This window comes from Eleutherodactylus coqui, chromosome 1 (assembly GCF_035609145.1).
Source record: "Eleutherodactylus coqui strain aEleCoq1 chromosome 1, aEleCoq1.hap1, whole genome shotgun sequence".
Taxonomy (NCBI): Eukaryota; Metazoa; Chordata; class Amphibia; order Anura; family Eleutherodactylidae; genus Eleutherodactylus; species Eleutherodactylus coqui.
The window spans coordinates 510,501,002-510,573,090 of NC_089837.1; the positions used below are offsets into that span (position 1 = coordinate 510,501,002).

The window sequence follows — 72,089 nt, forward strand, 5'->3', positions numbered from 1 at the left end:
CCTCCTCCTTGGTTCCGTGGGAGTAGAGGAGAAGGGAAGAGTTTTGTTGCGCACGCTATCGGCCATGAATCCCATGACTGCTCCATGCTTATCAAAGAAGTGGTGTTTATGTAGTGGCCCAGAACAACAGGGCTCCATTCATAGAAATGCATGCTATATGCATTTGCTTCTGCGCATGCGCAGACGAGCTGTCACTGCTCGGGAGCGCGCTGGAGCGGCCATTCTGTACCATCCTCTGTTAGAGGAAGGTGCAGAGCCATCCAGCTGTCCTGAGAAGCCGCCCAGCTGTCCCGAGAAGCCGCCCAGCTGTCCCGCCGTCCAGCTGTCCCGCCGTCCTGGTAAGTGATGGGCTGGGGGGGGGGGGGGCTGCCGCTGCGCTGGAGGCGGGCTGCGCCGGGGGGGGCTGCCGCTGTGATGGGGGGGCTGCCGCTGTGCGGGGGGGGGGGGGGCTGCGCCGGTTACCTGCTGCCTGGCGGTGGGTGACTGGTCAGCCGTGTTCACTCCAGGGGTCCGGTCAGCGGCTGCGGGGCGTCTGGTTGTCAGGGAGACACAGCTGGTAGCGTCTCGGGAGCGTGCACGTCGGGCTACAGCAAGCGACGGGAAAAGAGCTGGCGGCCATCTTGGGAAAATTTTTATAAGTTGCTGAAACGCTGGAACGGTAAGTACAAAGCAGCTAGAAAGGTCATTTACAGGGGGGCTTAGTAATGTATGCTTAATAAGGGGGCAAAAAAAAAAAAAAAAATCCACTCCTGCCTCGAGACATCTCCTTTAAGGTAAGCCTCAGTGGGGGTACCACCCATTTAACAGCCGGCCCTCGGTTCCTTGGTCGGGTCCCCTTGCTACCCTCAGGGTGGGAGACAGTTGAGCCCCGTCACAAGGCCCAAACTCTACCACGCCATCTCCTAGGCTGATGGCCTGCTCCTCGAAGCTGCATTTACAATTTTAAAGTATGGGATTGTGTGCTGTCAGTGCAGCTGTGCCCCCCTTCCCTCCACTCCGCTGGTGTATTTGTCAAAAAACATTAAAAATAAGCCAGGGGGCATTATTTTTTGGAGAGGAGATCAGGCCAGGGACACTATTGTTAGGCTACATTCACATATACAGACCTACCTTGAAATGGGCATCAAAAGCAACATTTTACCTGGGTGTCTTTACATGGGGCGCAAAATGCTGCTGAATATTGGCAACAAATTCTGCAGCATTTCTGCATCCAAAACAGTCAAAATCGGCTTCAATGAGGATTTTGACTTTAAATCAGCTGCGCACGTAACTTTTAATAGAAATACATTTCTGGTATACTGTCATTACATGTGATATGATTTCAGGTGGTCATGAAGCATCAAATATTTGTTTTCCCATCATAGAGATAGCCAAGAACATTTAAACCTTACTAACTGGAAGAGCAGGTTGGATGCAGCATGGGACAGTAAGCTCCGGGCGGTTTACATTCTTCCTGATCATAAGTCTTTCTGACGTGTCACTTAGGGAACTATATACGTACATCCCATATATACACAGCATTCTTCAGTCTCCCTGTCTCCACGCAGGCTTGCTGTAAACATTCGAGTCGTGGCCATAGCTTCCATCAGTGCAGATATGGCACAACATCGGATTATGACCATCCTGCTGTTTGTGTCCCTATCGCTCTGCTTTGAGGTCGCACAGTCTAAATTGAAGGTAAAGTAAACTCTTTATATCAGATTTTGTATTTTACACATTGTATATTTGCAGTTATATAGAGAGTTCAGGCTTCTATATTTAGATTCTCTCTGTGTTAACAATAGAGAACATTTATTACAAAAAGCTGAGGAAAAAATATTATATATACACCCTGTCAGAGGCTGGAGAAGGATTTCTAAGGGCTCCTGCACACTGGCGTGAGTAATGCATGGCACAATATTGCTCTCACAAACCTTCCAAAACTCCTGAATGCAAGGCATTTTCACATGAAAACAGCCTTGCATCCCTGTGGGCCTAAAGAAATCCCCCATAGCAAGGAGAGAAAAGGAGGTGGAGCTACAGGGGATCTCCTAAAAATCTCCTTATATTTGGAGATATAGGGGGCAGGGCTAGAGGGCTTGCTGGATAGCGGGGTAGGGCTACATCCCTTTGGCCCTGCCCCTCTCTTGACTAGAGAGGAATCACTATAAAAACCCCATCTAGCCCAGCTCCCTATCTCTCCAAATATAAGGAGATCTCTAGGAGATCCCCTGTAGCTCCACCCCCTCCTTCTCCTCTCTATGAAGGATTCATTCAGCCCCGCAGGAATGCAAGGCTGTTTTGCGATCTTCTCCCATTGATTTCAATGGGGCTGGTGCTGCTGCCGGCCCCATTGAAAACAATGGGCGATATTGCTAAGAGAAAGCCCATGCTGCAATTTGTTTTCTGCATAGCACCGTAATGCAGGTAAACATTGCAGACGTTAATAAACACATTCAAAAGAATGGGTTTCATATTAATGCAAGATTGTAATGCACAAATCCACTAGGAATTTGTCTTGATGGAGAAGTAGTAGATGGAAGCACAGAGGGCAAATAATGCTGGAGGCTCAGTATATTGCATTTATATATCTTTGTAGAATGTCTTGGACTCCGTGTCCATGTAGCTTATAATGCTGGAGGTATCAAAACCCAAGCGGAGATTCCCATGCAGTGCAAAATTTAAATCCACGGAATGACAATTAAAGCACTGGATACGCTGCGGAATCCACCTCTAATAATGAATTCCACCAAAATCTGCATTAAAATCTGCATCAAATTTCTTAATGATGCCGTTTTTGGTATGGATTTTCTGCTGTGGAATGTTCGCTGCAGATATTCCCCAGCAAATCCACCCCATGTAGATATAGCCTTTGGGCTTTTACCCACTAGCGCTTTTTTTAACACTGCAATTTCGCAGCGATTATTTTTATTTTTTTCCCCAATGAGATTTTCTAATATTAAAATCGCATCACACAAAAATCACAAATTTGTGCAACACGATTTTTGTGCGATGCAATTTTAACATTAGAAAATCCCACTGAAAAAAATGCAGCGAAATTGCAGCGTTAAAAAAACACTAGTGGGTAAAAGCCCTTACTGTAGAGGCAAAAGGCACAATGAGGAAAGTGTAAGCGCAGCAGCGGTCCTGAAGGTGAGGGACAGATCTCCGTCAGGAACTACTGGAGGCAATGGGACAATTAGGGGAAAAAAAACTAGATGCACACATTGCAAAGTGCCCCCAACGGATGTGTATGTCATGCGTCACATTTATTATGACAGGTAGAAACTTTTTACACCTCACAAAATAGTTTTGAAAAGTGTGTAGAAATTTTTGGTATTAATTGATTAAATGGCTATAAGGGCAGTTTCACAAGGGCAACACAATCGAGCAATTTTCTTACGATGTGATAGTATGCAATGCGATGTATGTGAAGCCCATGCTTTCCTATGGATTCCTTCACAATAGCGATATTTTGTAGGCTGCTACATTGTGGGAGAAATATTTGTGGGTTGCTGAATATTCCCATGATTTGCAATGTTTTTTTAGTCCATGTTTCCCTATGTAGCCTTCCTATGTGTTGCATCATGCAGTGCGATGCAACTTTTAAAGCAGGAAATCCTACTATGTCCCCTAACATAAGCCCTAGCTGCAGTAAAAAAAAAAAACACGCTATATCACCTAAGAGGCGCTGTCCTGTCCGGCATTGCCACTCTTCTCCTCTGAAGATCCAGCTGACTTGCTTATAGTGTTCTCCCACGCTTCCTGGTCAGGAGTTCAAAATCCCCACCACCAGGAAGCGCTAGCTCTGATTGGTTCTTTGAGCTGTGGCTCTGATTGGCTGAACCACGACATTCAAGAACCAATCACAGCCATTCAATGCTGTAATTAGTTTATTGAGCACTGGCTCTGATTGGCTAAGCTTCGGAGGCTCAGATTTTGCCCCCCTGACAAGGAAGTACTGGAGTGAGATTGCTCCAAATTTCCACCTTTTTAAAAAAAATTGCAATTCTTAAATCTGTTTAAAAACTTAATTTCACTCAAACCTGGCCTACTTTTCCAGATATTTTTGAGAAGTGGCGTGAGAGGTGTAACTTCTGTTCTTTATAACACAAATCAATAGTAAATTTGTTTAAAATCAGTTGCACCAAAAAGTGATACTCATGTAGAATTCTGGTGCATGGCCAGTAATAAATGTGTCCCAGCATCAATCGTTCTGCCCCACAGTGTGTAAATACGGAGGCTACATTTTTCTCTGTATTTGCGCCTTACGTATATGGCATATTACTCCAAAATATTGTCTAATAATCTGTGGGGCACATTTGTTAACCACAAATAAGAGCCATTTGTGCCTTTTTTCAACATTTTGAAAACTGGACTATAGAGTGGGTGTGGCTTACTGCTTGGCCATTTATGACTTGGCTATTTTTTTTGTTTTTTTAAGTAGCAAATCTCAGTCCAATAGACAGATGGTCTAAAAACCAGATAAACATCTCTAGGCATTTAAGAAATCATCAAGTGTATCTACATTATATCGTATTTTGATCAAATCTGTCTCATATAATGACAATGTTGCTTCCAGCAAAACTGACTTCAAAGAATTCCCTCATAGCAAATGTCCCCAGCAAAGGCTCAGACCGGCCGCCTGGAAACCTTTTGGACCGCGACAATAAACGCACCCCATATAACAAAATGCACACTGAACACTTCAATCCATTGTCACAAGATGACGGTTGTGATAGAGAAACTGGCAGGCTGCCAGCCATATTGTTGTGTGTGTCAGACCTTAGACCTATCTCAGCTCTCTATAATCCCATGTGGGCCTGTGGCCTTTTGAATATTCACATTTAGAAAGGCAATTCTCTGACATTTCCCTAGGTAATAAGGAATAAGCCCTTTCCCTTCTCCTGGCTCCACCTGCCTGTTTGGTTTAGAATTAGCAGGAGGATACCAAATTGTGTGACTATTTACTTGTTAATAAAGTCTAAGGAAAATCATTCACCTAAGAGATTGGTTCTTACAGATATTCTGGTTCCAACATTCAAATCAGAGGAACATTTTTTAATGAGGATTATTAGTCGTATGAAGACTAGAGATGAGCGAACGTAGTCGTCCGAGCTTGATACTCATTAGAGTATTAGCGTGTTCGAGATGCTCGTTACTCGTAACGAGCACCACGCGATGTTCGGGTTACTTTCACTTTCCTCTCTGAGACGTTAGCGCGCTTTTCTGGCCAATTGAAAGACAGGGAAGGCATTACAACTTCCCCCTGCGACGTTCAAGCCCTATACCACCCCCCTGCAGTGAGTGGCTGGCGAGATCAGGTGTCACCCGAGTATAAAAATCGGCCCCTCCCGCGGCTCGCCTCAGATGCGTTGTGAGATAGCTGAGGGACAGTGGTATCGTGTTGGAGCTGCTGTAGGGAGAGTGTTAGGAGTTAGTGTAGGCTTCAAGAACCCCAACGGTCCTTCTTAGGGCCACATCTAACCATGTGCAGTACGGTGGAGGCTGCTTTTAGTAGTGTTGCACATTTTTTTTTTTTTTGGTATATCGGCCATGCAGAGCATTGCGCCCTGCAGTAATAGTCCAGGGACAGAAGTGGTGGTTAGGCAGGGAGAGCGTTAGGAGTTATTGTAGGCTTCAAGAACCCCAACGGTCCTTCTTAGGGCCACATCCAACCGTGTGCAGTACTGTGGAGGCTGCTTTTAGCAGTGTTGCACATTTTTTTTTTTAGTATATCGGCCGTGCAGAGCATTGCGCCCTGCAGTAATACTCCAGGGATAGAATTGTGTAGGCAGGGCCAGAAGACATATATTATAGATTGAATATACGCAGTGGTCCTTTTGAAAAAAATATTTGAAAAAAATCTATTTGGCCTGCCTGTCACTGTGCTCAGTGTTCTGGGTCCGTGTCTGCTGGGGGTAGTATTTCTCCAAATAAATACGCAGCCAGCTAAGTGTTACAGCAGGCTTGCGCCAAATTATTTCCTGGCGTTCCGTAAGCGAACTCAGCCTCCAACCACAGGCCAATAAGCGGCACATTTAATTACAGTGTTGTGTTTCTGCATTCCTGGTAATACAGCATGCTGAGGGGTAGGGGTAGGCCTAGAGGACGTGGGCACGGCTGAGGACGCGGAGGCCCTAGTCCGGGTGTGGGCACAGTCCGAGCTCCTGATCCAGGTGTATCGCAGCCGACTGCTGCAGGATTAGGAGAGAGGCACGTTTCTGGCGTCCCCACATTCATCGCACAATTAATGGGTCCACGCGGTAGACCTTTATTAGAAAATGAGCAGTGTGAGCAGGTCCTGTCGTGGATGGCAGAAAGTGCTTCCAGCAACCTATCGTCCACCCAGAGTTCTGCGCCGTCCACTGCTGCAACTCAGAATCCTCTGGCTGCTGCTCCTCCTTCCTCCCAGCCTCCTCACTCCATGAAAATGAGACATTCCAAGGAGCGGTCAGACTCCCAGGAACTGTTCTCGGGCCCCTGCTCAGATTGGGCAGCAGTGGTTCCTCTCCCACCAGAGGAGTTTATCGTGACTGATGCCCAACCATTGCAAAGTTCCCGGGGTCTGGGGGATGAGGCTAGGGACTTCCGGTAACTGTCTCAAGACCTTTCAGTGGGTGAGGAGGCCGATGACGATGAGACACAGTTGTCTATCAGTGAGGTAGTAGTAAGGGCATTAAGTCCGAGGGAGGAGCGCACCGAGGATTCTGAGGAAGAGCAGCAGGACAATGAGGTGACTGACCCCACCTGGTTTGCTACGCCTACTGAGGACAGGTCTTCAGAGGGGGAGGCAAGGGCAGCAGCAGGGCAGGTTGCAAGAGGCAGTGCGGTGGCCACGTGTAAAGAGGCAGGGCCAGACCAAATAATCCACCAACTGTTTCCCAAAGCGCCCCCTCGCGCCATGTCACCCTGCAGAGGCCGAGGTGCTCAAAGGTCTGGCAGTTTTTCACTGAGAGTGCAGACGACCGACGAACAGTGGTGTGCAACCTTTGTCGCGCCAAGATCAGCCGGGGAGCCACCACCACCAGCCTCACCACCACCAGCATGCGCAGACATATGATGGCCAAGCACCCCACAAGGTGGGACGAAGGCCGTTCACCGCCTCCGGTTTGCACCGCTGCCTCTCCCCCTGTGCCCCAACCTGCACTGAGATCCAACCCCACTCTGAGGACACAGGCACTACCGTCTCCTGGCCTGCACCCACACCCTCACCTCCGCTGTCCTCGGCCCCATCCACCAATGTCTGTCAGCGCAGCGCCCAGCCGTCGCTAGCGCAAGTGTTTGAGCGCAAGCGCAAGTACGCCGCCACGCTCCCGCACGCTCAAGCGTTAAACATGCACGTAGCCAAATTTATCAGCCTGGAGATGCTGCCATATAGGGTTGTGGAAACGGAGTCCTTCAAAAGTATGATGGCGGCTGCGGCCCCGCGCTACTCAGTTCCCAGTCGCCACTACTTTTCCCGATGTGCCGTCCCAGCCCTGCACGACCACGTCTCCCGCAACATTGTACGCGCCCTCACCAACGCGGTTACTACCAAGGTCCACTTAACAACGGACACGTGGACAAGCACAGGCGGGCAGAGCCACTATATCTCCCTGACTTCACATTGGGTGAATTTAGTGGAGGCTGGGACAGAGTCAGAGCCTGGGACCGCTCACGTCCTACCCACCCCCAGAATTGCGGGCCCCAGCTCGGTGGTGGTATCTGCGGCGGTGTATGCTTCCTCCACTAAACCACCCTCCTCCTCCTCCTCCTCCAACGCAACCTCTGTCTCGCAATCAAGATGTGTCAGCAGTAGCAGCACGTCGGCAGCAGTCGTTGTCGCGCGTCGTGGCAGCACAGCGGTGGGCAAGCGTCAGCAGGCCGTGCTGAAACTACTCAGCTTAGGAGATAGGAGGCACACGGCCCACGAACTGCTGCAGGGTCTGACAGAGCAGACCGACCGCTGGCTTGCGCCGCTGAGCCTCCAACCGGGCATGGTCGTGTGTGACAATGGCCGTAACCTGGTGGCAGCTCTGCAGCTCGGCAGCCTCACGCACGTGCCATGCCTGGCCCACGTCTTTAATTTGGTGGTTTAGCGCTTTCTGAAAAGCTACCCACGCTTGTCAGACCTGCTCGGAAAGGTGCATCGGCTCTGCGCACATTTCCGCAAGTCCCACACGGATGCTGCCACCCTGCGCACCCTGCAACATCGGTTTAATCTGCCAGTGCACCGACTGCTGTGCGACGTGCCCACACGGTGGAACGCTACGCTCCACATGTTGGCCAGGCTCTATGAGCAGCGTAGAGCTATAGTGGAATACCAACTCCAACATGGGCGGCGCAGTGGGAGTCAGCCTCCTCAACTATTTTCAGAAGAGTGGGCCTGGTTGGCAGACATCTGCCAGGTCCTTCGAAACTTTGAGGAGTCTACCCAGGTGGTGAGCGGCGATGCTGCAATCATTAGCGTCACCATTCCTCTGCTATGCCTGTTGAGAAGTTCCCTGCAAAGCATAAAGGCAGACGCTTTGCGCTCGGAAACAGAGCCGGGGGAAGACAGTACGTCGCTGGATAGTCAGAGCACCCTCCTGTCTATATCTCAGCGCGATGAGGAGGAGGAGGAGGAGGATGAGGAGGAGGGGGAAGACACAGCTTGGCCCACTGGTGAGGGTACACATGCTGCTGGCCTGTCATCCTTTCAGCGTGTATGGCCTGAGGAGGAGGAGGAGGAGGATCCTGAAAGTGATCTTCCTAGTGCGGACAGCCATGTGTTGCGTACAGGTACCCTGGCACACATGGCTGACTTCATGTTAGGATGCCTTTCTCATGACCCTCGCGTTACACGCATTCTGGCCACTACGGATTACTGGGTGTACACACTGCTCGACCCACGGTATAAGGAGAACCTTTCCACTCTCATACCCGAAGAGGAAAGGGGTTCGAGAGTGTTGCTATACCACAGAACCCTGGCGGACAAACTGATGGTAAAATTCCCATACGACAGCGCTAGTGGCCGAAGGCGCAGTTCCGAGGGCCAGGTAGCAGGGGAGGCGCGGAGATCAGGCAGCATGTAGCACAGGCAGGCCAACACTCTTTAAGGCCCTTGACAGCTTTATGGCTCCCCAGCAAGACTGTGTCACCGCTCCCCAGTCATGGCTGAGTTGGCGGGAGCACTGTAAAAGGATGGTGAGGGAGTACGTAGCCGATCGCACGACCGTCCTCCGTGACACCTCTGCCCCCTACAACTACTGGGTGTCGAAGCTGGACACGTGGCCTGAACTCGCGCTGTATGCCCTGGAGGTGCTTGCTTGTCCTGCGGCTAGCGTCTTGTCAGAGAGGGTGTTTAGTGCGGCTGGGGGAATCATCACAGATAAGCGTACCCGCCTGTCAACCGACAGTGCCGACAGGCTAACACTCATCAAGATGAACAAAGCCTGGATTTCCCCAGACTTCTCTTCTCCACCAGCGGACAGCAGCGATACCTAAGCAATAGGTAGGCTGCACCCGCGGATGGAAGCATCGTTCTGTATCCCCATCAAAAACGGGGACCTTTTCGCTTCATCAATCTGTGTATAATATTCCTCCTCCTCCTCCTGCTCCTCCTCCTGAAACCTCACATAATCACGCCAAACGGGCAATTTTTCTTAGGCCCACAAGGCTCAGTCATATAATTTTTCAAAACAATTTTTATACGTTTCAATGCTCATTAAAGCGTTGAAACTTTCACCTCCACCAATTTTTATTTTAACTGGGCTGCCTCCTGGCCTAGTTACCAATTAAGCCACATTAACCAAAGCGATTAATGGGTTTCACCTGCCCTCTTGGTTGGCCATAGCCAATTTTTCTGATGTACATTAGTACTGTTGATACAGCAATTTTTGGGGGCCCTCGCCTACAGTGTAATCAAATGAATTTTTAGCCCACCTGCATTACAGCTGACGTTACATCCGCTGTGTTGGGCAATGCAATGGGATATTTTTATGTACCGCCGGTGGCTTCCTGGCACCCACCCATGCTGTGGGTCCACAAGGAGTTGTAAATGCATCTGTTTCCACTTTTAAAGAACCCCAGTCTGACTGGGGCATGCAGTGTGGGCCGAAGCCCACCTGCATTAAACATGACATTACTACCTCAGCTGTGTTGGGCAATGCAATGGGATATATTTATGTACAGTCGGTGGGTTCCAGGGAGCCACCCATGCTGTGGGTCCACAGGGAGTTGTAAATGCATCTGTTTCCACTTCTAAAGAACCCCAGTCTGACTGGGGCATGCAGTGTGGGCCGAAGCCCACCTGCATTAAACATGACATTACTACCTCAGCTGTGATGGGCAATGCAATGGGATATTTTTATGTACCGCCGGTGGGTTCCAGGGAGCCACCCATGCTGTGGGTGCACATGGAATTCCCATTGCGGAGTTGTACCTGCCTGTGACTATATATAAAAAACCGCGGTCTGACTGGGGCATGCAGACACTTTGACAGAATGAATAGTGTGTGGCACATAGGTTCCCCATTGCTATGCCCACATGTGCAGCTCCAGATGGAGGTGGCACAGGATTGGATTTCTCATTGCTTCTGTACAGCATTGTGGGCTATCACCCCGCCCCTTTTAAAGAGGGTCGCTGCCTAGCCGTGCCAACCCTTTTGCAGTGTGTGCCTGCTTTTCCTGTGGCAGACGCACTTATAAATAGACATGAGGGTGGCGTGGCATGAGGGCAGCTGAAGGCTGGGCAGGGACAGTTTGGTGTGCGCTGTGGACACTGGGTCGTGGGGGGGGGGATTTGGCAGCATGTAACCCAGGAGAAGTGGCAGCGGAGTGTCATGCAGGCAGTGATTGTGCTTTGTTGGAGGTAGTGTGGTGCTTAGCTAAGGTATGCATTGCTAATGAGGGCTTTTCAGATGTTAAAGTTGTTGGGGGGGGGCACTCTTGCTGCTATTGTGGCTTAATAGTGGGACCTGGGAACTTGAGATGCAGCAAACATGTAGCCCCTCGCCTGCCCTATCCGTTTCTGTGTCGTTCCCATCACTTTCTTGAATTGCCCAGATTTTCACAAATGAAAACCTTAGCGAACATCGGCGATATACAAAAATGCTCGAGTCGCCCATTGACTTCAATGGGGTTCGTTACTCGAAACGAACCCTCGAGCATCGCGAAAAATTTGTCCCGAGTAACGAGCACCCGAGCATTTTGGTGCTCGCTCATCTCTAATGAAGACCCAAGTCAACATGAAGTAGATTTTCAGAATCGGGTGGGCCAGCTCAAAACACATCAAAACTCATTGGAGTGCAGGGCCCAGAACACCCCAAATGGCATAGCTGCGTACCTGGTTATAATTAACTTGTCACTTTGGTATCGCTGAATAGGTAAAATCATGGCTGTAAATATGCCAGGCATATATTCCCAATCAGGGGCACTGCTGATCTCCTAGGGAGGGCAGGCATGTGGCAGCATGATCAGCAGTAAGTCCAGGGTGCTGCATACATCCAGGGAAATCGTTTATAAAAGGCTCCCTTCAATGAGACTTTAATGACATGCAGTAGATTCTTCATGGAATCCAGGAGGTCGCTCCCTTTTCTGGGAGTCTTAAGGACATTCTGGGTGACCAATATGAATCGTCTTTACTTCTTGCTGTGACATAAATGAAACTTTATAAACAAATTCACTAAACATTTATTCCCTGTGTTTTACATTTAGAAGGATGGAGATCCGTGTATATATAGTGCTAAATGTAAAAGCCGGTGTTGTCACAGGGATTCCCCTAGGGGCTCTGGAAAATGTGTCCGAAAATCCTCGCCAGGTGTGAGATGCTACGGCCCGGTGAGTACCTGTAAGCCGCTGTTGTACTGGTTTCCCTCCCATGCACTCAGTATAAGGGCTCATTTCCACGGACGTATGCATAAAATGTGTGAGTCGGGGTATCGCTGTGTATATGGTATTCACTACATGCAGGTAAGATAGGGCTGGTCTATCTTTTCCCGGAAGTACAAATTACGGCCGGGAAAAGAGGTGATGAAAATGAAACCACTGAAATCCCATAGAGATCCGTGGTTTGGTTTTGTCCCGTTATATGGCTGTGATTATCACGGCAGTAAAAGCGGAAAAAAACACGATCATCTGAATCCGCTCTAAAATAAACCATGCTGCATATTTTTTACATGTGTTTTATGCACCATGAATAACACCCATGTGAGTGGGACATGCGAAAATCAACGTATTTGAATTGCTACGATGCACCGCGTAATACGCTATTCAAATACGGTCGTGTGAATGAGCCCTAATTTCTTGTTCAGACAGGCTTTAAACTGACAGATCTGTGTCATCCTTCAAATGTGAAACTGCATGAGTGAGAATTCCCACTGGATGACCTGCAGCTCGGATCGGCAGAGCATTCAATACAAATTCAAAGTAATGCTGATTAAGCCGCAGATTTGGGTGCGGAATCTGTGACCAATTGTGCAACTATATCTTACCATGTGAACGCGGCCGGAGGGCCTTCTGTCTGTTTGAGGGCTTATTCAGACAACCGTATATCAGCCGCGTATTCACGCCGGCCGATGTACGGCATCCCTATCTGCAGGGTGAGGAGGCTGGAAGAGCCAGGAGCAGTGCACTGAGCTCCCGCCCCCTCTCCGCCCCTCTGTGTTATTTGCAATAAGGGGAGACAGGATTGGGGTGGAGCTAATTCCTGGAACTTAGCCCCGCCCCTGTCCCACCTCCTCTCATTGCTGTCAGAGCCAGCAATGCTAGCGGCCGCCGTGCCCGCACCACCAGTCATGCCACCCGGGTTACAGGAGTGCGGCGCAGGGGAGCCCCGGTTCTAGTAATCTCCCCGGGCCGCTGTAAAACTGGTCACCGCCGGGTTGCTAGGGAGGCAGCAGGTGCTTCTCTAAGTTACTTGACTACCTAGCTGGCTTCCCTGGTAACGGTCTGCTCTGCAAGGCTGGGGGCGTGTCCCCAGCACCTCCTTGATGGGCCCTGCTGCTGTCAGGCTCCCCGCCCCAATCAGCTGCTAGGGCGGGAGCTCCGACAGCATTTAAAAGTGTGTGTTTTCCTTCCAGCCCTTGCCAGTGTTAGTTTGGTTCTCCAGCTACCTGTTGCCAACCCGGATTGTCTGACCATTCTACCGTTTGTTTGTCTTCAGTGTCTGTTTGTCATCCCGTGTCCCGCTTCTCTAGTGAGGGTAGGGACCGCCGCCCAGTTGTTGCCCTGGGGGTTAGCCCAGGGGGGCAAGTAGGCAGGGACAGGGGTTGCAGGATATCTCAGGGACCACCATATCCCGGACACTGTCCTGACAGTAACACTGGCCGAACGAAGGTCAGACCCTTGCATCCGCCCGGCAACTTTGAACCCCTCGATGGAGGCCGTGGCGGCTTTAGCGAACCAGGTCCAGGTCCTTACGAACTTTGTCCAGGACATGACCGCCCGCATGCAGTTACAGGAACAAGTGGCGGCTGCAGGTCCCATGCAGCCCCCTTCCGCTCCAGGAACAATGTCAGAACCTCGAGACACGCTTCCGGATTGCTTCTCCGGAGAGAGAGGTCAGTTTTTTGCATTTAGAGAGAGCTGCAAGCTCTACTTTGATCTCCGCCCCCACTCCTCTGGTACTGAATACCAGAAAGTGGGAATTGTAATTACCCGCCTGAGGGGAGAGCCCCAAAATTGGGCTTTCTCGTTACCAGCTGGTTCTCCCGCCCGACTATCCCTTGACGCCTTTTTTTCGCCTTGGGTCAAATTTATGACGAACCCGACCGGGCCGGCTACGAAGTCTCCAAGCTTCTGGCCCCGCGCCAGGGTTGCAAGATGGCGGAGGACTACTGTTCCCAATTCCGCCAATATTGTACGGAATCCGGGTGGAATGATGCCGCCCTAAAAGACCTATTTTTGAGTGGTCTGTCTGAGGGTCTTAAGGACCTACTCGTGGCCCACCCAGAGCCAAGAACCCTGGAACAAACCATGTCGCTGGCTATTCGGGCCAACCGACGTTTGAGGGCCAGACATGCCGCTCGGACCACTCCACTCCCCACGCCCACTTCTTCTACTGACCCAACTTTTTCACCTCCCACCACCGAGGCCATGGAGCTGGGAGCCATGAACCCCAAGCAACGACGGGAATATCGCCTGAAGAAGAACCTCTGCTTCTACTGTGGGGAGCCGGGTCACCGCATTGCAACCTGCGCTAAGAAGCCACGGCAGAAAAACTCCCGCTCCTAGGCAGTTGTCGGGAGGACTGTCTAGGAGCCAAGGTACTCCCTGTGTTGTCCAAAATGTTATCGCCCTGCACCCTAGAATTCCATTCTTTCCACCGTACTGGGCAAGCCTTCGTTGATTCTGGGGCTGCTGCTAATTTCGTGAACTTTAATTTCGTTGTTCAACTGTCCGGGGTTTTGTTACGTTTAGAGACTCCGATTTTTGTTTCAGGAGTGGACTCCACTCCACTGCAAGCAGGGGTAGTTAATCTGGTTACCCCTGAGGTAAGGTTTACTATAGGAGCCCTACACGTTGAAACCTGCACATTTCTGGTGATGAGAGATTTGTCTGTGGACGTCGTCCTAGGTCTCCCCTGGCTCCGGGAGCACAATCCGGTAGTAAATTGGGACACGTTGGAACTGGTAGAGTGGGGTCCCCGCTGTGCTAACTACCTATGTCCGGTGGAGGTGGGGATTTCCACCTGCGAGGGAATTCCCCTACCAGATTACCTTTCCGAGTTCTCGGACGTTTTCTCCAAGCAATTATCTAAAGCCCTGCCCCCTCATAGGGAATGGGACTGTAAAATCGATTTGATTCCTGGGGCCAAACTTCCTAAGGGCCGCATTTATAATGTTACGGTTCCAGAGAGAGAATCCATGAGGGACTATATCCAGGACAGCTTGGCCAAGGGGCACATCCGGCCCTCAGAATCCCCGGTGGGTGCCGGGTTTTTCTTTGTTGAGAAAAAGGATGGGGGTCTCCGGCCCTGTATTGACTACAGAGAGCTAAATAAGATCACAGTCAGAAACCAGTATGCCCTTCCGCTCATTCCTGACCTCCTCAACCAGGTCGCTGGTGCCCAATGGTTTTCTAAACTTGATCTCAGGGGGGCATACAACCTCATTCGCATTCGGGAGGGGGATGAGTGGAAAACTGCCTTCAATACGCCTCTCGGTCATTTTGAATACCTAGTAATGCCTTTTGGATTGTGTAACGCCCCTGCCATTTTTCAGGGGTACATGAATTCTGTGTTTCAGGATATCATGGGGGTGTTTGTCGTTGTATATCTGATCGACATTCTGATTTTTTCCTCCGACTTGCCGAGTCACCGTATTCATGTTCAGACCGTGCTAGCTCGACGTAACAAGCTATTTGCTAAGCTCGAGAAATGTGTTTTCGGGGTACAAAAGATATCATTCTTGGGGTATATCATCACGCCATGCGACTTCCAGATGGATCCTGGGAAGGTGAAAGCCATCACGGAGTGGGCCCGGCCAGGTACCTTGAAAGCTCTTCAACGCTTCCTCGGCTTCGCCAATTACTATCGCAAGTTCATTAAAGACTTCTCCGTGGTGGCTAAACCTCTAATGGACCTCACCAGAAAGGGAGCAGATGTGAATACCTGGTCTTCTGATGCTCTTGGGGCCTTCGATAACCTAAAGGCGGCGTTCTCTGCAGCGCCCGTCCTAGTATAACCGGATCTGTCCTGCCCATTTGTGGTGGAGGTAGATGCCTCAGAGTTTGGTGTGGGAGCGGTACTGTCCCAAGGTCCCTCCACACTCACTAACCTTAGACCGTGTGCCTATTTTTCTAGAAAGTTCTCTTCCACTGAACGGAACTACGATATAGGCAACCGGGAATTGCTGGCTATTAAGTGGGCTTTCGAGGAGTGGAGGCATTTTTTGGAAGGAGCTCGTCACCAGATCACGGTACTCACAGACCATAAAAACCTCACCTATTTAGATTCTGCTAAAAGGTTAAATGCTCGGCAAGCCCGCTGGGCCTTGTTTTTCTCTCGGTTCAATTTTTTGTTGTTACCTATAGACCCAGTTCTAAAAATGTCAAGGCTGACCCCCTGTCTAGGAGTTTTGGTTCTCCGGAACCTTCCGAGTCTGAGCCTGAGAGCATTCTCTCCCCTGGGGTGGTCCTCGCTGCTGTCTCCTCCGACCTTTCACTTCTCATACACGCCGCTCAACAATCCGCCCCTGAAGCCCTTCCGGAAGGCAAACTTTTTGTTCCGTTGTCACTGAGACTGAAAGTGTTAGAGGAGACACATGCTTCAGTCCTAGCAGGACACCCCGGTATCAGGGGTACTCTAGAGTTAGTATCCAGACTCTATTGGTGGCCGCATATGGCCAGGGATGTACGGTTATTTGTGTCCGCGTGCCCGGTTTGCGCAAGGGGGAAGAATCTCAGGAGACGTCCTGAGGGTCCTCTTCTTCCCTTGCCCATTCCGTCCAGGCCATGGTCCCATTTGTCAATGGATTTTATTACTGATCTGCCATCCTCGCTGGGGAATACGGTCATTTGGGTCATAGTTGACCGTTTCTCTAAAATGTCACATTTCGTTCCGCTTTGTAAGTTGCCTAACGCCAAACTTCTGTCTGAAATGTTCATAAAGGAGATTGTTCGGCTACATGGGATCCCTGAGGATATTGTGTCAGATAGAGGGGTACAGTTCGTCGCTCGCTTCTGGCGAGTTTTCTGTAAAAATCTAAATGTTAATTTGTCTTTTTCCTCCGCCTTCCATCCCGAGAGTAACGGACAAATGGAACGGATGAATCAAGAACTTATCCAGTACCTGCGACTTTTAGTCTCTGATAACCAGTTTCAGTGGGCCAACTACTTACCTCTCGCCGAATTTGCTATTAACAACCATGTTAACTCGTCTTCCCTACTGTCACCATTTTTCTGTAACTATGGGTTCCCTCCCCATTTCTCGCTGTCTACTCCTTTTGTCTCGAACAATCCGGCCGCTGACATATCCTCTGAGGAACTGTGCACAGTTCGGGCCCAGGTTCGTAAGAACCTTCAGGGTTCCCAAGAGAAACTGCGTAAATACTCTAAGAAAAGATGTACTATCTCAGCAACGTTTGTGGTCGGGAGCAAGTTTTATTGTCATCCAAGAATCTAAGACTTAAGGTTCCCTCCATGAAACTTGCTCCTCGGTTCATTGGCCCATTTACTATTTCGCAGGTTATCAACCCGGTGTCATATAAGCTGTCACTTCCTGACTCTTGGAAGGTCCACAAGGTTTTTCATAAAAGCTTGCTTAAAAAGTACGTGACTCCAGTTCTACCCACCCAGAACCCGCCCCCTCCTTCTTTGGTACAGGGGGAACTGGAGTATGAAGTAGAAAGGCTTGTTGACGCCCGACGGGTTAGAGGTGTGCTGCAGTACCTGGTCCACTGGAGAGGATTTGGCCCTGAGGATAGGACGTGGGTCCCTGCCAGGGATGTTCATGTGCCACGCCTAGTCTGATCATTCCACAGGGCTTTCCCGCTCAAGCCCGCTCCTGGCCATGGGGGTCCGGTGTCCCCCCGTAGAAGGGGGGGGGTACTGTCAGAACCAGCAATGCTAGCGGCCGCCGTGCCCGCACCACCAGTCATGCCACCCAGCTTACAGGAGTGCGGCGCAGGGGAGCCCCGGTTCTAGTAATCTCCCCGGGCCGCTGTAAAACTGGTCACCGCCGGGTTGCTAGGGAGGCAGCAGGTGCTTCTCTAAGTTACTTGACTACCTAGCTGGCTTCCCTGGTAACAGTCTGTTCTGCAAGGCTGGGGGCGTGTCCCCAGCACCTCCTTGATGGGCCCTGCTGCTGTCAGGCTCCCCGCCCCAATCAGCTGCTGGGGCGGGAGCTCTGACAGCATTTAAAAGTGTGTGTTTTCCTTCCAGCCCTTGCCAGTGTTAGTTTGGTTCTCCAGCTACACCCGTGTTATTTCTGACTGCCCTATTGTGACCCCGGCTTTCCTGACCTCTGCTTTTGGACCTTGACTACGTTTTTGCCTTCCCCTCTGTACTGTGTACCCTCCTGTTGCCAACCCGGATTGTCTGACCATTCTACCGTTTGTTTGTCTTCAGTGTCTGTTTGTCTCCCCGTGTCCCGCTTCCCTAGTGAGGGTAGGGACCGCCGCCCAGTTGTCGCCCCTGGGGGTTATCCCAGGGGGGCAAGTAGGCAGGGACAGGGGTTGCGGGATATCTCAGGGACCCCCATATCCCAGACACTGTCCTGACAATTGCAAATAGTACAGAGGGACGGATAGGAGGCAGAGGGGGCAAGAGCTCAGAGCACTGCTCCTGGCTCTTCCAGCCTCCTCCTCCTGAAAAGAGAGACGCCGTATATTGGCATGCCAAGATCAGCCGGGGAGCCACCAGTACCAGCCTCACCCCCATATGATGGCCAAGCACCCCACAAGGTGGGACGAAGGCCGTTCACCGCCTCCGGGTCACACCACTGCCTCTCCCCCTGCGCCCCAACCTGCCACTCAGATCCAACCCCCCTCTCAGGACACAGGAACGAGCGCCTCCCAGCCTGCACCAACACCCTCACCTCCTCTGTTCTCGGCCCCATCCAGCAATGACTCTCAGTGCAGCATTCATCTGTCGCTAGCGCAAGCCTTGGAGCGCAAGCGCAAATACGCCGCCACGCACCCGCGGTCTTCCCATCATGGTATTCTACCTATCTGGCCCGAAAAACAACCCAGACTAACTACAGCATGGCGTGTGTGGCGCAGCCAACATGTATTTCCTCTTACGTAACCGCAGCTATCTGGGGCACTGCAATAGGATTTCTTTCTGTATCGTCTGTGAGTTCCTGGGGGCCACCCATGCTGTGGGTGCACACAGACTTCCCATTGAGGTGTTTTACCTGTCTGTCCCCAAAACACTGACATACTTGGGTGCAGAGTGCAGATGGTTTACCCCTTGCGTTGTCGATGATGTATCCAACACCCAAACAGAATGAGTAGTGTGTGGACATATGGAGTCCCCATTGGACACAGGGTCGTGCGGGGGGTTGGGCAGCATGTAACCCAGGAGAAGAGGCAGCGGTGTGTCCCACAGGCAGTGATTTTGCTTGGTTGGCGGTAGTGTGGTACTTAGCTAAGGTATGCATTGCTAATGTGGGTTTGTCCGAAGTAAAAATTGTTAGGGGGGGGGGGCCCACTCTTGCCGCTATTGTGGCTTAATAGTGAGACCTGGGAGCCTGAGATGCAGCCCAGCATGTTGCCCCTCGCCTGCCCTATCCGTTTCTGTGTCGTTTCCATCACTTTCGTAGGTTTTGCAGATTTTCACAAACGAAAACCTTAGCGAGCATCGGTCATATACAAAAATACTCGAGTCACCCATTAACTTAAATGGGGTTCGTTACGCGAAACGAACTCTCAAGCATCACGGAAAGCTCGACTTGAGCAACGAGCACCCAAGCATTTTGGTGCTCGCTCATCTCTAGTCAGTGATCATTAGTTGGTTGATGATACTTTGACAGGTTACTATGACTTGTAACAGGGTGAGAGGTGTGGTCTAGAGTGAAAGGTATGTGTCACAGAGGTTATTAGCCTCTGTAATGTAGTTTGGTCCTCTTTTACTCCAGGCCAGATCTTACAACCAGTCCAGCATGCCATTAAGGGAGACAGGTGGAAGTTAGAGAGAGGTGTGTGTGCCTGGGAGATTCAGGCTGCAGTTAAACAGTGAGTTAGTTTGTGAGCAGAAAGGCGCTGTGGATGAGGCGCTGCGTGGTTCCAGCAGGACCCCTGCGGTAAGCCTGCCCTTGGACTAGAGTCTGAAGATACTGAAGGCGTAAGGACCAGCTGCGTTCTGGACATCCACAGATCTGTGCAAACCTATAGACTTGTATGGTCTCCTCAGCTGAGGATTTACTCGCTTCACCTACGGACTGTGGACGGTTAAACTTGAAAAGAGACTTTGTTGATGCCATCATTTATTATTTCTCTGGAGACCCAGTCGTCTATGTTTTCTATTAAAGATTATATGAATAAACCCAAACAAGAAGAAAAGTGACCGTTTGGTGGGCTCTTTAACCCCCGCTGTGCTACAGACTGTAATTATCATTTTATAGCTCAAAGTAAATACTGATAATGAGACCATATCAGTATCTGTCCTACAGACATGTAGGACTTATAATCTTTATCATTCTTTGTGGTTTTTCAATTTGTCCATAAAATATGTTGGCCGTCTGTGACTTTTACAGATAACTTGTTCAGAAAAAATAAATAAAATTCAGGTTGGCAACCCTGAAGTGAGATAAGCAGGAAGTCTGCATGTCCCTGACTGCCTGCCATGTATTTCCAGTCACCAGGGCCTTACAATATTTCTCTGGGCTCCTTTCAAGAGGCTTTGGTGACATATGGCAGATTTGCCAACCCTGTCATAAATCTGGGAGTTCTCCCCTTTGTCTGGGAGGCTCACGGACATTATGGGAGAGTTAACAAGCATGTTATAATCTTCACTAACTTCTATTTTGTCTTTTTTTACTTTTAGAACACTGGAGAGCCATGTTTTCGCAGTCACCAATGTAACAGCGGGTGTTGCATGCCTAGCGGCTCCATGTACAATGCAGTATGTGAACTAAAATATGACAAAACTCAGGGATGTCTCGGCCCGGTGAGTACCTGTAACCAGCTCTTGTCCTGGTTTCTCATCCACACACAGAATAAAGTGCTGTTTACACTGGCACAATCGCCTGCCTCTCAGAACCCTGGAATTAGCGCATTAATAATAAATAACCTTGATGGTGGGTTAAGGGATCTCAAAAGGGTTCTTTTTGCAGGAGAGCCTTTTTGGATCCTTAAAAGCTCCCACACAATTGTGCTTTTTTAAGGCTGCATTAACGCTGTGTTTTTTTTAACACAAATGTCAATGGGACTTTCTAATGTTAAAAACGCAACGCACAAACCTGCAATTTATTTGGAGCTGGGGAGAATGAATGAGAAAAAATAAATTCTCCCTGCACCCTCCTGATCTGACAGAGTTCAGGAGGCTGCCGGTGGTCACATCACCATCGGGGGAATGCGGAAGTAATACTCCTGCATTCTTCCCTTAGCCTCCCGGCTCGGCAATCATGTGACAGCTGAGGTCAGGTGACACCCGGCGGTCACACGATCGCTGGGCGGAATCTCTGTGCATTACATAGCGCTAATTGAGCGCTATGTAATCTGTAAAGGAGAAGGCAGAAACGGTTAAAACCCCTTTCTGCCTTCTCCTCGGGGGTCCTCGATGAGGACCAGTGCAGGAGTGTATCTGCACCTGATGTGTCTGACGATCGGGTGCAGATGCACCCTTGCACTGCAGTGTCAGGCTTCTCCCAATATCGGAGATGTGGAAGAAAATGATGATGCCGGGACAAGCGCGACATTGCTTAGCCATAGTGGTGACATCTTTTACAGAATTGACTGCCAAGGTGTACCCTGACATCTCTGACATCATAAGCGAAGACCATAAATTGGTTATGTGAGCGTGGGATTGTAACTCCCAAAAATGTCTAAGCAGCTGCTATTATTGATTAGAGATGAGCGAGCACCAAAATGCTCGGGTGCTCGTTACTCGGGACGAAAATTTCGCGATGCTCCAGGGTTCGTTCCGAATAACGAACCCCATTGAAGTCAATGGGCGACCCGAGCATTTTTGTATATCGCCGATGCTCGCTAAGGTTTCCATTTGTGAAAATCTGGGCAATTCAAGAAAGTGATGGGAACGACACAGCAACGGATAGGGCAGGCGAGGGGCTACATGTTGGGCTGCATCTCAAGTTCCCAGGTCCCACTATTAAGCCACAATAGCGGCAAGAGTGCCCCCCCCCCCCCAACAACTTTTACTTCTGAAAAGCCCTCATTAGCAATGCATACCTTAGCTAAGCACCACACTACCTCCAACAAAGCACAATCACTGCCTGCATGACACTCCGCTGCCACTTCTCCTGGGTTACATACTGCCCAACCCCCCCCCCCCCCCGCGCGCACGACCCAGTGTCCACAGCACACACCAAAGTGTCCCTGCGCAGCCTTCCGCTGCCCTCATGACACACCACCCTCATGTCTATTTATGAGTGCGTCTGCCATGAGGAGGAACCGCAGGCACACACTGCAGAGGGTTGGCACGGCTAGGCAGCGACCCTCTTTAAAAGGGGCGGTGGCGATAGCCCACAATGCTGTACAGAAGCAATGAGAAATCCAATCCTGTGCCACCTCCATCTGGAGCTGCACACGTGGGCATAGCAATGGGGAACCTATGTGCCGCACACTATTCATTCTGTCAAGGTGTCTGCATGCCCCAGTCAGACCGTGTTTTTTTATAAATAGTCACAGGCAGGTACAACTCCGCAATGGGAATTCCGTGTGCACCCACAGCATGGGTGGCTCCCTGGAACCCACCGGCGGTACATAAATATATCCCATTGCATTACCCTGCACAGCTGAGGTAATGTCATGTTTAATGCAGGTGGGCTTCGGCCCACACTGCATGCCCCAGTCAGACTGGGGTTCTTTAGAAGTGGACACATGCAGTTACAACTCCGTGTGGACCGACAGCATGGGTGGTTGTCAGGAAGCCACCGGCGGCACATAAATACATCCCATTGCATTGCCCTGCACAGCTGAGGTAACGTCAGATAAAATACAGGTGGGCTTCGGCCCACACTGCATGCCCCAGTCAGACCGGGGTTTTTAATACATAGACACAGGCAGGTACAACTCCCTAATGTGAGGTCCGTGTGGACCGACAGCATGGGTGGCTCCCTGGAACCCACTGGCGGTACAAAAATATATCCCATTGCAGTGCCCTGGACAGCAGAGCTAACGTCTGATTAAATACAAGTGGGCTTCAGCCCAAACTGCATGCCCCAGTCAGGCTCGAGTTTTTTATAAGTATACACAGGCACGTACATCTCCCTAATGGGAAATCCATGTGGACCGACAGCATGGGTGGGTCCCAGGAAGCCACCGGCGGTACATGAATATATCCCATTGCAGTGCCCAGCACAGCTGATGTAACATCAGCTTTAATGCAGGTGGGCAAAAAATTAATTGGATTACACTGTAGGTGAGGGCCCCAAAAAATTGGTGTACCAACAGTACTAATGTACCTCAGAAAAATTGCCCATGTCCAACCAAGAGGGCAGGTGAAACCCATTAATCGCTTTGGTTAATGTGGCTCAATTTGTAACTAGGCCTGGAGGCAGTCCAGTTAAAATAAAAATTGGTTCAGGTGCAAGTTTCAACGCTTTAATGAGCATTGAAACGTATAAAAATTGTTTACAAAAATTATATGACTGAGCCTTGTGGGCCTAAGAAAAATTGCCCGTTCGGCGTGATTACGTGAGGTTTCAGGAGGAGGAGCAGGAGGAGGAGGATGAATAGAATACACAGATTGATGAAGCAAAAAGGTCCCCGTTTTTGATGGTGATAGAGAACGATGCTTCCATCCGCGGGTGCAGCCTACGTATTGTTTAGGTATCGCTGCTGTCCACTGGTGGAGAAGAGACGTCTGGGGAAATCCAGGCTTTGTTCATCTTGATGAGTGTAAGCCTGTCGGCACTGTCGGTTGACAGGCAGGTACGCTTATCTGTGATGATTCCCCCTGCCGCACTAAACACCCTCTCTGACAAGACGCTAGCCGCAGGACAAGCAAGCACCTCCAGGGCATACAGAGCGAGTTCAGGCCACGTGTCCAGCTTCGACACCCAGTAGTTGTAGGGGGCAGAGGCGTCACGGAGGACGGTCGTGCAATCGGCTACGTACTCCCTCACCATCCTTTTACAGTGCTCCCGCCAACTCCGCCTTGACTGGGAAGCGGTGACACAGTCTTGCTGGGGAGCCAGAAAGCTGTCAAAGGCCTTAAAGAGTCTTCCCCTGCCTGTGCTGTACATGCTGCCTGGCCCTCGGAACTGCGCCTTCGGCCACTAGCGCTGTCGGATGGGAATTTTACCATCAGTTTGTCCGCCAGGGTCCTGTGGTATAGCATCACTCTTGAACCCCTTTCCTCTTCGGGTATGAGAGTGGAAAGGTTCTCCTTATACCGTGGGTCGAGCAGTGTGTACACCCAGTAATCCGTAGTGGCCAGAATGTGTGTAACGCAAGGGTCACAAGAAAGGCATCCTAACATGAAGTCAGCCATGTGTGCCAGGGTACCTGTACGCAAAACATGGCTGTCCTCACTAGGAAGATCACTTTCAGGATCCTCCTCCTCCTCCTCCTCAGGCCATACACGCTAAAAGGATGACAGGCAAGCAGCATGGGTACCCTCAGCAGTCGGCCAAGCTGTCTCTTTCCCCTCCTCCTCCTCCTCCTCCTCCTCAACGCGCTGAGATATAGACAGGAGGGTGCTCTGATTATGCAGCGATATACTGTCTTCCCCCGCCTCCGTTTCCGAGCGCAAAGCGTGTGCCTTTATGCTTTGCAGGGAACTTCTCAAGAGGCATAGCAGAGGAATGGTGATGCTAAGGATTGCAGCATCGCCGCTCACCATCTGGGTAGACTCCTCAAAGTTTCCAAGGACATGGCAGATGTCTGCCAACCAGGCCCACTCTTCTGTAAAGGATTGAGGAGGCTGACTCCCACTGCGCCGCCCATGTTGGAGTTGGTATTCCACTATAGCTCTACGCTGCTTATAGAGCCTGGCCAACATGTGGAGCGTAGTGTTCCACTGTGTGGGCACGTCGCACAGCAGTCGGTGCACTGGCAGATTAAACCGATGTTGCAGGGTGCGCAGGGTGGCAGCGTCCGGTTGGGACTCGCGGAAATTTGCGCAGAGCCGGCGCACCTTTCTGAGCAGGTCTGACAAGTATGGGTAGCTTTTCAGAACCACCAAATTAAAGACGTGGACCAGGCATGGCACGTGCGTGAGGCTGCCAAGCTGCAGAACCGCCACCAGGTTACGGACGTTGTCACACACGACCATGCCCGGTTGGAGGCTCAGCGGCGCAAGCCAGCGGTCGGTCTGAGCGGTCGGTCTGGGACGTGAGCGGTCCCAGGCTCTGATTCTGTCCCAGCCTCCACTAAATTCACCCAATGTGCCGTCAGGGAGATATGGTGGCCCTGCCCGCCTGTGCTTGTCCACGTGTCCGTTGTTAAATGGACCTTGGCAGTAACCGTGTTGGTGAGGGCGCGTACAATGTTGCGGGAGACGTGGTCGTGCAGGGCTGGAACGGCACATCGGGAAAAGTAGTGGCGACTGGGAACTGAGTAGCGCGGGGTCGCCCCCACCATCATACCTTTGAAAGCCTCCGTTTCCACAACCCTATACGGCAGTATCTCCAGGCTGATAAATTTGGCTATGTGCACGTTTAACGCTTGAGCGTGCGGGTGCGTGGCGGCGTGCTTGCGCTCCAACACTTGCGCTAGCGACGGCTGGACGGTGCGCTGAGAGACATTGGTGGATGGGGCCGAGGACAGCGGAGGTGAGGGTGTGGGTGCAGGCCAGGAGACGGTAGTGCCTGTGTCCTGAGAGGGGGGTTGGATCTCAGTGGCAGGTTGGGGCACAGGGGGAGAGGCAGCGGTGCAAACCGGAGGCGGTGAACGGTCTTCGTCCCACCTTGTGGGGTGCTTGGCCATCATATGTCTGCGCATGCAGGTGGTGGTGAGGCTGGTGGTGGTGGCTCCCCGGCTGATCTTGGCGCGACAAAGGCTGCACACCACTGTTCGTCGGTCGTCTGCACTCTCAGTGAAAAACTGCCAGACCTTTGAGCACCTTGGCCTCTGCAGGGTGGCATGGCGCGAGGGGGCGCTTTGGGAAACAGTTGGTGGATTATTCGGTCTGGCCCTGCCTCTACCCCTGGCCACCGCACTGCCTCTTCCAACCTGCCCTGCTGCTGCACTTGCCTCCCCCTCTGAAGACCTGTCCTCAGTAGGCATAGCAAACCAGGTGGGGTCAGTCACCTTACCTTCCTGCTGCTCTTCCTCCGAATCATCTGTGCGATCCTCCCTCGGACTTACTCCAATTACTACTACCTGAGTGAGAGACAACTGTGTCTCATCGTCATCGTCCTCCTCACCCACTAAAAGCTCTTGAGACAGTTGCCGGAAGTCCCCAGCCTCATCCCCCGGACCCCGGGAACTTTCCAAAGGTTGGGCATCGGTCACGGCAAACTCCTCCAGTGGGAGAGGATTCGGAACCATTGCTGCCCATTCTGGGCAGGGGCACCGAGAACAGTTCCTGGGAGTCTGCCTGCTCCCCAGAATGTGTCATTGTAATGGAGTGAGGAGGCTGGGAGGAAGGAGGAGCAGCAGCCAGAGGATTCAGAGTTGCAGCAGTGGACGGCGCAGAACTCTGGGTGTTCAATAGATTGCTGGATGCACTTTCTGCCATCCACGACAGGACCTGCTCACACTGCTCATTTTCTAATAAAGGTCTACCGCGTGGACCCATTAATTGTGAGATGAATGTGGGGTCGCCAGAAACGTGCCTCTCTCCTAATCCTGCAGCAGTCGGCTGCGATACACCTGGATCAGGAGCTCGGCCTGTGCCCACACCCTGACTTGGGCCCTTGCGTCCTCGCCCGTGTCCACGTCCACGTCCTCTAGGCCTACCCCTACCCCTCAGCATGGTGTATTACCAGTAGTGCAGAAACAGAACGCTGTAATTAAATGTGCCGCTTAGCACAGCAGAACCAGGAAAGAATTTTGCGCAAGCCTGCTGTAACACTTAATGTTACGTATTAATTAGGACTACTACCCCCAGCACAGACACAGTACACTGAGGACGGTCACAGGCAGCCCAAATAGAAAGTTTTTTCCCAAATGTTTTTGGAAAAGCCCACTGCCTATATAGACAGTATACGTCATTCACCTTTTTCACTGTCCCTGCCTCAGCACTACTGGCCCTATACTATGTAAAATTACTGCAGACTGTTTCCCTCTGGACAGGATGACAGCGGTGATGTAACGGGCAACGCAGAGCCAGGAAAGAATTTTGCGCAAGCCTGCTGTAACACTTAGCTGGCTGCGTATTAATTAGGACTACTACCCCCAGCAGAGACGCAGTACACTCAGGACGGTCACAGGCAGCCCAAATAGAATGTTTTTTCCCAAATTTTTTTGGAAAAGCCCACTGCCTATATAGACAGTATACGTCTTTCACCTTTTTCACTGTCCCTGCCTCAGCACTGCTGGCCCTATACTATGTAAAATTACTGCAGACTGTTTCCCTCTGGACAGGATGACAGCGGTGAGGTAACGGGCAATGCAGAGCCAGGAAAGAATTTTGCGCAAGCCTGCTGTAAACACTTAGCTGGCTGTGTATTAATTAGGACTACTACCCCCAGCACAGACGCAGTACACTGAGGACGGTCACAGGCAGCCCAAATAGAATGTTTTTTCCCAAATTTTTTTGGAAAAGCCCACTGCCTATATAGACAGTATATGTCTTTCACCTTTTTCACTGTCCCTGCCTCAGCACTACTGGCCCTATACTATGTAAAATTACTGCAGACTGAGGACGCAATGCTCTGCACGGCCGATATACAAAAAAAAACAAAAACTGTGCAACACTGCCAAAAGCAGCCTCAACAGTACTGCACACGGTCAGATGTGGCCCTAAGAAGGACCGTTGGGGTACTTGAAGACTAAAATAACTCCTAACACTCTCCCTATAGCAGCTACAGCAAGACAGCACTTTCCCTGAACTATGTCAGAATGCATCTGTGGCGAGCCGCGGGAGGGGCCGATTTATATACTCGGGTGACACCTGATCTCGCCAGCCACTCACTGCAGGGGGGTGGTATAGGGCTTGAACGTCGCAGGGGGAAGTTGTAATGCCTTCCCTGTCTTTCTATTGGCCAGAAAAGCGTGCTAACGTCTCAGAGATGAAAGTGAAAGTAACTCGAACATCGCTTGGTGCTCGTCTCTAGTAACGAGCATCTCGAACACGCTAATACTCGAACGAGTATCAAGCTCGGACGAGTACGTTCGCTCATCTCTATTAATGATCTTTTGTTTAATTCATTTGAAAGAGAAGAATTGCAATATAATCTAAAGATTCACTACTACAAATTAATGACGCAGTTAACAATCCCGTGGAATTCCTAAACTCCCATCACCCAACCCTTCTCCTCCCACATAACGTCTTTCTTAAGATTAGCGCACCAGTTAGATTACTAAGAAACCTAAACCTTCTGAAATTATATAACGGCACCAGACAGCAAATAAAAGTTCTCCACCAAAATGTTATCGAGGCCCCAGTAATCACTGAATGTGTTTACAGGGTACACTGTATTCTTACTAGGAATACCGTTACTACCCACTGAGTACCTATTTGAGTTCAAAAGACTGCAGCTCCCCCTCAAGGTCTGCTTTGCAGCGACGATCAGTAAATCGCAGGGGGAATTGTTGAAGGCAGCCACAATAGACTTGTGGTAGGACTGTCTTTCACATGGTCAGTGCTATGTAGCCTGTTCCAGAATGAGTTCAGCTAACAGTAGGTGATCCTTGCACCTGAAGGTAATACTGCGAATGTAGTTTACAAAGAGGTCCTTCAGTAATAAAGATTACTGTAGGAGCTCTCACAATGAAGATATTATGAAAATGGTGTATATAATTAAGAAACACCAAAGATATATGAAACAACGTCATCATTTTCCTCCACAGCTCCTATCTCGGGACAGGCCCAAACGTCAGACACATCAGGTGCAGATGCACTCCTGCACTGATCCTCATCAAGGACCCCCCAAGGAGAAGGCAGAAAGAGTTTTTAACCCTTTCTGCCTTCTCTTTTACACATTATATAGCGCTCAATTAGCGCTATGTAATGCAGAGAGAATGCTGAAGTAACACTTCCTAATTCCGCCTGGTGATCATGTGACCGCCACATGCCACCTGACCTCAGCTGTCACTCACAGCCAAGGTCTGGAGGCTGAAGAGAGAATGCGGAAGTATTACTTCCGTATTCCCCCGACGGTGATGTCTGTCAGAGATCCGGAGAGTGAAGGGAGAATTTATTATTTCTCATCCATTCTCCCCAGCTCCAAATAAATTGGAGCTGGGGAGAATGGATGAGAAAAAAATAAATGGATTGGAAAGGGTTAATTAATAAAGGATTAGCAGCATAATAATTCTGAAGATAGTTATGATTTGTACCATCTAGAAAGCGTAATATGAATTTCATGCAGATGAAGTCACTGGTAAAAGCTAGTATAATTATATATGTTCAGCTCTTATAAGTTATGCCTCTACCTATATGTAGTGATATGGAGTATACTGGTGTAACCTGGGTATCAAGTATATAATTATATATCTACAGCTGATATAAGTGATGCATCTTCTGTATATAGTGATGTGGACCATGCTGGTATATACTGGATATTTCCTGTATGTATGTATGTATATATATATATATATATATATATATATATATGCAGTTTGTTTTAACTGTGATTCTAAAATGTGACAAAAAACTTGAACACAGCTTCAGAGGCTATAAACAAATTTTCATGCAGTCCAGGAAATGAGTCATGTTTGGAAAGTTTATGGCAAGGGGCTAGATTATGTATGCAAATTTATTTACAGTTGTATGCAGAGTGGTTTAGGTAGGGGTACAGGTATAGGTGGGACGGGCTTGAGCTGAACTTTTGCACCCAGGACCCTGAGCCATTAGATATGCCTCTGCTGAGACTCCCACTGATTGCTAGAACAGATCAGCTAAAGGGCTCATCAGAGTGCTGTCCCTGCTATCTAGCTGAAGATAGGCTCAATACAAGGACTATGGGCTCACCTTCAGCTAACAAGAAGTGACAGTGCTTGAATAAGTGTTGCAGCTGCTTCATTTATAGCAATCAATAGAGATCTCATCATCTTCAGTCCCAGCAATAAAAACTTTTCACATGTCAAAAATGTTTATATGAAAAAAAGGTTTAGTGTGGGGTCGCCAGTAGAGCTATGTGTGATTGTTCTCAGTGAGAGAAACCAAGTAATCTTGTAGATATGATGCCTTTTAATGGCTAACAAAAATACATATCTTGCACCCTTCGTCAGACTAATAAGTGAAACTAGTTTGGATAGCACATAATTATAACATACAGATGCAGATGGGCGGAGAACACATTCATCTTGGTCTAAAATGTTCACACCCAGAAATTTAAGACTGTTTTGCACGCAAAACGTAAAACAACAGACAAACTGAGTTGAGAAGTAAATCGTAAATCAGACCACTGAGCTCAGGACAGTTTTATGATGTGTCTTATCTCTCCTTCAACCTGCACACTGAAGGAGATGCAGCACCACCTATTGGATGGCAACATTATTACAAGTCAAGTTCTGAATTTTTATGAAGTTTAAAAAAAATAAATAAAATTATGATTAGAAAGACGACATCCCTCCTTGACTTCCTTCAGACCTTTCATATTTTCCACTTATGCAAGAATCCCAGGTTGAGCTTCATTCCATTCTTAAGGGTATCAAACATGGCCCTAAATTTGTACTCCCAAATTCTTCTGTGATGCTGCGACTTGAAATTGCCCTTCAGTATAATAACTCTCATCTGCTCTATCCTGTGTCCCTGACCACAAAAATGTTTTGCACAGGTAGTTCAGTCTTTCCCTCTTTATTTGAGTGGCAATGAGATCTCATTCTGGCTCTCAGGACATTTACTGTACATGATCAGGTACACAACATTGAACGTGGAACATATCAATGTCCCGGGAATCTTATAGTCCTGCTGTGTGTTGGGGATCCGTATCCTGTTCGCAGTCAGTATATGTGAGCAGGTCTTGCAGCTCCTTACCTTACAGGGATGAGTTCCTTTTTGTGTGTCAGAGGGCAATGCACTCCTGATTATACAGTTCCTCAAATTAGAAGGTTGCCTGTAACACAGAAGGGGAGGGTCCAGGAATATGGTTGTCAGTCGGTCATCCTTATGTAGGGTATGATGGAGTTTCTTTGCAGTCTTCTTTAGTACCTCTAGCTGTGAATTGTAGGTCACTACTAGAGGTACACGTAAATTTTTTTTCTTTCACCTTGTATTGGAGTAGTTGATTTCTGGGGAGCTACCAGGATACCAAGTGTGCAAAACAGTCTCAAATTTGTGTGTGTAAACATTTATTTAGATCAAGAGGAGTATGTCCCCCCTCCCCTCTGCATCTGTATGTTATAATTATGTGCCATCCAAACTAGTTTCATTCATCAGCCTGACGAAGGGGGCGAGATATCCTCGAAAGCTTGCTGTAACATCATGTATTCTTCTTAGCCATTAAAAGGTATTATATCTACAAGATTACTTGGTTTCTCTCACTGAGAACAATCACACAAAAATGTTTATAAAACATATTTCTTTATGTAAATATAAATGTGAAACCTTAGAAATAAATTGTTAAAACTTTTCTTTCCTTTCATTTACATTTAGAAAGATGGAGATTTCTGTTATTCTAGTGACCACTGCCATAACAGGTGTTGCTTCAATGCGAACACTATCGGGAACGTTCCTGTATGTATAACAAAATCAGAAGGTGATAAATGTTTCGGTGCGGTGAGTACCTGTTACCAGCGGTTGTACTGGTTTCTCCTCTGTACATACAGCTTATAGCCTCCTTCACACAAGCTTAAAAGTATCAGATTACGCATTTTTTCCCCAATATGTATTTGGTAGTTTAATCCACTGAGGCAAATAACAAAATGATGCTCCACCTTTGAAAAACGGACTACTGATGACAAAGAAAAAAAATGTAAACAGAGACTTAAAGGGGTTGTCCCGCGCCTAAAGAGAATTTTTTTTTTTGCCCAGTCCCCCAGTACCTGTAAAAGAATACTGCTGCCAGGTGTTATTAAAAAAAAACAAAAAAAAAAAAATTCCCTTACCTGAATCCCCGTTCAGCAACTTTAAAAAATCTTCTTTCCAAGATGGCTGCTGCTGGTCTTCTCCCACGATGCACCATGGGTCTTCTCCCATGGTGCACTGTGGATGTTCTTCTGCTGTCTGAGCTCCATTGCCGATTCCAGCCACCTCATTGGCTGATCGGCACCATGTAACGGGGGTGGAGCTAAGCAATGATGCTGAGAAGGGGGAGGAGCCAGGACGCAGCTCGTGAGCAAGGACCTTCCGGAAGGGGATTCCTTTCTGCGCAAGCGCGACTGTCCTGGCGACCAGAGAAGCAGTTTGCTCGTCGCCATGGAGACGGGGATGCCAGCACCAGGAGGGGGGAAGTGTATAACGTCTGTATGGCCAATATTTAATGCACAATGTATATTACAAAGTGCATTAATATGGCCATACAGAAGTGCATAACTGCACTTGCTTCTGCGGGACAACCCTTTTAATGGAAAAGAGTCCCTTGTGCTTCTTCTGCATCTCTTGTAGATATTCACTTTACCTCAACTAGCTTCTTTTTGAAAGTTTTGTATGTAAAGAAAGGCACAGGGTGGCGCTATGCCCCAGAACAATGCCCAGGGAATGCTTGCTGGCCTATGTTCTGACTGTGGCTAATGCTCTGGCTTGGCATCTAATTTTAAAGCCATTTATTAGCCACATGTTGTAAAGGGAAGACATTTTTTGCACATCAATAGAACATCCCAGCCTTATAAGGGGAGCAATATAGAGGACTCCCCTGGTAGCTAACTCTATGGTAACTGTTCTTATTGTCTGTTCATGACCAAGTCCGCCTTTTTAAGGAACCCTCTGGACAGCAAAATAAATATTATCAGGCAGCATATCAACTGTAGAAATAAAAGCTTTTTCTATGTGGCAATGTGCAACTCTGCCATGTCATATGTGGGGAAAATGATACAAGAATTGTGGAGGAGATTTTGTAATACCTCTCTATGGAGGCAAGTGAATACTGTACATGGGGTGATTGAATGTATTGAAGTTCTAGACTATTATCCAGATTAGGCTGGGTCTACATGGCAGTGACATAAATGCAAAATTACTAAAGCAAGAGATGGATCGATTTTGCGCGATCGCGATTTTAACATTACAAGTCCCATAGACCCCTGCAGAGAAAAAAATGCTGCGAATTTCGCAGGGAAAAAAAACGCCAGTGGGTGGGCGCCCTTAGACTGAAACTTCTAAAATTAAATGGGCCTCAATAAATGTTTTTCCTTTTTGGCATTCCTTTAAGGCCTCGTTCACACGAGCGTGTACTTGTGCGCACAAAAACACGTGTCTATTACAATCATTGTTTTCCAATGGTGTGTTCACATGTCCGTGTTTTACAGGCGTGCAAATTCGCACACCTGCAAAAGATAGGACATCCACGCCATGCTGCACGTAAATATTCTCCGCGGGGACACCCCTCATCACTGAACACTGACAGCACTGTCACAGTGTTCAGTGTTAATGGCACTCCCCGCAGGGAGTAAAGAAACCCCTTCCACAGCTGTCACAACTATGACAGCTGTGGCAAAGGAACGAGATGTTCTCCCATTGCTTTCAATGGGGCCGCCGCTGCTGTCGGCGGCCACATTAAAAGCAATAGGATGCAGGCAACCCCTGAAGTGATTGTCTGGGAAGGGCTTGAATTATAAGCCCTTCCCTAAAAAATCATCCCTAGATTGTGTAAAAAAAAAATAAATAAATAAATAAATAAATAAATAAAAAAATAAAAAAATATATACATACACACTCACCTTTCCGCCACTGTCGGAGCTAGGCGCATCTTGCTGCTTGGCTCGCTGGCACTGTACTGAAGCTGTTTCAGCAGGGGGGATTTAAAATCCCTACTTCCTGAAAGGGCTGTGTCTGATTGACTGAGCGCTCGGCCAATTACAGGCAGCGCTCAGCCACTCATTGAATAACAGCTAAATGCTGCCTGTGATTGGTCACAGCGCTCAGCCAATCCCAGGCAGCGCTCAGCTATTCATTAAATTCAATGAATGGCTGAGCGCTGCCTGTGACTGGCTGAGTCCTCAGCCAATCAGACACAGCCCTTTCAGGAGGTGGGGATTTTAAATCCCTGCTGCTGAAAGAGCTTCAATACAGTGCCACACGCCCTGAGCCACGACAGTGGTGGAGAGGTGAGTATATATTTTTTTAACTTTTTACACAAGCTAGGGATGATTTACAGGGAAGGGCTAATACTTAAAGCCCTTCCCCAAAAATCACTGCAGGGGTTGCCGGCATCCCATTGCTTTCAATGGGGTCGCCGGCATCAGTGGTTGCCCCATTGAAAGCAATGGGCACACAGCTTCGTTTACGCGCTATATTTTCACATTCATGCAGTGCTGTTTTGTACGCACATACGCGCTTGCAAAACAATGCTCGTGTGAACAAGGCCTAAGTTAGTGGGCTTCAGAAATGCAATTTTCATACTAACTCTTTCTTATAAATTCTGTTTGTTCTCAGGTAAGTGCTCATTGGCATCTGTCATACTATATCAGTACGCTTCAATAAGTATGAGAAATTAACTGTACGCATTATAAGACTCATGGCTTTTTTTAGGGTGTAGGCCCTGTCTTACTGTCACCTTTTTTCTTATCACATCTTAGATTACTTATATTATACTAGTAATTATTAGGAAAATACAGTACCAGTGTTTCTGCTGGTGCAATGCACCACACAGCTCTGCTACATGCATGTCACACACAGCTCTGTTACTTTGCTTTCACATATTAGCTGCACGTGATTTACGAACTTCAGTAGGTGGCCGAGGTGAAATTGTGGCTTGTCGCTGTATCATGTAAGCTGCATTAGCTTCACGGTGGTGTTGACCCCTCTGTGGTGAATGTTTGCACAACAGCGATGGTTTGTTTCAACATCGCACAACGGTTGATGATTAGATGAAGGTTGGACTGGTGTTGGCAGCATTAGCACTTGAGATAACATGATATCCCATTCAGGAGATGTGAAGATAGTGGGGAAGGATGATGCTTCAATGTTGTTGGTCAATATGCACTGCCAGCTATGTATGTGGACATTTGTGAGATGTAATTTATTATAATCTCCACACAGGTGTCAAGATGTCTGCTATATTCATAGCAACTGAGGCCGCAGGTGCAGCGTCCCATAGGGAGACCCCAGAAACCTAACATACGTGGGGAGCTGGGAGGGTAAAGTGATGGTTTGTCACGGCTGCACTTACCAAACTCCTTTCCCAGAGAAACACATGCAGCCAAGGCCAGAGTATCACTGCAGGCCACAGGCACACCCCTAGGATAGGGAAGGCCCTCTAACAGGATGACAGGGGTTGTAGTGGTCACGGGTGACGCCACTGTTCCTACACACCAGAATGAACTTCAACAGATAATAATTACATACAGAGACCGTCTTTGAGTACCACGGGTCCCTAGGAACGGTTAGGGCCCGGCATAAACTTTTACCTGAAAACTTGAACAGATTATACAAGGCGGTTCAATCAGAGATTTTACAGTGCAGGCAAATGACTTTCAAACGTAGTAAAGACTATTTTCTTGCAGTACCGCCCGCCTTGGAGACACGTGGGTGTGACAGTAAAGGGTGTACCTCTACGCTGTAATCCTGGCTCTGGACAGCAGCATAGGAAAAATTAGACAGTCAAAGCCTTGATTAGTACCTCTGCACTGGCTTTGTCAAAAGTAGTATTTACTTACAATTGCTTTCTCACTACTGGGGCTCACTCCACTCCCATCCAGAATTCAGACATTACAGAATATCTCTCCTCCGTTTCCATCTTTATCACAAGGAAGCTGAAGGTGCCTCCATGTGGCTCTGTGCTTTAGGCTCTATCAGCAGACAAGATGGAGCTCCTTTCCTGCTTTCATTCACTCCTATTTATACCCTCTGTCATACCACGTGACATGGCAGACTGGATACATTTACATACAGTCTATGATTTTATTAACATTAACCTCTCAAGCGCTGCAGCTGTGCTGGAAATGACAAGACAGTTTTGCACAGTGCATCAACATAAGATAAACATGTATGACATTTATGAAGGGGACCAGGTTTGTGGGAGATGTAGTCTGTCCATAATTCTTCATTCACTGCAGAAGCAGGATAAAGGACCTGCGATAGCGTCACCGACATGTGATCAGGGTACGAAGTTAAGAGCCGGTAACTAACATCACAGGTGCTGTCAGGCTTTGCATGTAACTCCCATGTCACACACACAGTAATTGGATGGACAAGTGATTGTTAGTAGTTTGATAAGATCTATTCCTATTGTAATACACTAATGGTGAGAATTACCTTGATGTCCCTCCCTCTCTTTATTTCCCTCTCGTGGACACAATGCCACATTTGACTAATTGTATTGGGGCTCTGCCCTTTGTCTTTTATCTGATACTCTGATGATCATGGGGTATGAAGTGTTGTGACTTGTGAGGGATAGCAGTAATCCTCAGAGTTTCATCCCACAGTGACAGGAATATATTTACAAACGAGTATTACCCTTTTACACAAGCCAATTTTCATTTGAACGAGCACCGAGTAAGTGAAATCATTGTATAGACAGGCAGATCGTCATTGAGAATTGACTTCTCGTTCACTGCTTCACTTCTCATTCAGTGAAACACTGAGCTGTGAGTGTTTAAACACAACGAGAAGTGAATGAGCCGCCGCCGATTTTTATGCAGGCTGAAAGTGAATGACTGATGAGAAGTGTACAATTCTCGTTAGTCATTCAGTCGCTAGCTTGCATTTAGATAACATTAATGACTCCTTTTTCTTCATTTGAGTAAATTTTGAGCAAAAATTGTTATGTATAAATAGGCAATTACACTATTTGATCTGGACTTTTATCCTAATTTCTTCTCTACCTAATGGCAGGATTGTGCCTATCATTTATGTCTTTGGGTGCAATGAGAGGAGATGGGTGGGGGCGGGGCTAAGTTATGTGGAATTAGCTCTGCCCCATCCCGCCTTTCCTCATTGAAAATAGTGCAGGGGGGTGGAGATGAGGCAGAGAGGGGGCGGGAGCTCAGAGCACTGCTCCTGGCTCTTCCAGCCTCCTCCCCCTGCAGAGAGAGACGCCGTATATCAGCTGGGCGTGAAATATACGGTCTTCTGAATGCACCCAAACACAGTAGAGCATACACAGGCACACGTTTTTACTTCTTCCTTAGTTATCTAATTTCCAATATCTAAGTGTCTGATATTATGAACTGCATCTTCTATGTGGCAGAGAATATATCTAAGCCTCTCCTTATTGCTAGCACGCTCCACCCTTTGGGATTGAAGTCTGTGCTGTACAATGTTCTGATGAGTTTCATGGCTGAGCATGCGCCGGCATCATAGATTTATTGGTCTATTACTGGCATAGGTAATCAGCTGATTGCACCTTCTACACGTCAGTTTAACACGTCCTCCAATAACAATGTGATTTAGACGTGGAATACAAGGATTGGAAGTTTAAAATGTTTGGTTACTCCCTTCTGACTAAAAAAGGTTGTCTATTCACGGGTCTCTTGATTGTAGCCCAGGTATGTTTTCCCTGAGGATGCTGCGTTAGACCTCTTTCCCACGAGCATATATTGGCCATCCGTTTCCAAGGCTGGCCGATATAAGCTGTGATCTTGCGCAGTGCACTGGATGAACTAATGAGAGCCCTTGCTTCCAGGAGGTGGAATTTTTGAATCCCGCAACAGGAAGTTATCTTCTGTGGGCAAACAAGGACTGCAGGACACCCAGCGGAGCTCTGGAGATCAGTGGGAGGACCAGGACTGAGCCTTTTAGGTAAGTATTCTTTTTTTTCAGGGAATTCAGCTAGGGGTTATTTTTGGGGTAGAGCTTAACCTTCTTGTGATAAAATTGTGCTAGTTTATTGCTCGGTTTTATCGCTGGCAGCAACGAAGTGATGCATGATTTTTCACAAGAAAAATGCATTCGTGAAGCTACAAAATTGTGGGAACACAACCGCGATATTGCCGCGATTTTGTAGTGTTGATATCGCTGCCCCCCTTGTGAAAAAGGCCTATTGTCTGTGTTATATAGCAGCCAGATGATCCGGAAATTGTATCTGTTTGTGTATACTCTGACGAATGACAACAGTGTGAAGATTGTGTTGCAAGTTCTGTTGGTTTGCCACAAAAAAGGACGGATTTGTTAAGTTTGTAGCAAACTTCGGGCCTGGATGTAGTTTACTGGTGTGCGACCATCTATCTGGTGGAGGGAAGATAACGATCTGATGTGATAACAATCCCCAAGTTGTCACACACTATATGGAGACGAAATAATCCCCCATGTAGAATAGCAAAAAAATATTTGAATTATATGAACAGAACAATAGCCGTAGTCTGTGTGTGTGTGTTTTTTTTTCATTAGAACCATCCACCAATGCAGCACCAGCATCTCTCATCAGAGTCCTGTAACTGATTTCTTATATTTTAAAGCATACAAATCTGAATATAAACTTCTTTCCCTTCCCCGACCCCGTCCACCTGCAGCCACAGATAGAGAGGAGGAACAGCTGGAGGGAAGCATTACTCCACAACCAACATACATTTATCCTCCAATCACCTCCATTTACAAATATACACTGAATGGCCACCCCATTAAAGAATCCCATCTAGTAACACATTGGACCTTTTTGGCCTTGAGAACTGCAATAATTTGTCACAGCGTTGATTCCTCTTGGTGATCAAACAGTTCTGTAGGATATTGGTGTAGTGGATCAAAGTTAGTGGGGCCCCTGCGTAATGTTATATGTTTGCCTCGTGCTAATTGTATTGTCAGTGTCTTACAGGTAGTATGCATTTGTGATGTGTATTGCACCTCTATGGCACTGAAAGGGTTAACTCCTGGGTTATGTCTGCGAAATGTATCTTGTTGTGTGTCACGTGACTATGTTTTATATATGTGTTTGCAAAGAGAGTCCGGAGTTGGAGTCTAAGTCTGCAAGTTAGCAAGAGAGTCTGTCCGTGAGGAGTGCAAGTTAGTCAGTCAGTTAGTGAGTAAGAGAAACTGTGCCTCGTCTCGTGTAGGAGGGGATGGAGGAGGCCGAGTGATGCTGTACTGCTCACCCTGGGCCTAGCTCTCCCACAGATTCTCCATATCGCTGCTAACGATACGTAGAGAGAGAAAGAGAACGAAAGCACCTGAAGTGTGAAAGTTGACCGGTAGAGAGTAGGAGAGAAAGAAAGTCGCCAGGCGTGGGATCACACAGATAACTGAGACTGTGGATTGCCCAGATTACCCCGAGAGAGCTTCCCTGTCACACCGCCATCAAGAAGTGTAATGTGTGCTGAACCACTGTTATCTTGTTCAAGTTAAGTAATCGAGCTCTACCGACCGTTCCCGATTTTGTTCAGAAAGTTATCCCTGTGTGTGGACAATTTATTACACCTACAGGATTCACAGCTGAGGATGGAACGGTGGCATCAGGAGTGACAACGAACTTCAAGGTAACTGTTAGATAGTTACCCTTTCCCTGTGACCTCTCCAGCTGTAACTTGGACGGTTTCCGAGCTAACCCCTGGAGAGGAAATGGTAGAGCCACCGTGACAGAAATCCTTATCTTCCCTGCCATCTCCTCAGCTGTGGGCCCACTTCTCGGACGGACGCTGCACTGGGCCATTTAGGCAGGAGACCTCAAAGCTTCCATAAATTAGATAGAGGTACTGACATGCTCTTGCTTATCTCATGCCAGGCTTTCAATGCAGTTCTGTAAAAAAGAGCTTATAATAGATTTAGACCTGCTAGTAGCCTTCATGAAAAAGCGTGTATGTGGACACTAATGGATTAAAGCATTTTTGAATGCTAATTAAAATACATCCGGATGGCGTTTTCATAAAGCTCTCACCGCTTACGGTTTTTCAACACAACTGCTATAAAAGAAGGGCCAAAAGAACACTTGAAATACCGACAAATATTCTGTGTGAATGAGGGCTAAGACTGCGTTCAGACAAATGCGTAAAAATCTAGGGCTCATCTCGCAGATGATGGCACACAGATGCAGGTCCATGTGCTGTGTGAGCGGCGGGTAGTGGACATTACATATCTTGCTCACCCATGACACGGACCAGAACAGGACTCGGTCCATGTGAAATAGCGCTCATGTGAATAGCTTAATTGGCAAATATGTGTCCCGAGTGCCGTGAAGTACAGATGGGGAAATATGACCATCTGAATTGCCCCTAATATTTACGCAGCAGCACCCGTGTAAATGAAATGGAATACACAAATAAAGATCGGGCCAAATATGCATTCATGCCGAATGATAAAATGTATTCAGTGGTGTGAAGGAGGCCTTATACAGAGAATTAAAATTCACTGAATATTTATTTCCTCTCTTTTACATTTAGGACAATGGAGATTACTGTGCTCTAAATACAGAATGTAACAGCGGGTGTTGCCAACTCTATTCCAACCCTCGCGTTTACAAGAGTGGTATATGTAAACCGAAAGTAGCGGAAAATGAGGAATGTAACCTTGTTGTGAGTATCTATAAGCAACTGCTGTACTGGCTTCTCCCTAAGGGCGGCCCACACGGGCATACGGTATGTATGTGCACACTATGCGGAAAACAGAATTCACAGATTTAGGGTGCATTCAGACGACCGTATATCGGCTGGGTTTTCACGCCAAGCCGATATATGATGTCCTTGTCTGCAGGGGGGGAAGGATGGCAGAGCCAGGAGCAGGAACTGAGCTCCCGCCCCCTTTCTGCCTCCTCTCCACCCCCTCCCCGCCCCTCTTCACTATTTGTAATGAAAGGAGGCGGGGCGGGGCTAAGTTCCGAGAATAGTGCAGGTGGGTGGAGAGGAGGCAGAGAGAGGGCGGGAGCTTAGAGCACTGCTCCCGACTCTTCCAGCCTCCTCCCCCTGCAGAGAGGGACACAGCATATCGGCTGGGCGTGAAAACCCAGCTGATATATGGTCGTCTGAATGCACCCTTAAATGGATTCATTTTAATTCTTTTTTTTTTTTTTTTTTGCGCACTCATTTATCGTGCACACAAAAAATATAGGCCATGCTCATTTGTACACAAGAGGTCCTCATAGAAGTCCATTAAAGGTACGCAACGCGTACATGGATGCATAGTTCTGTAAAAAAAAGAACACCACTGGAACTCCATAGACTAAATAGCCATTTAAGTCCGGGTGTGTTTGTCTGATGTTTGCAGATGAACATGCCCTGCCTGTGTAAAAGGTACCATAAAATGCGCTGATATGTGTGCAAAAAAGACTTGTTTGTAGCGTGAATATATTGCACTGAGTCTTATGTAAAAACGTATATGACGCGGGCAACATGTCACATCCAAATCACATTCGTGGCATTGTTTGCAATCATATTCACCACAACAGGCGGTAGAGTATGAATATGGAATAAAATTTGGTAGTTGTTAGTAGACTTGAGCATCTAGGGCTACGTCTACTCAGTATGTATATGTGTATATGTATATGTGCGTGTTATATATTAATATACACACACACATATATATATATTAGTATACACACATATATACAATATATATATTGTAGTAGTGCAGTACACAGGAGGGCCTATAGAGGGCCAGAGACAGGACCTCTATTGCAAGGGTTAACCAAGGGGTGGAGCAGGAACAAGATAAAAAGCCAGTTCCTACCAAGGAAAGACAGAGACTGTCTGGCTGAGGGCCAGGTAGACAGTTCAGTGGAGCTGCAGGGCTGTTAGCTAGAGATGAGCGAACACGTTCGGCTCCGCCCCTTTTCCGCCCGAACACCGAACTTTGCGAACACTTCAGTGTTCGGGCGAAAAAGTTCGGGGGCCGCCGTGGCAGCGCGGGGGGGTGCGGCGGGGAGTGGGGGGGAGAGGGAGAGAGAGAGGGCTCCCCCCTGTTCCCCGCTACTGCCGCCCGCGCCGCCGCGCATCTCCCCGCCCCCCGGCGGCACCCGGACACTTACGCGCGAACACTGCAGTGTTCGGCAAAGCCGGTGTCCGGGTGCGGATGTGTCCGTAACGGACATGTTCGCTCATCTCTACTGTTAGCCAGACTGTGTGGCTGAATAGGCAAGAGGTGGACAGGGAGACACCCCTCACCTCAAAACCTAGCAGAGGTGGGCTTATATGGACTGTTATTTATGAAGATGGACCCTGGCAGCCTGTGTGACAGGCTGGACAAGGAGAAGCCCTGCTGTGCGCTGCATCGGTTTACGTGCTCTGGAACTCTTGACTATTGCCTGTTTACCGGTGAATATGAGGAGGCAGAGAGGGGGCGGGAGCTCGGAGCACTGCTCCCGGCTCTTCCAGTCTCCCCCCCTCCCCCTGCAGAGAGAGACGCCGTATATCGGCCGGCGTGAATACCCGGATGATACGTGGTCGTCTGAATGCACCCTTATACATATGCGGATGCAACCATTAGTGGTCACAGCTGCTCACATGTCAGCTTTACTAAATACTTGCATTACCCACCATATACAAATCCTGCAGCATCTTATCTTGGAACTCTACTAGAGTTAAGCGAGCGCACTTGTCCGAGCTTGATGTTCGTTCGAGCATTATTGTGTTCGAGATGCTCGTTACTCGAGACGAGCACCACGCGGCACTAGACTCAATTACATTTCCTTCCCTGAGAAATGTGTGCCCTTTTCTGGCCAATAGAAACACAGGGAAGGCATTACAACTTCCTCCTGTGACGTTCCAGCCCTATCCCACCCCCCTGCAGTGAGTGGCTGGCGAGATCAAGTGACCCCCGAGTATTTAAATCAGTCCCGCCCGCGGCTCGCCACAGACACACGCTAAGAGAGATCAGGGAAAGTGCTGCTGCTGCTATAGGGATAGTGTTAGCGTCTTCAAGAACCACAACGGTCCTTCTTAGGGCCACAGCTCACCTACTGCACTACTGCTGTGGGTGCGGGGAGCAGTTTTGCACTTTTTTTTTTAATGTATATCGGGCGTGCAGCCCCATTACAGCTATAGCGTTCTCAGGCTGCAGTCTGTACTACGTAGTATAGGGGAAGTATTGGTGAGGCAGGGACAGTGGTAGTGTGGAATCCTGTCTACAAGAACCCCAACAGTCCTTCTTAGGGCCACAGCTCACCTAATGCACTACTGCTGTCGGTGCTGGGAGCAGTTTTGCACTTTTTTTTAAGGTATATCGGGTGTGCAGGCTATAGCGTTCTCAGGCTGCAGTCTGTACTTGAGTATAGGGGCAGTATTGGTCAGGCAGGGACAGTGGTAATGTAAAATCCTGTCTACAAGAACCCCGACAGTCCTTCTTAGGGCAAACTGTGACCATGTGCATTTAACTCCGTGGTTGCTGGGAGTTGTAGTACCTCAGTATTGCACAGCAGAGCCTGAGTGCAGCCTTCATTTAAATATTTTTCTGTCCGCACTTAGCATTACGTCAGCGCTGTCTGCCTCTAAGTGTACGCCAAGAAACCACAAATTTTTTACACCGCTCTGTGGTATACGCCAGCTGTCTCACAAGTGTACGGTGTGTCAGACGCCCATAGATTGAAAGTGCAATACACACTGCATAGCCTCAGCCTGCATTGCATAGAAAAAAAAGGAAATTTAAAAAAGAAATCCTTTTTACGGCTACCGGTGACCCAGTGCATTTCCCTGCGTGGCCTGTGGAACTTCACGTCCATCCAAACTGCATAGTGCACAGCAAGGCCTGCGTGCAGCCTTCCTTATAATTTATCTCTTGCTTCATTTTGCGTTATATTACCGCTGTCAGCCACCAACTGCGCGGCAATAATTCACAAACATTTTTACACCGCTCTGTCTCTGCTTGATTCTTAATCCACTATGTTGAGGGGTAGGGGTAGAGGACACGGTCGCGGTCGAGGACGCGGAGTTCCACGTGAGGGTGTGGGCACAGGCCGAGTTCCTGGTCCAGGTGAATCGCAGCCGGCTGCTGCGGGAGTAGGAGCGAGCACAGTTTCTGGGGTCCCCAGCTTCATATCACAATTTTTCAGTCCACGTGGTAGACCTTTATTAAAAACCGAGCAGTGTGAGCAGGTCCTGTCGTGGATGGCAGAAAGTGCATCCAGCAATCAATCGACCACCCAGTCTTCTACGCCGTCCACTGCTGCAACTCTGAATCCTCTGGCTGCTGCCCCTCCTTCCTCCCAGCCTCCTCACTCCATGAAAATGACACATTCTGAGGAGCAGGCAGACTCCCAGGAACTGTTCTCGGGCCCCTGCCCAGATTGGGCAACAATGGTTCTTCTCCCACCTGAGGAGTTTGTTGTGACCGATGCCCAACCTTTGGAAAGTTCCTGGGGTCCAGGGGATGAGGCTTGGGACTTCCGGCAACTGTCTCAAGAGCTTTCAGTGGATGAGGAGGACGATGACTATGAGACACAGTTGTCTATCAGTGAGGCAGTAGTAAGGGCAGTAAGTCCAAAGGAGGAGCGCACAGAGGATTCGGAGGAAGAGCCGCTGGACGATGAAGTGACTGACCCCACCAGGTGTGATAAGCATACTGAGGACAGGTCTTCAGAGGGGAAGGCAATTGCAGCCGCAGGACAGGTTGGAAGAGGCAGTGGGGTGGCCAGGGGTAGAGGCAGGGCCAGAGCGAATAATCCACCAACTGTTTCCCAAAGCACCCCCTCGCGCCAAGCCACTGTGCAGAGGCCAAGGTGCTCAAAGGTGTGGCAGTTTTTCATTGAGACCGCGGATGACCGACGAATAGTGGTGTGCAACCTTTGTCGCGCCAAGATCAGCCAGGGAGCCACCACCACCAGTCTCACCATCACCAGCATGCGCAGGCATATGATGGCCAAGCACCCCACAAGGTGGGACGAAGGCCGTTCACCGCCTCCGGCTTGTGCCACTGCCTCTCCCCCTGAGCCCCAACCTGCCACTGAGATCCAACCCACCGCTCACGACACAGGCGCGAACCTGTCCCGGCCTGGACCCACAGCCTCACCTCCGCTGTCCTCGGCCCCATCCAACAATGTCTCGCAGCGCAGCGTCCAGCTGTCGCTAAGAGAATCGTTGGAGCGAAAGCGCAAATACGTCACCACGCACCTGCACGCTCAAGCTTTAAATGTCCACATAGCCAAATTGATCAGCCTGGAGGTGCTCCCATACAGGCTTGTGGAAACTGAGGCTTTCCAAAACATGATGCGGGTGGCGGCCCCGCGCTACTCAGTCCCCAGTCGCCACTATTTTTCACGGTGTGCCGTCCCAGCCCTGCACGACCACGTCTCACGCAACATTGTACGCGCACTCACCAACGCGGTTACTGCCAAGGTCCACTTAACAACGGACACGTGGACAAGCAAAGGCGGGCAGGGCCACTATATCTCCCTGACGGCACATTGGGTGAATTTAGTGGAGGCTGGAACCAAGTCAGAGCCTGGGACTGCTCACGTCCTACCCACCCCCAGAATTGCGGGCCCCAGGTCGGTGCTAGTATCTGCAGCGGTGTATGCCACCTCCACTAAACCTTCCTCCTACGCAACCCCTGCCTCACAATCCAGATGTGTCAGTAGCAGCACATCGCCAGCAGTCGGTGTGGCGCGGCAGCACAGCGGTGGGCAAGCGTCAGCAGGCCGTGCTGAAACTACTCAGCTTAGGAGAAAAGAGGCACACAGCCCATGAACTGTTGCATGGTCTGACAGAGCAGACCGACCGCTGGCTTTCACCGCTGAGCCTCCAACCGGGCATGGTCTTGTGTAACAACGGCCGTAACCTGGTGGCGGCTCTGGAGCTCGGCAGCCTCACGCACGTGCCATGTCTGGCCTATGTCTTTAATTTGGTGGTTCAGTGGTTTCTGAAAGGCTACCCACACTTGTCAAACCTCCTCAGGAAGGTGCGCCGGGTCAGCCCACATTTCCGCAAGTCCAACACGGACGCTGCCACCCTGCGGACCCTGCAACATCGGTTTAATCTGCCAGTGCACCGACTGCTTTGCGACGTGCCCACACGGTAGAACTCTACGCTCCACATGTTGGCCAGGCTGTATGAGCAGCGTAGAGCTATAGTGGAATACCAACTCCAACATGAGCGGCATAGTGGGAGTCAGCCTCCTCAATTCTTTACAGATGAGTGGGCCTGGATGGCAGATATCTGCCAGGTCCTTGGACACTTTGAGGAGTCTACCCAGATGGTGAGCGGTGATGCTGCAATCATTAGCGTCACCATTCCTCTGCTATGCCTGTTGAGAAGTTCCCTGCAAAGCATAAAAGCTGACGCTTTGCGGTCGGAAACGGAGGCGGGGGAAGACAGTATGTCACTGGATAGTCAGAGCACCCTCATGTCTATATCTCAGCGCGTTGAGGAGGAGGAGGAGGGGGGCCTGAGGAGGAGGAGGGGGAAGAGACAGCTGGGCCCACTGCAGAGGGTACACATGCTGCTTGCCTCTCATCCATTTAGCGTGTATTGCCTGTGGAGGAGGAAGATCCTGAAAGTGATCTTCCTAGTGAGGACAGCCATGTGTTGCGTACAGGTACCCTGGCACACATGGCTGACTTCATGTTAGGATGCCTGTCTCGTGACCCTCGCGTTAGACGCATTCTAGCCACTACGGATTACTGGTTGTACACACTGCTCCAACCACGGTATAAAAAGAACCTTTCCACTCATTCCCGAAGAGGAAAGGGGTTCGAGACTGATGCAATACCACTGGGCCCTGGTGGACAAACTGATGGTAAACTTCCCATCCGACAGCGCTAGTGGCAGAAGGCGCAGTTCCGAGGGCCAAGTAGCAGGGGACCCGCGGAGATCAGGCAGCATGTTCAGCGCAGGTAGCGGAACACTCTCCAAGGCCTTTGCCAGCTTTATGGCTCCCCAGCAAGACTGTCACCACTCCCCAGTCAAGGCTGAGTCGGAGGGAGCACTGTAAAAGGATGGTGAGGGAGTACGTAGCCGATCGGACCACTGTCCTCCGTTACGCCTCTGCTCCGTACAACTACTGGGTGTCAAAGTTGGACACATGGCACAAACTCGCGCTGTATGCCCTGGAGGTGCTTGCTTGCCCTGCGGCTAGCGTCTTGTTAGAGAGGGTGTTTAGTGCGGCTGGGGGAATCATCACGGATAAGCATACCTGCCTGTCAACTGACCGTGCCGACAGGCTTACGCTCATAAAGATGAACAAAGCCTGGATTTCCCCAGACTTCTCTTCCCCACCAGCGGACAGCAGCAGTAGCTAAAGATTATTTTCGCTGCAACCGCGGATGCAAGCATTGTTCTCGATCACCTTAAAAAATGGGAACCTTTACCACTCTGTGTATGATATTCGTCCTCCTCCTCCTGCTCCTCCTCCTAAACCTCATGTACCTCATGTAATCACCCCGAACGGGAAATTTTTCTGTGGCCCAAAAGGCTCATATAATTTTTTAAAACAATATTTTAGCTTTTTAATTCTCATTAAAGCATAGAAACTTCCACGTGACCTGAACCAATCTTTATTTAAGCTGGGCTGCCTCCAGGCCTAGTTACAAATTAAGCCACAGTAAGCTAAGCGGTTAGTGGGTTTGACCTGCCCTCTGGTTTGGGCATGGGCAACTTTTCTGGGGTACTTTTGTACTGTCGGTACACCAAATTTTTGGGGCCCTCGCTTACAATGTAATCCAAGTAATTTTTATGGGCTTCGCCTGCACTTATGGTGCACAATGTGTCTGGGGTTGGTCTACACTTCTGCTACAGAAATGTATCTCTGTTCTGCCTACATATACTTCTGCCACACTAATGCTAGAGTGATCTGCCTATACTTCTTTCACATAAATGTAACATCGGTCTGCCGATACTTCTGCTCCTGAAATGTTACCTTGGTTTGTGTATACTGTTACTACTGTAATGTTACCAATGCTGGCCTCTGCCTATACTGCTGCCAATGAAATGTTACTGGGGCCTGTACCTAATGCTGCCAATGAAATGTGACTGGGGTCTGTCTGCACTCCTGGAAATCAAATGTTACTGGGGTCTGACTATACTGTTGCTACTGAAATGTTACTGGGGCCTGTCCCTACTGCTGCTACGGAAATGTTACTGGGGCCTGTCCTACTGCTGCCAATGAAATGTACTGGGGCCTGTCCTACTGCTGCTAATGAAATGTTACTGGGGCCTGTCCCTACTGCTGCCAATTAAATGTTACTGGGGTCTATCTGCACTTCTGGAACTGAAATTTTACTGGGGTCTGTCTATACTGTTGCTACTGAAATGTTACTGGGGTCTGTCTTAACTGCTGCCAATGAAATGTTACTGGGGTCTGTCTGCACTGCTGGAACTGAAATGTTACAGGAGTCTGTACATACTGTTGCTACTGAAATGTTACTGGGGCCTGTCCCTACTACTGCCAATGAAATGTTATTGGGGCCTCTCCCTGCTGCTGCGAATGAAATGTTACTGGGGTCTGTCTGCACTTCTGGAACTGAAATTTTACTGGGGTCTGTCTATACTGTTGCTACTGAAATGTTACTGGGGTCTGTCTTAACTGCTGCCAATGAAATGTTACTGGGGTCTGTCTGCACTGCTGGAACTGAAATGTTACAGGAGTCTGTACATACTGTTGCTACTGAAATGTTACTGGGGCCTGTCCCTACTACTGCCAATGAAATGTTATTGGGGCCTCTCCCTGCTGCTGCGAATGAAATGTTACTGGGGTCTGTCTGCACTTCTGGAAATGAAATTTTACTGGGGTCTGTCTATACTGTTGCTACTGAAATGTTACTGGGGCCTGTCCCTAATGCTGCCAATGAAATGTTACTGGGGTCTGCCTGCACTGCTGCCAATGAAATGTTACTGGGGTCTGCCTGCACTGCTGCCAATGAAATGTTACTGGGGCCTGTCCCTAATGCTACCGATGAAATGTTACTAATTCTGGGCTCTGCCTATACCGCTGCTAATGCTGTATTACAGGGCTGTGGAAACGGAGGCTTTCCAAAAACATGATGGCGGCGAGGCCATTTCCCACCAACACGGTTACTGTTAAGGTGCATATAGCCACGAACACGTGGAGAGGACACGTACTGCCTCAAAAACATCTCCCTCCTCCTCCTCCAACAATGAAAACATTCTTGGCAAATGCTTTTGCATTTGTCGGTCTGGTGGCAGTCCAAGAATTTCACTTAAATGACACAACAAGAGAGCGCCCCCCCCCCCACCATCCCCCCGCCACGGCCCACTTAATCCTGGCCACATTCCGAAAACCAACAAAATAAAACCGTGCTACTAGGTCCGCAGTCGCGACCACTTTCCCACCAACGCAGTTACTGTAAAGTTACATATTACCAGTCTGACTGGGTCATGCAGTGTGGGCCGAATCCCACCTGTATTGTATCTGTTGTTAGCTCTGCTGTGCAGGGCACTGCAATGGGAAACATTTATGTACCGCCGGTGGGTTCCAGGGAGCCACCCATGCTGTCGGTCCACACGGACTTCACATAGGGGATTTGTGCCTGCCTGTGTCTATGTATTAAAAACACCAGTCAGACTGGGGCATACAGTGTGGGGCGAAGACCACCTGTATTTAATCTGACGTTACCTCAGCTGTCCAGGGCACTGCAATGGGATATATTTATATACCGCCGGTGGGTTCCAGGGAGCCACCCATGCTGTGGGTCCACACGGACTTCACATCAGGGAGTTGTACCTGTCTGTGTATACTTATAAAAAGCCCCAGTCTGACTGGGGCATGCAGTGTGGGCCGAAGCCCACCTGCATTTAATCTGACGTTACCGCAGCTGTGCTGGGCAATTCAATGGGATTTATTTATGTACCGCCGGTGGCTTCCTGGGACCCACCCATGCTGTCGGTCCACAAGGACTTCACACTAGGGAGTTGTACCTGCCTGTGTATACTTATTAAAAAAAAACAGTCTGACTGGGGCATGCAGTGTGGGCCGAAGCCCACTTGCATTTAATCTGACGTTAGCTCTGCTGTCCAGGGCACTGCAAAGGGATACATTTATGTACCGCCGGTGGGTTCCAGGGAGCCACCCATGCTGTCGGTCCACAGGGACTTCACATTAGGGATTTGTACCTGCCTGTGTCTATGTATTAAAAACCCTGGTCAGACTGGGGCATGCAGTGTGGGCCGAAGCCCACCTGCATTTAATCTGACGTTACCTCAGCTGTGCTGGGCACTGCAATGGGATATATTTATGTACCGCCGGTGGCTTCCTGGTAACCACCCATGCTGTCCGCCCACACAGACTTCACACTAGGGAGTTGTACCTGCCTGTGTATACTTATAAAAAGCCCCAGTCTGACTGGGGCACGCAGTGTGGGCCGAAGCCCACCTGCATTTAATCTGACGTTAGCTCTGCTGTCCAGGGCACTGCAATATAAAGAAATAGTCAGGGAGGCGCTTCAGGTGGCTAATAGTGAGAGTATATTAGTGTGTCCATATGATAAAAACATAATGAATGGTCATAACGTAGAAGAAAATAAAAAATGAAATAAAATGACTCACCCGGCATGTGGTGAAAACTCCTGTGGAGAGGAGTCCCACCACCACCTCCAAGTCCGAGTTGGCTTATCAGATCTCTATGGGATCTTTCCTATGGTGTCCAACAGGTTCCCTGGTCGCTGGAGTGCCGCTGCAGAGCTGCTGTGTCCAATGCTGGATTGGGCCCACGGTGGAGTAATAGGGTTAAAAAAATTTTAAAATGCTCCTGCGCTGCCTCAAACAAACGACCGGTTTTGACAATATCACTATTGTCAAAACCGGTCGTTTGTTTGAGGCAGCGCAGGAGCATTTTTTTATTTTTTTTTAACCCAGGGCACTGCAATGGGATATATTTATGTACCGCCGGTGGGTTCCAGGATGCCACCCATGCTGTGGGTCCACAGGGACTTCACATTAGGGATTTGTACCTGCCTGTGTCTATATATTAAAAACCTCGGTCAGACAGGGGCATGCAGTGTGGGCCGAAGCCCACCTGCATTTAATCTGACATTACCTCAGCTGTGCTGGGCAATGCAATGGGATTTATTTATGCACCGCTGGTGGCTTCCTCAGAGCTTGAGAAAGGTAGTTGTATCTACTGAAACGTGTTGCTCGCAGATCCCTGTATGTGTTTCCAATAAAAAAGGAATTTATTATCCTGGATCAGAGTCTGATATCCCTAGGAGCGCCGACAGCCGTTTTTTCTTTCCTGTGGTTTGCTGGTGGCTTCCTGGGACCCACCTATGCTGTCGGTCCACACGGACTTCACATTAGGGAGTTGTACCTGCCTGTGTATACTTATAAAAAACCCCACTCTGACTGGGGCATTCAGTGTGGGCCGAAGCCCCCTTGCATTTTATCCGACGTTACCTCAGCTGTGCAGGGCAATGCAATGGGGTATATTTATGTACCGATGGTGGCTTCCTGGGACCCACCCATGCTGTCGGTCCACACGGAGTTGTACCTGCCTGTGTCTACTTCTAAGGAACCCCAGTCTGACTGGGGCATGCAGTGTGGGTCGAAGCCCACCTGTATTTAATCTGACGTTAGCTCTACTATCCGGGGCACTGCATTGGGACAAACTACCGGAGCAATACAGCGCTAATGGGACGTGCACAGCTACGCTAGCATTGGAGTCCGCTCTATGCCCGCGATTGCTGAGGGTTTGTGCAGAGGCCTATATCCTGGGTGCAGTGAAAGTCCGCTTCCTGCCTAGGATTGCTGAAGCTGTGGGCCGAGGCCTATGTCGTGGGCCCGGTGCAAGTCTGCCATGTTTGGCCACTCAGATCAATTTTTTGTTCATGTCTTGGGTTTCCTAGGACCCACCTATGCTGTTGGTGCAAACTTAGTTCCCATCGCGGTATTTGACCTGTCTGGCACAAAGACACTGACTGACTTGTGTATGGGGGCAGAGCACAGATGGCTTTCCCCTTGCAGTTTCGATTGAGCTATGCGACACCTTGACAGAATGAATACTGTGCCCACGTGTGCAGCTCCTGATGGCGGTAGCACAGGATTGGATTTCTCATTGCTTCTGTACAGCATTGTGGGCTATCGCCCCTCCCCTTTTAAAGAGGGTCGCTGTCTGGCCCTGCCAACCCTCTGCAGTGTGTGCCTCCGGTTCCTCCTCATGGCAGATGCACTTATAAATAGACATGAGGGTGGTGTGGCTATGAGGGCAGCTGAAGGCTGCGCAGGGACACTTTTGTGTTCGCTGTGGTCACTGGGTCATACGTGGGGGTAGGGCAGCATGTAACCCAGGAGAAGAGGCAGTGGTGTGTCCCGCAGGCAGTGCTTGTGCTTAGTTGGAGGTAGTGTGGTGCTTAGCTAAGGTGTGCCTTACTAATGAGGGTTTGTCCGAAGTAAAAATTGTTAGGGGGGGGGGCACTCTTGCCGCTATTGTGGCTTAATAGTGGGACCTGGGAACCTGAGATGCAGCCCAGCATGTTGCCCCTCACCTTCCCTATCCGTTTCTGTGTCGTTTCCATCACTTTATTGGGTTTTCCAGATTTTTACAAATAAAAACCTTAGCAGAGCATGGGTGATATACAAAAATGCTCGAGTCGCCCATTGACTTCAATGGGGTTCGTTACTCGAAATTAACCCTTGAGCATCGCGAAACATTCGACTCGAGCAACGAGCACCCGAGCATTTCGGTGCTCGCTCTTCTCTAAACTCTACATGCAGCGGTTCCTCCTTTATTCCTCCTGGAAGTGTATGAATACCTTCACACTCAGGTACTTGTACCCGCAGCAGTGAGGTGACAGAAGCTTCTACTGCAAATTACCACATTTTTTGATACACCCTAAAATCTCCTGTTCCCTCTCTACAAGCTGGATGGCCAAAAACTGAATTGAAAAACTGCTATAAGGGCTTATTATCATGGATGATTGGATAATTTTAGCATTCAAGTTCTGAGTTTGAGGCTTTATTCACACGAGCGTTTTATCATGACTATTTTGCTGCGATAAAACGCCATCCGGAAATCACGCCCATCTGAAGCTTTGGATTCCAATGCATTTGTTCAGATGGGCGATTTTTCTGGTGCGTAAAATCAGCCAGCCAGAAAAGATATTGCATATGGTGCGCATTCTGGCTGGCCGCTTTTACACATGGCCGCAAAAGATAGGACTTGTCTTACCTTTTGCGGGAAAACACCGGCTGTTCCCATAGACTTATGAAAGTCTATGAAAGCCGTCAGAAAAGGGATGGAGGAGGGAGTTTAACAGTGGCTCGCATTGCTAAAGTCCTCCTCCTCCCCTTGCAGGCAGCTGCCATAGGCTTCTATGGGAGCTTCTATTGTCACTATCAGCTGGCAAGGGGAGAGGGAGAGACCTTTGCAGGGCTAAGGTCCTACCCGCCGGCCCACGGAATTTCAGGATGCTGTGAATATACGCCACAGCCCAGCAACATGAATGGGCAAGAAATCGGGAGATTTAGCCACGACTTAGTCACGGCTTTCTCCCATTCAAAATATCAATACCTGTGTAAGAGGCCTGAAACTGACAGAATTTGGGCAAGACTTGGACCTATTAGGACAATTCAAACGGGCGTGTTTTCTATCTGTATTGCAGCTGTATTTTCAATGGAATCACAGTGGTATAGAAATCTATATAAATTTTTCAGAGACCCTTCACAGATATAGATATTTAAAATTTAATGACTTTTATTAATAAATTCTAAAAACATGCACTCACATATAACACTTACAGACGATACACAGGAGAACAAGTAACAAACATATGAAAGAGATCAACCCTAGTTAGGGATCGTGTGGGGTAGTGTGTCTCCCAGGTAGACTAGGGGGAGTAAGTACCGCTCATGAATATGACAACAGGGTAAAGGTCCAATAGTTGACAAAAGGAAAAGATTCCCCCCCCCCCTTTTTTGTGTCCAAGACTAGAGGATAGGTGTTTGAGGACTAGTGCGGTACATGAATTCATACCCATTTAGAACATGATATTGTTTTGCATATTAATGATGCTTAAAACAATTTTCAATGAGTACTCGGTTCCAGCACACTTTTGTTGACACATATACAGGTGCTAGAGGCATGGGCTCATTGTACGTCAGAAATGCTGAACAGGAGAGGCTCAGAAAGCTCACTTAGGACACGATATTGTTTTGCATATTGATAATGCTTAAAGTAGTTTTCAATGAGTACTCGGTTCCAGCACATCTTTGTTAACACATACAAAGATGGCTAGGAACATGGGTTCATTACACGTCAATGATGCTGAACAAAAGAGGCTCAGAAGGCTCAACGCGTTTCCCTGTCCTGGTAAAGGGCAGTTCCTCAGGAGCACGGGTGATTATCACCCATTAATTCGTGTGTCTGAATAGTCATCATAGAGCAATAGAGCAGCAACATTGTTTCTAAATCAGGATGTTAATGATGGTTTGGTCCTATTTAGATGGTGCCACTTATTCAATATTTCCCGTAAGATTACGGTCACCACTTCTTGCTTGCCAATTCCGACGCGGTATCTTAAATTAGTGCCGCTGCCGGATTTAGTTTTAAATGGTCTTTTTAATTAGATCTGGCATATACAGTGATATATACCAGTATCTCTTCAGGTGTGTCAAGTGGCACCTCAAGGCAGCGGATGACAGCCTCAGATCTGGCTTAGTCACCCGCTACTAGAGTGTTGCCAGATAATGACCCCCTGAGTTGTCCCTGCTAGGTCTGTCAGTATTGAGACCTTGGTCTTCCAGATTTTTCAGACCCGTACAGATTAGTGCCCGTTTGTTCAGCACAATCTGTCAAAATTTGTTATATCAGAACACTCCCCTATAGTTCCTGCACATCCACTCTAACACAGTTGGTATGTGTCCAATCTGTGTGTATCAGGGAGAATGCCCTTAGAGACGGATGGCTAAGGAAAAAAGTAGTATATGTCCCAGAAAAAAGGACAAGATAGCTCAGAAAGGAGAAAAGATTATCCTAGCTATCTTCGGGGAAGGATGCCCCGTTTGTGATTCGTCCAGAGAAGCAGAGGAAGACAGAACCCCTTAGGTGTCAGTCCAAGCTGGATTAGACCGGGGTGCAAAGCAGGGACAGAGTGAGAGAAGTGGCGCCTGGGGCTCTGATGGTGAGCGGCCGGCTATGGTGTATTTTCAATGGACAGCGTACAATCCCATTGATTTGCATTGGTGGATTCAAACATGCACTTGAAAAACTCTGCAGCATGTCCTATTTTTGTTGTATTTATGGACAAAAATCATCAATTCTAGTCAATGGGAACGTGTATTCACATGGGAGACAGTGGGAGAAAAAAAAGGGAAAGCAATTGCTCCTTGATTTTTTCATGCGTGACAAACGCAGTAAATATGGAAGCCAAAAATATGCACATACATCAAAAACGTATGGAACCCGCGCAAACACACAATGATAGTACATTACCAAAACCTTGTGAGTGAGCCCTCACAGCCAATGTGTTCATTTACATGTGCAATTTATTCCCAGACCAGTGGTGCTTATAAACAACTTGTTGCATTGTCGCAGCACGAGAAAATTGCGCCACTTTGTTGCCCATGTGAAAGGGGGCCGTAATTTAATGTAAAGCGCTGGGGGGTGTAGCATCATACATGACGTTCTCGGTTACTAGACCCCGCAGCCTTGTGCTGCATCTCCCACCGCTGGTTTTACATGTGGTTAGGAGTCATGAGTGTCTTCATTAACCCTATCATCTCTCTCTCTTCAGCCTGTTAGTGGGCTCTCTGAATCCTGCCCGTGTGAGAGTGGACTTGTATGTGAAAAGGATACATCTAGAAACATGACCAACCAAATCATAAATGATCCAAACAGAAGAATCTGCAGGAAGCCAATCAGTAAATAACTGAATCTAAGATGAGAAAGTATCCGGCGGTATCTACACGGATCTACAAGAGGTTGTCAGTCTTAGGGTGGATTCAGACAACCGTATATCAGCCAGGTATTCACGCCCCCGGCCGATATACAGCGTCTCTTTCTGCAGGGGGAGGAGGCTGGGAGAGTCGGGAGCAGTGCTCTGAGCTCCCGCCCCCTCTCCGCCCCTCTGCACTATTTTCAATGAGGAGAGGCGGGACGGGGGCAGAGATAATTCCCGGAATTTAGCCCCGCCCCATTCTGCCACCTATCATTGCAAATAGTTGAGAGGGGGCGGGAGCTCAGAGCACTGCTCCCGACTCTTCCAGCCTCCTCCCCTGCAGAGAGAGACGCCGTATATCGGCCGGCGTGAAAACCCAGCAGATACATGGTCGTCTGAATGCACCCTTATGGAAATAAAGCTTCTACAACTTCCTAATATGTTTTGTCTTTCCTCGCTGTTTTTAAGAGCTCTGCTTGTTGTGAGTGAATGAAAACATTGACATTCAGAGGCTTCTTTCAAATTCACATTCAGCATTTTATTGCAACTATTTAGCCATAATAAAACGTCAGCCGAAAATCGCTACTATGTGAGGCATTGAATTCCAATGCATTCATTCACATGGGTGATTTTCAGGTGCGTGAAAAAAAAAAAAAAATCGCACAATAAAATCGACGTCCATTTTCACTCGGCAATTTTTCCTGCAGCATCAAAAGATAGGTCTTGACCTATCTTGACAAAAAAAAACGCTGCAGGCTCCCATATATTTCCATAGGAGCTGAAAAAAAAGGGAGGGGAGGGAGTTTACCTGCATCTGCCGCTTGGAAACGAAGACAGCTGGCTCTATTTAAGCTATTTCAGCTAGTTGAAGCCATTTTGCCCATAGATGGAACTCCACACGGCAGCGTATTCTTCACGCAATACACCCGTGTGGATGGATGAGAAAACGCAAATTCATTTTGGGATTAGATTTTCAGCAGCGTGTGGCCAACATGAAGACACACGCTCATGTGAAAGAGGCTGAGAAGCCGTCACCTTGTCTGTCTCACACAGCAGCAGTTTGTCATAATGTATCAGCCAGGAGTCTAGAACTGCAGTAAGGCTCATGCCCACGGCTGTACACGTAAAGTGCTGCGGGACTTATACACCGTTTTACACATTACAGAACATATGCTTCTTTCCTAGAGGAGAAGCACATGTCACGGATTGCGCAGTGTGAGTTTTCTTTTTTTTCTTTTAAATTCCCTACTCTGAACAGAACAAACACTGTCCATATCCAATGTATTGGGTATGATACGCTGAGAAATGGAGCATGCAGCGATTTATTTCTTTTGTATAATAATACACAGTGTCCACCCACAAGTGTGCATGGAACAATGAAAGTCCATTGACTTTATCATGGGTGCGTGCATGCATGGACATGAGCCCTAAAGGTTCATTCACACAAGCATAAATGCACTCTATATTATCTGCATACTATGGAGTATGTAGATTTCATTGTGTTCTTTCACATCCGAGTATGTTTCACATGATTTAGGGTCTGTTAAAAAAAATGCAGCGTGTCCTGTTTTGATATTACACAGAGAAGTAGGCCCTAAAAATGAATGAGACTACACACATATGCAGTGAGTATTTATGCATATTTGCACATCAAAACAATAGGCCTGGCCTGTGTTTCTTTTGCTCCCCGAAATACACTGGTAATTATTAGGAAATTATAGTACATGTGTTTCTGGTGGTGCAATACGCCACACAGTTGTGCTACATGATACATCAGTTATGATCCCCACACATTACACACACAGCTCTGATACATCCATCCTGATTCCCACACATTAAACACACAGCACATTACACATACAGCTTTACTACATCCATCCTGACCCCACACATTACACACAGCACATAACACGCACAGCTCTAATACATCTATCCTGACCCCACACATTACACACACAGCTTTACTACATCCATCCTGATTTCCTCACATGACACACACAGCTCTACTGCATCCATCCTGATCCTGCACAATACACACACAGTCCTACTACATGCATCTTGGTTCACTCACATCATACACACAGCTGTGGTGCATTCATGCTGATTTCCAGACAGCACCAGCTCAGCAGACTCCTGAATACAGTAATCAGCGACTGGTCATGTGATCCCTGACTCCACCCACACACGTGATCACATGATGGTGGCGTCATCTCAGGTTCTGGTGGCTGCTGTTGGCTTATCCAGTATACAGTACTTTCTACAAAACTGCAGAATGGCTCCTCCCACAGCAGTGATGTCACCACAGGTCATTCAGCCCACCAAGTCTCTGTGGTGGCGGTAGGTCAGTATCTTCTGTCAGGACCATTGAGTTGTGTCTGAGATATTAACCCCTTCCCACCCCAGGACGTACCGGTACGTCCTGGGAGCCTGGTACTTACCGCAACAGGACGTACCGGTACGTCCTGGGGATAGCGCGAGATCACATATGATCCCGCAGCGGGAGCCTGCTGTCAGTCACAGCCAGCGTCCCACTGCAACAGCGGGGGGGACATCGGAGATGCCCCCCCCCGCTGTTAACCCCTTCCCTGCCGCGATCTAAGTAGATCGTGGCAGGGAAAGAGTTCACAGAGAGAGCGCGCTCCCTCTGTGTCTCCGGCCGGCTCTCGTGATGTCATCGCGAGAGCCCGGCCTGTCACCATGGCAACAGGACGCCAGACACTGGCGTCCTGTATTGCCAATGCCTATGATCGCTGTATAAGCGATAAGGCATGGCAGAGCAGTAGCTCTGCTATGCCTTATGACAGCGATCATAGGCATAGTGCTGCAAGTCCCTCAGAGGGACTCAAATAGTGTAAAAAAAGAAAAGAAAAATGTAAAAAAATAAAAATCTAAAATAATGTAAAAAAACCTTTTTTTATGCTTTTTCTAATAATAGCATTAAAAAGGTAAAAAAAATTAAAACCCCACATATTAGGTATTGGCGCGTTCGTAACGACGTGTACAAAAAGTTGAACACACTTTTTATTTTGTAATTTTCTAATTTTTAGCATTTTGCCTCCCAAAAAATGCAATAAAAGTGATCAAAAAAGCCGTGCATTCCCCAAAATGAAATCAACAAAAACTACAGCTCGTCTCGCAAAAAATAAGCCCTCATACAGCTCCATACATAAAAAAATAAAAAAGTTACAGGACTTTGAATGCAGCTATAGAGAAAGAAAAAATTCCAAAAAAAAACCTGTTTTTATTGCAAAAAAGCGTGAAAACCTAAAGAAAATAAATTTTGGTATCGTTGTAACCGTACTGACCCGCAGAAAAAATTTAGTGTGTCATTTATGCTGCATGATTAATGCTGTAAAAAAAAAATCTATGGCAGAATTGATGTGTTTTCTCTCCCTGTTATTATAAAAATAATAATAAAACTTTTACGATATAGTCTATGTACCCAAACGTGGCACCGATTAAAAACTACAGCTCGTCATGCAAAAAACAAGCCCTTATATGGCCGCGTCGATGGAAAAATAAAAAAGTTATGGCTTTTGAAAAATGGAGATGGAAAAATACCAAAAATCGCTTGGTCCTCAATGCCAAAATAGGCCATGTCATTAAGGGGTTAAAGGCTTAGTTGTATTCTCATTGTGCTATTTTTGTACTCCCCTTCCAAGAGCTCTAACTTTGTTGTTCTGTTGGTGAGGCTCTGTGTTTTATACACATTGTAGGATCTGCAAAGACATCACCAGAAGGCGGGGCAATGATGTCATCAGGGGCGGAGCATGAGAAGCACACACATACATACATACTAACAGACAAGTGGTCGGTAGCAGTGTGATAATGATTACGATGGGGGAAAAAAACACCAGAGCAACCAAAATACACACATGTGATTTTCAGTCACTGACATTTTGTGCATCCACAAACCAAAATACATATATGCCCCTGTGAATGAGAAATAATAGCTCTGCTCCTGATGTGTTTAACTGGCAGGTTTTTCACATCTGAAAGCAAAGAACAAAACACAGGCACTATTCATTCCCCCCCCCCCCCCTATATCTTTAAAAAAGAAAACACAGATGGCGTCCGCATGCTTTCCATTTTTTACTCTCCTCAATGATCTAAAAGGTGAATTCTGTAAACCATGTCAGACTAGTACATGCAATTAGTTTTTGCACAGTCCGTGTCTGCGTGAAAAAACGTTGTAGTGTGTTGCACCATAAAATAACATGGGTCCATATGCTGTCCACAGTTTTTAGTGGACTACACACAGATAAAAAAAGCAAAACTAGTTCTCCAGAGACCTTAATTACAAAGATTTCTGCTACAATCTAACACTAGTATCTGGACATAACTTGCAGCAGAAAACAAAATGAAATTTATGGTGGATTCTCAGCTAAATCGGCATGCATTATATACTGTTTTCCCTGGATCATCAGGATGCAGAATTAGCATAAAATAAGACATACTCTCCTTCGCCGCATCCCTAGCGTAGTGGTAATCCAGCTTTCTCCCACATTCTAAAAACATAGTAAAAGGCAAATATAGATCATGAACCCCACTGTCAACGGGACCCAATGTAAAGGCCGGCATACTGTATACAGTTTTGTGGGACATCTTTTGTCAGGACATTTTGCTTGGGACATTTCACAACCCTTCTAGGATCCAGGAGGTCTCCACTTTTTCCTCCAAGCCAACTAGAAGAGCTCACAAGTCCCTAATTTATTTTTTATGCTGAATTATTAAATGAGAGATGCTGGTCTACAAGAAAGATAACAGATACTGCGTGGTAAACACATTTGGTCATCATCAAACATTTGCTTCAGACCAGAAGTCTTAAGCCACATCCTTGTGTCCAAACTCTAGTCCATTCCCAACTGAGGAGAAAACTGATTAATTACTATAAGACATCGAAGATTAATTTAGAATGGTAGTCCACCATAATTCTGGCCTATAAAAGGTGCAAAGATAACCATAGAGATGAATGACAAATGTGCGTGCAGAAAGAGTTACATCATGGGCACCAAGTGCTACAACTGGAAACATGGTGAGTATGAAACAGCTCTTCCTGGACTCTTCGCTACTTGACTTGAGCCCCATAACTTAGTTTATAGGGTTCTCAGGTCATGACATGTTCCCTTTAATTGCACAGATTTCTGCTACAATTTTACATTGGTATTTGCACAGGACCTAACTTGCAACAGAAAAAAAACTTTCTGGAGAAATCTGTGGTGGATTCCCAGCAAATCCAGCATGAATTTCATATTTTTCATTACATGCTCAGAATGCAGAACAAATTTAAAAGAAACTAAACTCATCTTGTCCAATCCCCCATCACTCTCGTGCCCACTCCTTATTTGTCTTTACTTCTGGATGTAAACTGATGACCCCCCAACACCAGGTCATATGACCACTGTTGCTAATCACTGACTGAAGTGAGCTGCTGCAGTCACATCACCCTTTTGTTAGTGACATCATCGTTGGCTTCCTGCACCCAAAAGACCAATGGGGACCAGGTACCAGTGTGGAGGCCTGGAGTCGGCAGGGGCTGCCCGAGTGGGAACTCCAGCTTGTGTCATGGTGGTGGCTAGTCTACCTTGAACTGTGGCTCTTGCAGCAGGCAGATTGCCCAAAAAGGTTGCTAGAACAATAGCTAAGATATAGCTATTCGTGAATGAATAGCTAAGGGCTATGTGTGATTGGCTGAGCGCTCAGCCAATAGCTAAGCAGTAGCTGCTATTGGCTGAGCCCTCAGCCAATCTGCACAGCCCTTTCAGGATGCGGGGATTTTTAAATCCCCGACTGCTGAAAGAGCTACATAGCAGTGCTGGAGAGCCAGCAGGAGGACGCGGCTGAGCGCAGGAGAGGTGAGTAATATTTTTTTTTATTTTTTCACCACTTATTGATGATTATTGGGGAAGGGCTTATATTTCAAGCCCTTCCCCAATAATCATTCCGCGGGGCTTGGCAGAAAGCAGTGCTTTCAATGGGATCGGCAGCAGTGCCAATCCCATTGAAAGCAATAGAATAGAATGCCGAGGACTTCTACCACAGCTGTGACAGCTGTCACAGCTGTGGCAGAAGTCCCCGGCATTCTCCATCTCTTTTCAATGGGGCTAGCGCTGCTACCGCTGGCCCCATTGAAAAGATTGGCGATATGTCGGCGTGATGCCGATTTTGTTTCTCGCACTGCGATGCGAGACTTTAACTTTAGAATCGCATCACAGTGGAGAAAATATCGCCAGTGGGTAGCAGCCCTTAATCAGTAACACAAATAGATTTTTGGTCCTTGGTATTTAATACAATTAGAGCTCCTATAGATGCTCATGATATGAGGGTGTTGGGTAGGCTCTGACATGTTTTTTTTTTCAAACATCTTTTTATTTCAAACTTTTGAAAAATTTTGATTACAATGCAAAAGAGAAAATCCAGTATAAAATGAAAATAACGCAATGATGATTCCCATAAACTGTGTCATGCATTGTCACTATGAAATAATAAAATGTTAAACATACTGTTGTCTTGTATTGTTTCATTATAGCCGTTTATAAATCAGACAAAAGGAGAGAAAGTTTTCCTTCTCCTCAACTCCCCCCCTGTTAGAGAAGCCACAATGCTCACTCATACACCATCTTGCATCTCTCTATCCAACATATTATTGTTTACTTTTCTCCCTCTGTTAAAATTTGTACATGCAGGTGGTTTGGCTGTGGCATAGAGCACTAATGAGAAATTCAAGGTAATTTTGCATGAAAAACCCAATTAGCTTGGGTCTAAATTGAAAGTGTATGCAGAAGAGGGAACTGGAAGGAATAAAACAAATAATTAGGAGTTGGATTATGTTTTGGGCAAAATAATATTTTTGCATAATTGGCTTTTACAGCAAAACAGATACATATTTTTTCAATGTAGTATGTAAAACTCTTTGTGTATGTATATGTGTCTGTATAGATAGATAGCAAGCGGGGTTCACTTGCTTGCGGATCGCCCACCTCTGAGACCCGAACAGCTACCTCATGTAGAAACACACTCCAGAAATCCAGAAACTTGTATTCCTTTAAGTCTGGCATCTGCCAGTTTTATTCCAGACCACAGCAAACGAGTGTGCACAGCATGCAACACAGCATATCATCAAGACAACCCTTGAGTCAAGGGTTGTCGTCCTGTCTGACTCCAGCTTTTACTGGTCCACATACTTTATACATATATGAATTTAACCATGTAAATCCTTAAAATGCAAGTACTTCATACACATATGAAATTGACATCCTTTATGCAGGCTTAACTTATTAATACTTTGTGCTGTATAGATGTATAGATGTACTGTAGAGATGCAATAGACGGAATGGCCTGTAGGCTCCCTATAGCCCCTATAGACAAGCATTCTGGTGCCTGAGAAGGGGAGAGCATCCATAGGTGGGGCAGGAAGTAGGATAAAGGTGTCGATTCCTGTTACATTCAGAGGAGAAGTGGGCTGAGAACCAAAGAGAGCGGTCAAGAGAGAGGGACCTGGGCAGTGAGCCAGATAGAGAAGTCCAGGGAGAGACCAAGACATTGAAAGACTTATCATGTACCTCAGGAAAGTTGGGTGAAGTGTTCCTAAGGAAAGCTGTGTAAAGCTGCCCTAGAAAGTGGACAAGCATTCTGGTGCCTGAAAAGGGCAAAGCACCCATAGGTGTGGCAGGAAGTAGGATAAAGGTGTTGATTCCTGCTACATTTAGAGGAGAAGTTGGCTGAGAGCCAGAGAGAGTGGTCAAGAGAGAGGGACCTGGGCTGGGAGCCAGATAGAGAAGTCCAGGGAGAGACCAAGACATTGAAAGACTTATCATGTACCTCAGGAAAGTTGGGCGAAGTGTTCCTAAGGAAACCTGTGTAAAGTTGCCCTAGAAAGTTGGTGAGAACCACAGTTGGACTGTTATTGTTTAAATTTGAAGTAAATGGACATTTGAATTAATTGCTAAAAGCTGTGCTGAAGCAAGCTGATATTGCTGTAAAGGTGCAAAATAAATAAGAAATCGGATTTTAACTAGAGATGAGCGAGCATACTCGTCCGAGCTTGATGCTCGTTCGAGAATTAGGGTGTTTGAGATGCTCCTTACTCGAGACGAGCACCACGCGGTGTTCGAGTAAATTCCATTTGCTTCCCTGAAAGATTTGCGCCATTTTCTGGTCAATAGAAATGCAGGGAAGGCATTACAACTTCCTCTTATGACATTCCAGCCCTATCCGACCCCCCAGCAGTGAGTGGCTGGAGAGATCAAGTGACCCCCGAGTATTTAAATCAGTCCCACCCGCGGCTCGCCTCAGACACATGCTGGCAGAAATTAGGGAGACTGCTGCTGCTGTTGCTGGTTTAGGGAGAGCGTTAGCGTCTACAAGAACCCCAACGGTCCTTCTTAGGGCCACAGCTCACCTAGTGCACTACTGTTGTGGCTGCTGGGAGCAGTTTTGCACTTTTTTTCTTTGTTTGTTTATCGGGCGTGCAGCCCCATTACAGCTATAGCGTTCTCAGGCTGCAGTCTGTACTACATAGTATAGGGGAAGTATTGGTGAGGCAGGGACAGTGGTAGTGTGGAATCCTGTCTACAACAATCCCAACGGTCCTTCTTAGGGCTACCTGTGCATTTAACTCTATGGTTGCTGGAGTTGTAGTACCTCAGCATTGCACAGCAAGGCCTGCGTCCAGCCTTCAGTTACATTTTTTGCTGGGTGCAGTTAGTGTAACGTAAGCGCTGTCTGCCTCCAAGTGCACACCAAGAAAGCACAAATTTTTTTCACAGCTCTGTGTTACCAGTCAGCTGCTGGCAGAGTGTATGGTGGCAGACACCTATAGAGGGAAAGTCCAATACAGGCTCCATAGCCTGCATTGCATTGAAAAAAAAAACAATTTTAAAAAAGAAATCCTTTTTACGGCTGCCTGTAACCTAGTGCATATTACTGCGTGGCCTGTGGGACTTCAGGTGCATCACAATTGCATATTGCACAGCTAGTCCTGCTTGCATCCTTCCTCATAATTCATCTCTGGCTTTATTTTGCGTTGTATAACCGCTGGCAGCAACCAACTGCGCGGCAATAATTCACAAAACTTTTTACATCGCTCAGTGTCTGCTCGATTCTTGATCCACTATGCTGAGGGGTAGGGGTAGAGGACATGGACCCGGTTGAGGACGCGTAGTTCCACGTGAGGGTGTGGGCATAGGCCCAGTTCCTGGTCCAGGTGAATCGCAGCCGGCTGCTGAGGGATTAGGAGAGAGGCACGTTTCTGGGGTCCCCAGCTTCATATCACAATTTTTGGGTCCACGCGGTAGACCTTTATTAAAAACTGAGCAGTGTGAGCAGGTCCTGTTGTGGATGGCAGAAAGCGGATCCAGCAATCTATCGACCACCCAGTCTTCTACGCCGTCCACTGCTGCAACTCTGAATCCTCTGGCTGCTGCTCCTCCTTCCTCCCAGCCTCCTCACTCCATGAAAATGACAAATTCTGAGGAGCAGGCAGACTCCGAGGAACTGTTCTCGGGCCCCTGCCCAGATTGGGCAGCAATGGTTCCTCTCCCACCGGAGGAGTTTGTCGTGACCGATGCCCAACCTTTGGAAAGTTCCCGGGGTCCGGGGGATGAGGCTGGGGACTTCCGGCAACTGTCTCAAGAGCTTTCAGTGGGTGAGGAGGACGATGACGATGAGACACAGTCATCTATCAGTGAGGTAGTAGTAAGGACAGTAAGTCCGAGGGAGGAGTGCACAGAGGATTCGGAGGAAGAGCAGCTGGATGATGAGGTGACTGACCCCACCTGGTGTGATAAGCCAACTGAGGACAGGTCTTCAGAGGGGGAGGCAATTGCAGCCACAGGACAGGTTGGAAGAGGCAGAGGGGTGGCCAGGGGTAGAGGCAGGGCAAGAGCAAATAATCCACCAGCTGTTTCCCAAAGCACCCCCTCACGCCAAGCCACTGTGCAGAGGCCAAGGTGCTCTAAGGTGTGGCAGTTTTTCACTGAGACGGCAGAGGACCGACGAACAGTGGTGTGCAACCTTTGTCGCGGCAAGATCAGCCGGGGAGCCACCACCAGCAGCCTCACCACCACCAGCATACGCAGGCATATGATGGCCAAGCACCCCAGAAGGTGGGACGAAGGCTGTTCACCGCCTCCGGTTTGCACCACTGCCTCTCCCCGTGCCCCAACCTGCCACTGAGATCCAACCCCCCTCTCAGGACACAGGCACGACCGTCTTCCGGCCTGCACCCACACCCTCACCTCCGCTGTCCTCGGCCCCATCCAGCAATGTCTCTCAGCGCAGCGTTCAGCCGTCGCTAGCGCAACTGTTTGAGCGCAAGCGCAAGTACGCCGCCACGCACCTGCACGTTCAAGTGTTAAATGTGCACATAGCCAAATTGATCAATTGATCAGCCTAGAAATGCTGCCGTATAGGCTTGTGGAAACGGAGGCTTTCAAAAACATGATGGCGGCGGCGGCCCCGCGCTACTCGGTTCCTAGTCGCCACTACTTTTCCCAATGTGCCGTCCCAGCCCTGTACGACCACGTCTCCCGCAACATTGTACGCGCCCTCACCAACGCGGTTACTGCCAAGGTCCACTTAACAACTGACACGTGGACAAGCACAGGCGGGCAGGGCCACTATATCACCCTGACGGCACATTGAGTGAATTTAGTGGAGGCTGGGACCGAGTCAGAGCCTGGGACCGCTCACGTCCTACCCACCCCCAGAATTGCGGGCCCCAGCTCGGTGATGGTATCTGCGGCGGTGTATGCTTCCTCCACTAAACCACCCTCCTCCTCCTACACAAGCTCTGTCTCGCAATCAAGATGTGTCAGCAGCAGCACGTCGCCAGCAGTCGGTGTTGCGCGGCGTGGCAGCACAGCGGTGTGCAAGCGTCAGCAGGCCGTGCTGAAACTACTCAGCTTAGGAGAGAAGAGGCACACGGCCCACGAACTGCTGCAGGGTCTGACAGAGCAGACTGACCGCTGGCTTTCGCCGCTGAGCCTCCAACCGGGCATGGTCGTGTGTGACAACAGCCGTAACCTGGTGGCGGCTCTGCAGCTCGTCAGCCTCACGCACGTGCCATGCCTGGCCCACGTCTTTAATTTGGTGTTTCAGCGCTTTCTGAAAAACAAACCCACGCTTGTCAGACCTGCTCGGAAAGGTGCGCCGGGTCAGCGCACATTTCCGCAAGTCCAACACAGACGCTGCCACCCTGCGCACCCTGCAGCATCGGTTTAATCTGCCAGTGCACCGTCTGCTTTGCGACATGCCCACACGGTGGAACTCTACGCTTCACATATTGTCCCGGCAGTATGAGCAGTGTAGAGCTATAATGGAATACCAACTCCAACATGGGCGGCGTAGTGGGAGTCAGCCTCCTCAATTCTTTACAGAAGAGTGGGCCTGGTTGACAGACATCTGCCAGGTCCTTGAAAACTTCGAGGAGTCTACCCAGATGGTGAGCGGCGATTCTGCAATCATTAGCGTCACCATTCCTCTGCAATGCCTCTTGAGAAGTTGCCTGCAAAGCATAAAGGCAGACGCTTTGTTCTTGGAAACGGAGGTGGGGGAAGACAGTATGTCACTGGATAATCAGAGCACCCTCATGTCTATATCTCAGCGCATTTTGGAGGAGGAGGAGAAGGAGGGGGAGGAGCATGAGGAGGAGGGGGAAGAGACAGCTTGGCCCACTGCTGAGGGTACCCATGCTGCTTGCCTGTCATCCTTTCAGCGTGTATGGCCTGAGGAGGAGGAGATGGAGGAGGATCCTGAAAGTGATCTTCCTAGTGAGGACAGCTATGTGTTGTGTACAGGTACCCTGGCACACATGGCGGACTTCATGCTAGGATGCCTTTCTCGTGACCCTCACGTTACACACATTCTGGCCACTACGGATTACTGGGTGTACACACTGCTCGACCCACGGTATAAGGAGAACCTTTCCACTCTCATTCCCGAAGAGGAAAGGGGTTCGAGAATGATGCTATACCACAGGACCCTGGTGGACAAACTGATGGTAAAATTCCCATTCGACAGCGCTAGTGGCAGAAGGCGCAGTTCCGAGGGCCAGGTAGCAGGGTAGGCGCGGAGATCAGGCAGCATGTACAGCGCAGGCAGGGGAACACTATCCAAGGCCTTTGACAGCTTTATGGCTCCCCAGCAAGGCTGTGTCACCGCTCCCCAGTCAAGGCTGAGTCGGCGGGAGCACTGTAAAAGGATGGTGAGGGAGTATGTAGCTGATCGCATGACCATCCTACGTGATGCCTCTGCTCCCTACAACTACTGGGTGTCGAAGCTGGACACGTGGCCTGAACTCGCGCTGTATGCCCTGGAGGTGCATGCTTGCCCTGCGGCTAGCATCTTGTCAGAGAGGGTGTTTAGTGCGGCTGGGGGAATCATCATGGATAAGCGTACCCGCCTGTTAACTGACAGTGCTGACAGGCTTACACTCATAAAGATGAACAAAGCCTAGATTTCCCCAGACTTCTCTTCTCCACCAGCGGACAGCAGCGGTACCTAAACAATACGTAGGCTGCACCCGCGGATGGAAGCATCGTTCTCTATCACCATAAAAAACGGGGACCTTTTAGCTTCATCAATCTGTGTATTATATTCCTCCTCCTCCTGAAACCTCATGTAATCACACCGAATGGGCAATTTTTCTTAGGCCCACAAGGCTCAGTCATATTACTTTTGTAAACAATGTTTATACGTTTCAATTCTCATTAAAGCGTTGAAACTTGCACCTGAACCAATTTTTATTTTAACTGGGCTGCCTCCAGGCCTAGTTACAAATTAAGCCACATTAACCAAAGCGATTAATGGGTTTCACCTGCCTTCTTGGTTGGGCATTGGCAATTTTCTGAGGTACATTAGTACTCTTGGTACATCAATGCTTTTGGGCCCTCGCCTACAGTGTAATCCTACTAATTTTTATGGGCTTCGCCTGCACTCAGGGTACAGAAAGGTGTGTGGGGTTGGCCTACACTTTTGCTACATAAATGTAACTGGGGCCTTGTCTATACTGCAACTACTGAAATGTGAAAGAGACTGTTATCTCCCTAAACTGCTGCAACGGGAATGTTACTGTGGCCTGTCTTGACTGCTACTACTACTGAAATGGAACTAAGACTGTGCTCCTCCTATACTGCTGCTAGTGATATGTTACTGGGGCCTGTCCCTAATGCTACCGCTGAAATGTTACTAATTCTGGGCCCTGCCTATACCGATGCTAATGCTATGTCATTGTGGTGTCGAAACGGAGGCTTCCCAAAGACACGATGGTGGCGAGGTCATGTCCCACCAATGCGGTTACTGTTAAGGTACATATTACCAGTCTGACTGGGGCATGCACTGTGGGCCGAAGCACACCTGTATTGTATGTGATGTTAGCTCTGCTGAGCAGGGCACTGCAATGGGATACATTTATGTACCGCCGATGGGTTCCAGGGAGCCACCCATGCTGTGGGTCCACAGGGACTTCAAATTAGGGATTTGTACCTGCCAGTGTCTATGTATTAAAAACCCCGAACAGACTGGGGCATGCAGTGTGGGCTGAAGCCCACCTGCATTTAATCTGACGTTATCTCAGCTGTGCTGGGCACTGCAATGGGATTTGTTTATGTACCGCCGGTGGGTTTCAGGGAGCCACCCATGCTTTGGGTCCACACGGACTTCACATTAGGGAGTTGTACCTGCCTGTGTCTATGTATTAAAAACCCCGGTCAGACTGGGGCATGCAGTGTGGGCCGAAGCCCACCTGCATTTAATCTGACGTTACCTCAGCTGTGCTGGGCAATGCAATGGGATTTATTTATGTAACGCCGGTGGGTTCCTGGGACCCACCTATGCTGTCGGTTCACACGGAGTTGTACCTGCCTGTGTCTACTTATAAAGAACCCCTGTCTGACTGGGGCATGCAGTGTGGGCCGAAGCCCACCTGTATTTAATCTGACGTTAGCTCTACTATCCGGGGCACTGCATTGGGACAAACTACAGGAGCAATACAGTGCTAAAGAGACGTGCACAACTACGCTAGCATTGGAGTCCGCTGTAGGCATGCGATTGCTGAGGGTTTGTGCAGAGGCCTATGTCCTGGGTGCAGTGAAAGTCCGCTCCCAGCCTAGGATTGCTGATTCTGTGGGCCGAGGCCTATACCGTGGGCGCAGTGCAAGTCTGCCATGTTTGGCCGCTCAGATCAATTTTTTGTTCATGTCTTGGGTTTCCTAGGACCCACCTATGCTGTTGGTGCAAACTTAGTTCCCATTGCGGTGTTTGACCTGTCTGGTACAAAGGCACTGACTGACTTGGGTAGGGGGCAGAGCGCTGACGGCTTTCCCCTTGCAGTGTGGATTGAGCTATGCAACACCTTGACAGAATGAATAGTGTGTGGCACATGGATTCCCTATTGCTATGCCCACTTTTGCAGCTCCTGACGGAGGTGGCACAGGATTGGAGTTCTCATTGTTTCTGTACAGCATTGTGGGCTATCGCCCCGCCCCTTTTAAAGAGGGTCGCTGCCTGGCCCTGCCAACCCTCTGCAGTGTGTGCCTCCGGTTCCTCCTCATGGCAGACACACTTATAAATAGACATGAGGGTGGTGTGGCTATGAGGCCAGCGTGTGGCATGAGGGCAGCTGAAGGCTGCGCAGGAACACTTTGGTGTGCGCTGTGGACACTGGGTCGTGCGGGGGGGGGGGGGGGTTGGTCAGCATGTAACCCAGGAGAAGTGGCAGCGGAGTGTCATGCAGGCAGTGATTGTGCTTGTTGGAGGTAGTGTGGTGCTTAGCTAAGGTATGCCTTGGTAATGAGGGTTTTTCAGAAGTAAAAATTGTTGGGAGGGGGCCCACTCTTGCCGCTATTGTGGCTTAATAGTGGGACCTGGGAACTTGAGATGCAGCCCAACATGTAGCCCCTCGCCTGCCCTATCCGTTTCTATGTCATTCCCATCACTTTCTTGAATTTCCCAGATTTTCACAAATGAAAACCTTAGCGAGCATCGTCGATATACAAAAATGCTAGAGTCGCCCATTGACTTCAATGGGGTTCGTTACTCGAAACGAACCCTCGAGCATCGCGGAAAGTTCGACTTGAGCAACGAGCACCCGAGCATTTTGGTGCTCGCTCATCTCTACCCATTAACTTTTCCTATTTATGACATATTCAATGCTTGTGCCAAATTTCATGTTTCTATGACATTAGTAAGTGAGAAATTTAGATTATGTACGTAAAAGTTTGACGCTAATTCTTTTGCGCTAGAATTAAATAATCAGGTTGGGACCCATTAACTTTTGCTATTTATGACATAATCAATGCTCATGCCAAATTTCATGTTTATACGACATCAGGATGTGAGAGAATTAGATTTTGTACGTAAACTTTGGACACTAGTTCTTTTGCGCTAAAATTGAATAATCAAGTTGGGACCCATTAACTTTTCCTATTTATGACATAATCAATGCTTGTGCCAAATTTCATGTTACTACAACATCGGGAAGTGAGAGAATTAGATTCCGTACGTAAAATTTGGACGTTAATTCTTTTGCGCTTAGAATAGAATAATCGAGTTCGGACCCATTAACTTTTCATATTTATGTCACAATCAATGCCCGTGCAAAATTTCAAGTTTCTATTACACCAAGAAGTGAGAGAATTAGATTTCGTACGTAAAATGTGGACGCTAATTCTTTTGCGCTTAGAATTGAACAATCGAGTTGGGACCCATTAACTTTTCCTATTTATAACACAATCAATGCTCGTGCCAAATTTCAAGTTTTTATGACATCGGGAAGTGAGAGAATTAGATTACGTACGTAAAATTTGGACGCTAATTCTTTTGTGCATAGAATTGGATAATTGAGTTGGGACCTATTAACCTTTCCTATGTATTACATAATAATCAATGCCCGTGCTAAATTTCAAGTGAGAGAATTAGATTCTGTACGTAAAATTTGGACGCTAATTCTTTTGCGCATAGAATTGAATAATCAAGTTTGGACCCATTAGCTTTTCCTACTTATGACATAGTCAATGCCTATTCCAAATTTCACGTTTCTACGACACCGGAAAGTGAGAGAATTACATTCCGTACGTAAAATTTGGACGCTAATTCTTTTGCGCTTAGAATTGAATAATCGAATTGGGACCCATTAGCTTTTCTTATTTATGATATAATCAATGCTCGTGCCAAATTTCAAGTTTCTATTACACCAAGAAGTGAGAGAATTAGATTACGTACGTAAAATTGGGGCACTAATTCTTTTGCACTTAGAATTGAATAATCGAGTTGGGACCCATTAGCTTTTCCTATTTATGACATAATTAATGCTCGTGCCAAATTTTACGTTTCTATGACATTGGGAAGTGAGAGATTTAGATTATGTACGTAAAATTTGGCCGCTAATTTTTTTGCGCTAGAATTAAATAATCGAGTTGGGACCCATTAGCTTTTCTATTTATGACATAATCAATGCTCGTGCCAAATTTCAAGTTTCTATTACACCAAGAAGTGAGAGAATTAGATTCCGTACATAAAATTTGGACGCTAATTCTTTTGCGCTTAGAATTGAATAATCCAGTTGGGACCCATGAACTTTTCTTATTTATGACATAATCAATGCTCATGCCAAATTTCCTGTTTCTACGACATCGGAAAGTGAG

At 48.2% G+C, this 72,089-nt stretch overlaps 1 protein-coding gene across 2 annotated transcripts; it reads left to right on the forward strand.

Moving 5' to 3' along the window:
- The first annotated feature begins 1,523 nt into the window (after positions 1–1,523).
- LOC136588417 (uncharacterized) lies at positions 1,524–55,539 on the forward strand. 2 transcript variants are annotated; one of them, XM_066587609.1, is made up of 6 exons: positions 1,524–1,677; positions 11,658–11,780; positions 20,427–20,549; positions 31,272–31,394; positions 40,079–40,210; positions 55,303–55,539. In XM_066587609.1, exons 1-6 carry the CDS (start codon positions 1,597–1,599, stop codon positions 55,435–55,437), a joined length of 717 nt encoding a protein of 238 aa, XP_066443706.1. In that variant the 5' UTR covers positions 1,524–1,596; the 3' UTR covers positions 55,438–55,539. The 2 variants fall into 2 exon arrangements, with proteins under 2 accessions (XP_066443706.1, XP_066443714.1); XM_066587617.1 differs by having other exon boundaries at positions 1,528–1,677; positions 11,661–11,780.
- The last annotated feature ends 16,550 nt before the right edge of the window (positions 55,540–72,089 follow it).

Bases quoted from the DNA above. Each gene is read 5' to 3' on its own strand.
- LOC136588417 (XM_066587609.1), top strand. From the start codon at position 1,597: ATGGCACAACATCGGATTATGACCATCCTGCTGTTTGTGTCCCTATCG. The intron at 1,678-11,657 runs GTAAAGTAAACT...TTTTACATTTAG, and splicing joins TCGCACAGTCTAAATTGAAG to AAGGATGGAGATCCGTGTAT. The intron at 40,211-55,302 runs GTGAGTATCTAT...CTCTCTCTTCAG, and splicing joins ATGAGGAATGTAACCTTGTT to CCTGTTAGTGGGCTCTCTGA.